The sequence below is a fragment of the Cyprinus carpio genome, chromosome A5, assembly GCF_018340385.1.
Source record: "Cyprinus carpio isolate SPL01 chromosome A5, ASM1834038v1, whole genome shotgun sequence".
Taxonomy (NCBI): Eukaryota; Metazoa; Chordata; class Actinopteri; order Cypriniformes; family Cyprinidae; genus Cyprinus; species Cyprinus carpio.
Genome location: NC_056576.1, coordinates 17,410,925 through 17,471,872, shown reverse-complemented (window position 1 = coordinate 17,471,872; position 60,948 = coordinate 17,410,925). Strand labels below are relative to the sequence as shown.

The window sequence follows — 60,948 nt, the reverse complement described above, 5'->3', positions numbered from 1 at the left end:
CATCTTCACCTCCACGATCGTCTGAGACCAGCCACCCAGACAGCTGCTGCAACAATCGGTTTGCATAACCAAAGAATTTCTGCACAAACTGTCAGAAACCGTCTCAAGGAAGCTCATCTGCATGCTCGTCATCCTCATTGGGGTCTCGACCTGACTGCAGTTCGTCATCGTAACCGACTTGAGTGGGCAAATGCTCACATTCGATGGCGTCTGGCACTTTGGAGAGGTGTTCTCTTCACGGATGAATCCCGGTTTTCACTGTACAGGGCAGATGGCAGATACCGTGTATGGCGTTGTGTGGGTGAGCGGTTTGTTGCTGATGTCAACGTTGTGAATCAAGTGGCCCATGGTGGCGGTGGGGTTATGGTATGGGCAGGTGTATGTTATGGACAACAAACACAGGTGCATTTTATTGATGGCATTATGAATGCACAGAGATAGTGTGACGAGATCCTGAGGCCCATTGTTGTGCTATTCATCCACAACCATCACCTCATGTTGCAGCATGATAATGCACGGCCTCATGTTGCAAGGATCTGTACACAATTCCTAGAAGCTGAAAACATCTCAGTTCTTGCATGGCCAGCATACTCACTGGACATGTCACCCATTGAGCATGTTTGGGATGCCCTGGATTGGCATATATACGACAGCGTGTTCCAGTTCCTGCCAATATCCAGCAACTTCGCACAGCCATTGAAGAGGAGTGGACCAACATTCCACAGGCCACAATCAGCAACCTGATCAACTCTATGTGAAGGAGATGTGTTGCACTGCTTGAGGCAAATGGTGGTCACACCAGATCCTGACTGGTTTTCGAACCCCCAATACAGTAAAACTGCACATTTTAGAGTGGTCTTTTATTGTGGCCAGCCTAAGGCAAAAATCAACAACAATAATTAATTCAAAACATCACATAAAAATTAAACACCTGTGAGGTGGATGGATTATCTCGGCAAAGGAGAAGTGCTCACTAACACAGATTTAGACAGATTTATGAACAATATTTGAGCGGAATAAGCCTTTTGTGTACATAGAAAAAGTCTTAGGATCTTTGAGTTCAGCTCATGAAAAATGGGGGCAAAAACAATTATAATTTTGTTTATAATTTTGTTCAGTGTGTGTATATATATATATATAATATATATATATATATATATATATATATATATATATATATATATATAATATATATAACACATATCTGTTTTAGATTCAATGTAAACACTATGCTTTGGCAATACATTGTAACAATTGTCATGCCAATATAGCACATATTGAATTGAATTGAGAGAGAGAGAGAGAGAGAGAGAGAGAGAGAGAGAGAGAGAGAGTACTGCTGACTTTCTCTCACGCTTTGCGCAAACAGGGCGCCCCCACGGACCAATTAAGACACGGCGAGTTGGGAGAGTCAGCGCTTTCCTGGGAGAGATCCCACATTTCAACAACCATTATTATCTCAGTCTCTTCAACGTTACGACTCCGGTCACGAAGATTGCATCAGGCCTCACTTCTACAACTGCGAGGCTGAGCCGACTCACAAGAGGAATTACAGTATCACAGTATCCTTCAGAAGCCCCTCTTTGATCCCGTCGCTCTCTGACTGCTCCTCGAGAAAGCAAGTGTCATCTTGGTTCACGCAGGGCTATTAAGTGTAAATAAAATCAGTTTCTCCTCGGTCGAGGAAGACGTTAGCTTCTGCCAAAAGCTGCGGAATATTCCACCTGACAGTCTTACACTTTTCTCTCTCTCTGTTGACTTTTTTGTGTTTTTGCAAGATGTTTAGCCCTTCTTTCATTACATATCCCCTCAAAAACCGAAAAGCTAAGTTTCATAATAAAAAACAAAAACTATCTGTGGCAACTCAACTCTATAGACTCTTATGAGGTCTATAGACTATGAAGGCACAGTACAGCAAAAAAAAAGCGATTTCAATGAAACCGATCAATCAAAGACACTTGTTGCAATTATGTTTAAGACGTAGCTAAGTAACTTTTCAGTGAAAGTCGTTTAAATTCAGCGGAGACAAAACTGAAAAACACGGGCCGAAAGAGGGAGCGAGAGCGCTCGTTGCAAATCCCATGGCAACAGCAACCAGACAACACGTCTAAAATAGGGGGCAGTGTTCGCTATTACTATAGCAACAGGAAGACATAGCTCCTTCAATCAGCTTTAGGATTTGCTGAGGGGGGAAACAAAGCCTGATTCTTTGAAAAACCGTTATCAACGGGAATTAAACGAGCTGTACTTGTGAGTTTGAGGGGAATTTGTCTCGCCTCACTGTGACCGCGCATGACTTGAATAACTCAGCATAATTCTTCCTAATTAAATAAAGAATAGACAAAAAAAATAAAACAAACAATAAAAAAAAAACCACCTCCTTTCTCCCTCTAGATAGTGTTTGTGTTTCGCAGAATTTAACAGCCGCTTCTCCCAAGGGCAGCTATAGAAATGCTGATGCTGAAATGGAAATAAAGACGCCACCTGTTACACGCACTCCATTAGAATATTCAGTAGAACTAAATAGAGTTCATTTCACACTGTTATATACTTTTTACATCTCTTCTGAGTACATGTAGTGTCGGTTAATGAAGGGAACATGTAAATAAGCTATCGGTTTTGTTAAATAAAATAATAAATCTGAGCAAATCTAAGCCAGTTGTCCGCTTTATCAAATGTAAGCATATATTATCAGTATGTAACGTTAGATTACACAATTTAATCACCCTTCGGTCTAAATGAAAATCAAAATAGAATATTTGACAGAGATTAGCACAAGCCAACTGAACCGCTAAGCACACCGTTTTAAGCGGAAAGCGTCCAAAACGCGTGTCAATAAATGCCTCAACTAACGCTACAATGTTTTGTCAGTAAAGTTCCGTTAACTGCCCTTCCGCGACATGAAAGTTTAACCACTTTCAGAATTTGCTCTCGGGATGTTTACGTGAAACATGTGCACGGAGAGTGGAAACCCGAAGACCACTGGGAAGCAACGTCTCTCTGGCGGCAGCCAATGAGAGAACACAACAGTTCCTCTTCAGCCAATCGCTGCACGGCAGATTCGGTCCGTCCAGCGAATCTGCTAGCAGCTCGAAGCGCTGATGCAACTAACCTGCAACAACAGCCACGTATCTCCTGGGTAGCAGAAAGTGTTCTTCCTCGCTAGAAGAAATCAAGTAGTCCCCGTGAAACAATACATATTTGAACGGCAGTGTGTGCTATGCGTGTTATGATGTGAATATTTTATGTACTACCAGATACTGCAGCTGTATGATAATCATCCAAACTCTCGTGACCAACCGCTTTCATTACATATTCTCCTCTCGTTTTTAAGTTAAGGAACGTGCTAGCGGGATTTTGTGTTTTCTCGGAAGTCGTTGAGAAAGTGATTCCTAATTCTTGTGGGCGGTTACACCGGGCCGAAGTGTGAAATTGTCTGGACCACTGCATCCATAGGGCGGAGGGATCTATAGCACTGGGGGCTGACCGCGTGACGCAGCTGGTTGCTAGGTGTGGGTGACCTGATGCGTTGACTCAATTAGCCGATTCTCAGTCATCAACTCCATCACAACAAAGCAAGACCAACAGCACTTCAGTCCTATACACTCCGAAGGAGACATGGCTTTTTAATTTACTAGAGACTTCGATCCTAAAGAAACGCCGTGCTTTGCTTTTGCAACGCACCCTAAGCCCAAAAAAATTAAGCAAGAATGGAGTAAGTACAACTTATTACTTTTTTTTGTTTTGCTTTTGTTCATGCTTTTGTTGTTTTGTCTCTTGGCTTTGTACTTTATAGGTGTATCGCTTTTGTTTAAGTGTTGTTGAGCGTGTTGTCACTTGTAACAGTGCTTCAGGCGAGGTTTTATGCACAGTGTCTTGCTTATTGGGAAAAGTTTCAGAAACTCCTTAAGCTCTTTCAGTCGTTGCTACACAGTTTTTGCAACATTAGGAATGATCTCAGAATAATCAGTCTTACCTAGTTAATGAATATTTTCACGTTCAATTTATTTTGACAGACATTCCATTCTTTACGCACTTTGGCGTGACACTTGTTTGTCTAACAGCTTTTTATATAGTGATTAGCTATATTAAACAGATGAGGCTACACAGGCTCTTCTGTCATTTCTTTCATTTTCCCCCCTTTTGACATCCATGTCTGCCAGTTTAATGAATAGTTGCATGTTGCATGCAGCGGACGGTGTTTGTTCTTTTAGAAATTGCCGTTTTGCTAAAAAGCATGTGTCGTTTTTTAAAGCTCTCACGAAGATTTGCTGTTTTGCTTTCGCATTACGTCATAGATTGTAACCCACGTGCTGGCCAAGTTCAGACATCCAGTTCAGAGACGTCTGCACCTGCCATACTGCTAGAAATGACTTAGAATGCTTGATTGCAGAAGAAAAAGAGAAGGGGAAAAAAAGCTTTGTTTCTGCTCTTTGCCATTTTCAAAGTAGCCTCAGTCAGTATAAAATGTTTGTCAGTGTCTGACCTTAGACTAAACAAACTGGACTTGAGTATAGGCGCAAAGGTTGTAAGAACATTTGGAGGCAGCTTAGGTTGCATCATACAGACAGACAGTAGACCAGGTAACTGTAGAAATCAGCACTAAATATATTAAAATGATAAAGTTTTTAAAAGTTCTTGATATTGTGATTTATTATTGGCAGGGTCCAAAATATGATCCGAAGAAGCTTTACATTTGAGTGTGTCTTGTATATTTAGGCTGCTAATAAAGTTCCCACCAGCAGAGCATTTGCCTGGTTTTCTTGGATCTCAGTGGAACTCCCCTAAGTGGGCACAGGGGACTTTGATGGATGGAATAGTGGTAGTTTTCTAAATTGGTCCCTCGCTAATCACAAGTGTGTCTTTGCTGATGCTGTAGCGAAATGGGAGGGTTGTAGTTATTTTACTTAGTTTGCACTGTATCGCTCATTGTTAACACTATAAAAATATGGATTTATGTTCAGTTGGAGATATTTTTAGATATTTTAGGAGAGCCAGGATAAGTTTATAATGGAAAGTCCCACCAACTACGACGTAATGATTTTTCCCCCCTCCTTTCCTCCATCCTACTTTAGTAACTGAATAATCACAGTTGGTGTGATAGTGTCATCTCCTTAACATATACACCTAAATCTCCATAAGCAATGTGTTATAACCCATCGTCCCTCATCATATTTTCCCTCTTTTTTTTTTTTTTTTTTTTGTAGGTTTCATAATGCACACCAAGCCCTGTTTTCTGTGGCTCAACTCTCAAACTTCACTATCGTGCACTGTAAGCTCGGACATTTGAATCGTAGGACCAACCGACAGGATGATGACAATGTCAGCACCCATTTGGAAGACTCTACTCGTCTCCCCGGCAGACCCCCTCACTCTCTCTCACCCACAGGCTAACCACAGCCAATCGGAGGGGCGCAGAGGGGAGGGGCCAGAGGAGAACCAGCACTTAATTGGTGAGTTGCAGTGAAAACAGTTTTTTATTTTTCCCAGTTTCAGGTGGGCACCGCACTGCAGCACATTTCGTTCTCCTTGAACAGTGAGTAAAACTACCAACGTGGATCTATTTTATATTATTTGTAGATAACATGCTAGTTTAATGCTACGTTTCGCATTTTGGAATTAGTAAGCACACTGAGATGCGATTTGTATTTTTTTTAAACGGTTTGTTAAAATACTGCTTGAATAGTTTATTTGGTTTAAATAATCGTGTTACATTGGATCTCTAGGCCAGTGATTAACATGCTGACCTCTGTTTTCCCCATAGGTGATGGTCTTAGTGACTGGATGACGGAAGAAGTAGATTTCTCCTCTTACCTCCCAACCCCTCACTCCTCTCCCTCCCCCAATGCATCCCTTCCCCCCTCGCCCCTCCAGCATGACATCCAGGTGCCCTCAGATTTGGAGGTCATGACCTCTCTGCTGCAAGAGGAGCTTGCTCAGCTGGAGGATTACTTCCTGTCTGAGCCACTCCCAGAAAAAGCCTCCAAACTGGGCAAATGCGACAAGGGTCCATCGGCAGTTGGTCCACCGTCGTATTACCAGTTGCCCTACGCATCATATTCTACTTCCAACCAATCCGAATCCAGCCCTCTACTTGTTACCCTGGCAACTGGGGAACTTGACTTGCTGAGCTTTTGTGGGGGTCCCATTGGCCGTTCCAAGATTCCTAGACATGCCCCTTACAGTTGCAGCCGCCCCAACAGCAACGTCTGCAGCCGCAAGAGAGTTTCCGATGGCGTGAGGGTGGGTGACAGCTACGAGAGTAGCATCTGGAGTTCCAAAGGAAATTCCTCAGGTAACTCAGCTGTTGCACCTGGTGGGAGCTACAGCTGTGCTGAAGATGAACGGGTGGTAGGCAAAGGCTACTGCCTAGGCAGTGCGGTGGAGATCAGGAGGTGTGCCATTTTACCCAAAGAGGAGAAGACCTGCCGCTACACGGAAGAGGCCGTTGGCGCAAGCAAGTCCAGCAGCAGCGGCGGGTACAACTTTAGTGGATCTGTTCAAATTCCCCACAAGAAAGATGAAATGATGATGTACGGCATCAGAGAAGTCAATTTAAGCGGCATAGGAGGAAGTGCGGAGATGGAGATGATGAGTGAAGCCAAGAATGGTGCTAGCGATGTGAAGGCCAGCATCCCCTGGAAGTCCGAGCCCAACGAAAGCTGTTTCCTCCAAAGTTCATCCCAAGAAGAGGCCTACCACAGCTTCCTTGGGGCCATCAATGACCCAGTGAAGGCGGAGAGCGCTGAGATCAACCGGCAACATAACTTCCACTGTAGCTTTCTCGAAGGCCAAAGCCCTGACTGCCCGAGCGGTGACTGCCACGGACCTGAAATGGGGTCCCCTTGTGCCAGAGGAGTCTGTGTGCTGAAAGAAGACCCCTGCATTGTGAAAGCAGACCTAGAGGTGCCACTAATTGAAGTGAACCATGGTGAACGCAAACAGAAGAAGAGAGACCAGAACAAGACTGCAGCTCACAGGTATTTTCAGAATCACAGTGGTGTCAATTGTATTTTAGATTTTAGAGTTGAAGTCACACTTAGTCATGAAAGTACAAAATACTTTACAGAGGCAAAATTGTACCCTGCAGGCATTACAAAGTAGCTGCTTGTGGGATTTAAAAGACCACATCTTCTGTAAGTAAAACTGACTTTCTTCTTTATTAATCTTTTTTAACAGGTATCGCCAAAGGAAGCGAGAGGAGTTGGACACATTGGAGGAACAGCTTCATGGTCTGGAGGGTAGAAACCGTGAGCTACGGGACAAGGCAGAATCGGTGGAGCGGGAGATCCAGTACGTGAAAGACCTCCTGATTGAGGTGTACAAGGCCCGCAGCCAACGCCTCAAACAGGAAACCAGCGCCTGACCAAAAGCTCGACCACCTGACAATGGTCCTGCAAGTAGAATTGTTAGCAGTCTGAAAGGCAATGAAGATTTGAGTTGTTTTCTGACTGAATGTGTCTTTTTTTAGGATGTGGTGGAGGTTGTACTATTGCACGTTACTCAGTCATTTAATTTTCGTTACAAACTGACAAAGTCCATCAACAGCTGCAGCACAGACATCCACTTTCTCAGAAATAACTCCAAATCAGTCAATATGCACTGTGATTATGTCTTTGACTGTAATGACAGATGTTTTTTATTGTTTTCTCTTATGTTTCTCAAGAGTGGCTTGACGGCTCATCTTCTGGTAAATGAGCTTTTATCGACAGAGCGTTTACTGTCCAGGATTGACAACTGAATAACGCAAGATCAAATCAAACACATCTTCATTTATTTAGAAAAGGCCGTAAGGTAATATCATAAGTTCCACATATGACCTGCACTGATTTTAATTTATACAGAGGCTGCTTTTTCTTTTATATTTATTTATTAGCAGTTTCAACATTTATGGTACTAATACTAATGATGTAAAATCAGTACAACATTGGTAGTTCCCTTTTTCCTTCCATATATTAATTAAGGAATGAGCACTGATAGTAAAAGCAATCTGTTTCTTATACATCGAGTTTCAGGGGAAGCGCTTCTCAAAATAAATTTCCCTCAGGAATAATGAACCTGATGATGTGTTTTTGAATCCCCAATTTTAGATTAGTCCTGCAGCTCAGGTATACGATTTATGTCCAAAGTCATGGAGGTATGTCAGTTTGTAACTCAATGCTGAAGATATGGCACTGCCTAATAATGTTATGTGTGTTGATTCCATGTATTTTTGTTCTTGCATGCTGAAGATTTCATGGCTCTTTATAAAGAATGTTTGTTTTTCTTTCGTCTGAATGACATGTTACAGCAAACGTCTTTCTTGCTTAAGAAGTCCTATTTTATATTCTCTTGGCTACCACGTTTCATTAGAGGTGAAGGAGTGGCATTTGATTCACAAACTACTGTTTGGCCCAATGTCTCTGCTGTTATTGCGACTACAATCAGGGTTTGTGATTTTATAAAGCTTGTTTGCTCTAATGTACAAGTGTGTGTTGGGGGACAGAAAGTAAAATCTTTGTAGTGATATGGCTTTTTTAATAATCACTGAAATGATTGTGGTGGCTTTAGAATTGCAGACTTCCCAGCTTCTTAGCAATATTTCGTCAATAATGTAAATGACTAAAGTTATGATTTTTATTTATTTATTTATTGCATTTGCAATCATGCACAATCCTTGACAAATATTATGATTTTCTGGTTTACAATTTAGTCACTTTCAGGAGTTAATTCTGGTTACCTGTTTAGTGACTCTGATTTTCTACTTGCTCGAATAGGAGACATGCATTAATCACAATTACAACAATATCAAAGACATCAACTGCAAATCAGGCTTTGATTAGTTCCTCTTTTTTTCTTTCTATTTGTTTCTTTTATGCCATTTTATTATATTTTGTGTGGTTGTGTACCTTACTATGTAGCAATATTACAAATATAATTTAATTCCTCTAAATAGACAACCTTGATACTGAGAGAGCTTAGCATATCAAATTAAAATATGCTTTCCTTGGCGGTATACAATCATGTTTATGATATAGCTAATTATGCGCTGTGTTGTACGGTCATTTTATGAAGTTGAGAATTTTCTTTTCCTTTTTTTTAACTACCCAAAATGAAGGCACACGATTTCCAAGAGTTTACACCAGCTATAATACTAAGACTAGTCATTTTGTACGAGGCTTTTCGATGTATCGTCTCCGATTAAATACTTTGTGTTTCCTGTTATTTCATTGAATTCAAATAAAGTGATTTGTGTCAGCAGCAGTGCATTTTGGCGATGATGGCTTCGTGTGAGATTTTTAGAGCTTAATCGGTAGACCTTGAGTTTAACGGATAAACGGAGTTTATCCCTTGTTTGGCCGGAAAATTGTTTACAGCTTTGAACGCCAAATATAATGAGCAATGCTATTCCCTATCCTCATTCCTCACTAATGCACGATGTGGAGGAAAAGGAAACTCAAATGATTTCCACAGAGTGTCAGTTATGCTATGTGTGTGTGAGGGAGAAAAAGAATAAAGAATAGTCTAACACGATTATTATAGGCAAAGTAGGATGTCTAAATATCGAGACGTTTGTAGATTTCACTTCTTTTTGTTACATGATAGTAGTTTTGGATTAGTAAACATTCACGTAAAAAAAAACAAAAAACGGAACCAAATGTACAAGGAGCAGAAAATAGGGATTATATATATATATTTATATTTATTCCTGTGAAAAGTCGTATTTCTGTGTAGCTGTTGATTCATTCATATTTATTTCGAGGCCATTTTAAGGGTTCCGGTTATTTATGGTTTCCGAACACCGGTCAACCCTAGTGTTTATTGTTCAATATGCTCCTCTTACTTTTACTAAACAGTAGCCTGTTTAAATGTATTCTTTATGTTCGTCTTTTTCATACACAGACTGAGGCGGAAACATGATCACAAATCATCAGACAGCTCGTATGGGTCACTAATTTAAAGTATAACCATTAAATATTTTTGTGTTTGAGTGTTAAGAACAACAAGCGAGTGTCATTTCACAGGACATGTGTAGCCTAAATAATCACATAGCCTATAAAAACTATTCTAATTAATTTGATTCACATGCTACAATTCACTTTTCCCTTTCCCCCAATTATTTTAAATGTACCAGTCTTTCTAAGTATCTTTAAAGTGAATGTGTTTTAAGGGTTCTTACAACTGGGTTAAAAAAAAGAAGAAAGAAATGAAAATCTGCGCAGACTGCGCTTAAACTTTAGGCCTGATTTAGCCGACACTACAGGCTAGTGTTCGTTTAGTAAGTTTCACGTCTGTTAAAAAATCAGATTTGTCACGGGTAAGTTTCTTTTATATGTAGGCCTATTTGAAATAATAATAATTCTGTTTTATAATTTATATCAAATCATTTTTCCTAAAACAAATGTTAGGAGGTTGCGTAGCTCGGATACACGTCTAAATGCTTTTCTTCTGACAAACACGTTTGAAAAGTTAAACGTCTGGATGTGGTATGTCGAGCCATCTCAGATAAAACACCGATCTTAGAAAAAACATTTTTTTTAAACTGACAGGGTAAGACGATTTGTCAAGTCAGGACAAAAAAGCGAAAGTAAAAATCACACATCAGACATATTTTATGCAATTCTATTTATTCATGTAGGCGTAATTAAGCATTTGTATAATGGAAACAACAAGATAAGAATGTGTCTAATGAAAACCGGATTTCACATTTATTTCCCCCGTAAAGACGTAGGCTACTTTTACGACATTACAGTATATCCTTTAGGAAACACTTCACCAAATTCTTCGATACATAGATACAATTTATTTATTGTTTTTGCGCAGGGCTTAATTTCTATAAAATAATTGCAAATAATAAATACAAACAATTAAGGTTGCAAAATATTCTTAAAATTACAAGTGCAGTTTAGTCATTATATACAGAAAAAAGCGCAGTCTTAAACTTCAGCAGTCTTAAATATAACGTATCAAAAATGCAAACATTTGTTGCTGAATAAAACAAAAAACGTACATTTGATATACTAAATGTACATTTAAATGTAAGATGCAATGTTTTTGAGTTACTGCCATTTTCTCAAAACACATAGATTCAATTTCTGTCAAACTCTTTTGATCACAGATCAAATAAATACAGACAAAAAGAAAGCTTTCCCAGCCACAGAAGCAGCCAGCAATCCATATTTAAATAATGTGAAATTACATCCTGTCTCTTACACACAAACTATAAGGCTGATGTTTATGTTTTTCCTTCATCGGACCCGTCCAACTTGCTGACAAGCCATTGATAATCCCTCTGAAATAAAGAGCTTTGGGATGTGCGACAGAGTTTTCTTCCTGCATCTAGAAACCTCAGAGCTCAGGAAAGGAAGGGGAAAATGTGAAAATGACAGTAAGGATTTTTTTTTTTAACCTGCTTTGTCTGTCTTTCAATTTTTTCTGCACAGTTGTCAAAATGATGCAATACAGCACAAAATCAGCTCTATATTATTATTTTTTTCAGTATTTAAATACAATTCACCAAGAACAGCACTCTTTGCACAACTATATATTTTATGGAAGTGTAATGTACACCACAAATATATACGCCAAACATCTAAATATATTACGCATAACTGATTCACACTGCTCTTACCTGCAGTAATGTGTTTTGTTGGCTAAACACACGCAGAGTGGCCACAGCCGCCCGTCGCACTGCATGATGGGAATCATTACATGCAGTTTGGAGAATCAAGCCTGGAGCATCTGCATTGAGAAGTGCTCCATCCCCTCCGCCAAAAGCAGCCAGGTTACCCAAGGCCCCACAGCATTGCTGTCGAATGACATTATCAGCATCTGACAGCAGAGACACGAGGGGACGAGCAGCTCCTACGGCCAGCTCCATCAATACGTATCTCTCACTATGACTGATGCCTTCCATTGCTGGTTTCCTCTTCAATTTTTCTTGTACCGACAAGGCATTCATGTCAGTCGTATATTTGAATCCTTTATTGGAAATAGTTAGATAATTTTTTCCCATTGCACTCAGCCAGTTTCCCACCGCCTTGCAAGCTGCCCTACGAACGGATGGAGCAGGATCGCACAAGCAACCTAACAGCTCCTGGAATAAGTCAAACTTTGATTCACTGATGACCTGCCTGACACCTGAGCCCAGGTGGCCCAGTAAGCCACAGCAGGCCGTTCGGATTCCATCATCTCGGTGGTGCAATGCAAACTGCAGTTGGGTGGTTTTGACAGGAAGAAAGAAGGAAGACTGATGGGTGAGATGATGTGTTAGTTGAGAGAGAAGGATAAGGAGTTCCACTGCGCACCCACTGAGAAGTTCACTTTGTAGCAATACAACCAACAGAGAACCTGCAGTTCTCACCTCTTCTGGTGAGGATCGAATTTTAGCCGTGGAGACCTTGGGGTCATCACAACCTCTTAACTCCTCAAGACTGTCTATAAGCCAGCTGATGCTGCACCCTTGCTGAGATGAGAGATATTGGAGACGCCCTACAGAACTGCCATGGATTTCTAAACTGTCCATGAGCTCCTCGATACAACTGCTCTGCTGCTCTATTTCAGCTCTTAGATGGTCCATGCTCTTCTGTGGATATATTTTGGTTTTTGGTTGGACGTCTCTGCTGTTCTCAGTCTTTATAGAATCATTTTTTTCCTTAGATGCATCTACATTGCCTTTGAGCCGCTCTAACCTCTTCTTTGATTTGTTGTCACCTTTGATATGATCTATCTTGGTTTTCTTTGCGATTCCATTGCTCTTAAATTGCTCCACACCATTCCCGAAGTGGTTAAGTTGATTCTGAGTGTGGTCTGCTCCATTGTCTGAGTAGTCAGTGCTGTAAGGGAGGAAAGAGCAGGCCTGGGCTGCAGTGATAAGGGATGGAGCGGTGTGCTGCGGGTCAGATAGCAGTAGACGATTCAGAAGACACAGTGGAAGCTCCACCAGGGCAACAGGAAGAGTTTGAATCATCTGAACAAGAAGACAAGTCAGCAAAAAAATACAAAAGACAATTACATTTTCGATATTCAATTGGACCGACACATCAGCCGTCTGAAATACTTAAATACTGAAAATTTTATAAAACCATACCTGAACTAAACCAGCCACAATATTTGAGCTTTGATACGATCTGAGAACAGAAAGAAGTTTTTCTAGGGGTAACTCTAGAGAGAAGGGGATGCAGAGAAGTTGACAGCTCATCACTGATAGGCTGCTTACTTCTGAGTAGTCACCCCAGAAAATACTGTGCTCAAGCAATGCAGCACTATAAAAAGAGAAAAACCTGCACTTGAGAGATGCACTTCAAATAAACACTTATATAAAAACGAACTGTGAAAAACTGTTTGACACCATTAGTAAGACTTAAAGGCAATGTTTGAAGCTAACCAACTGGTGGTGAGAAGGTGGCTGAGGGCAGAGGAGCAGTTTGTGGAGTTATCCGACAGGAGAGCCACACAGTTATACGAATCGCTGGAGAAAACCAATAAAGCGAGAGAGAGGAAGACATACAGACCTGTGAGAGAACAGAGAGATAAATTTATGTTATTACATTACTATTACATTAAAGCTGCAATATAGAAATAAGTGAATGTTCTCTTGATGTTGTACCATTCGGAGAAAAAAGGCAACTCTGGGGTGTTGTGTTTTCCAGTGTGGCGTTTACTTTAGCCCACAAGCAGGGCCAAAGCTCTGAGTCCTGAAAGTCGAGCAGTGAGCTGCTTTCACACTTTCATCAGTGAAGAAAAAAAGGCAATTAGGCAGCACTTTAAAGTCAGCACGAAATAAAAAAATCACCCTAACTATTTTGTAAATGCATATTATTGATCTTAGAGTGAAACGCTGATCCATGTATGTGTTTCATGTTTCTTTTGAAAATTTTGTCTTTGTTTTAAAACTTAATTTCAGGTCAAACTACAGACTTCTCTAAGCCCCTCCACAGTCAGGCTCACATTCAGTGAGCTCAATCCACAACCACTAAAAAAAAAAAGAAAAAGAAAAAAAAGAGTCCCTTCCCTACAGTTTTTTCTTTTTTGATAATCAGTTGAGATGTAATTCATAATACAGAAGAAAAGATACATCCCTGATTCATTTTATTGCGACTTTAACACAACAGATGACCAACAATACTTTTTTAGTGATCCAGATTGTGTTTAAGTGTTCCATAAGCAATATGCCAAACTGATCTTAAACTTAACTAAATAACTAATAACAATTAAATGATAATTATATAACAACAATAAAAATACGGATATGTAATAGTAATATTTTATCAATAATAATAACTTTTGTAATATATTTATGTATTATGTAATGTATATATATTAGACTCATTGTTAAATTGAACAAATTTTCAGTATGATTTTTTTAAAAAGTTAAGTAACACATTAGTTTCTTTTTCTGTAAATACCGTTGTTGGATGCTGTTCAGTTGAGACTTCAACTGGTGCCATTTATTGTGAATTCAATATTAAATAATCGAAAACCAATAAATCGGCCAAACCGATTATCTGTTTCTCTAATTATTTTAGGAGAATTAATCTGAGAGGAATTACCTCAGATAGTCTGTGGAGAATCAGTGATAGAAGGCCATCACATATGCCCCAACCTGCAGGTAAGGGGTTATGTGCCTATACGAAAGAGAGAGAGAGCAGACAGATGGTGAGAGGGGGAGAGGAAAAGAAAAAGAGAGAAAGAGAGTAGGGAAAGACTACACTGGATTTCATCACGTCAGTGACATTAATTACTCCAAACAGAGTTAACCCTTATTCACAGCATAAATAATGAAACCGTACCTCTGCTGTGTCTGTCAAAATATTCCCCAAAAAGGCTGTAAGCTTTTCCATACCGACATTCACAGATATACCACGGCGAGCGAACAAGGTTAAGACTGCTGTTGCCAAAAGCTGTAGGAGAGACCACAAATGTAATGCAAATGAAACCAGACATCCTACAATTTTAGTACTTCATTTTTCCAGTTTAAAAGTGCATTTGACGCAAACTAGAGAGAAAATCTTTCAGCTAGAGACACTTACCGCTGAATGCTTTGGGTCTCGACAGAGAAATACCGATATAAATAGCTGACAGAGATCCTCAGCTCTGATGAGAAAAAAATATTTTTCATAAAATAACACTAAGATTAAAATTTCACTAAAAGCCCAGCAGCAGTTGGGATAATAACAGCCTAACAAAGAGTCATCCAATTAACACTAAATATTCTTTCATTTAAAAAAAAAAAGAACAATAGATTTACTGAAGTAATGAAAGTAAAAAATATTTCATTTTTTTTTTTTTGGGGGGGGGGGGGTTCTTTAAGTGTACATTAAAAACAATTCATAAATCCATACCTCCTCCCTTTTATCTCCCAGCCCGGGCTCTTTTCCAGGTACATTATGAGAACATTCATCAGATCTCCCAATACCATCTCACCCTGTGACTCCTTTATCAAATAAAAACCAGTCAGAAATCAAGTATGAGCTCCCATAGATTAACTGAAAAAAATAATTTCTCTTAAATGTTACATTTAAATTCACAGTTAATAATTAACAATTGTAATACAATTACATAAGAAAATATGGTTTTAAAATAATAATCATATGAATAGAATGTATATATTCATTTTTGAAAAACATACTGTCTCTGCATTTTCTGACCTGCATTAGATCTGGAATATTCAGGATGTCTTCAGTCAGATTGAACAGTAGATGAGGCAGTTCCAACTCTTTGCCCAGTGTTTCAACATCACCAGACTGACAGCTCTGAACAATGTTTCTGAGGATCCTCAGCGGCTGTAGAACTGAAGGGGCCTCTTCACCCTTCCTGGCCAATAGCTAGACAGATCAGTGAGTGTTCAAACACCAAATCACACTCACTTACCAAGTTTAAAAGTTGTGACATTTAACAGAACGTTACCTGGTTTTTGGTTACAAGCAACCTGGTTTTTAACTTCTGAAGGATGGAAGTGTTTACATGGCCCTGATCACTTATTTCAATCAATCGTTGCCAGTCATTATCACTGTCGATATCTTGTTCCTTGATGTTACATTTAGTGGGAGAAACGTGACAGTTCTGATATTAGCAGTTTGCTGCAATTAAATTCACATTATAAATTTAAATTATTACAATAACAACCTCACTGTCCATCCTGACAGAAGCCAGACTGGTCCGTGCATGTCCAGGATGCTTCAGAACTTGCTGGGGTCCCACTTCAACCGAAGGGAACTCCCTCTCATAGTCTCTACTGATCTGGCCTTTATGTGGAGCAGAGCGCACACTAAAAATAAACGGGTACATGGGGATGTTGTTGCTGTATTACAGTATTTATTGCCATATCAGCATGTTTCACGGCAGACACAGATTCAACATTCAACAAGCAATATAATAAATACATACATTTTATAAAATTCAATTGAAGAAAAAACACAAAACAAATTCATATATACAAATCAATAAAAATGATTCAAATATACTTGTGATAAAAAGGTTTTCTGGTCCTCTTACGAAACAAAAACATGCGTAAGAGCCATTAAGAGTTATTTTATGTTGGCTAGTTCTACAGGATATATGTACAATGTGCTTTTAGTAATATGATTCTTCACAATATCTTTTATCCTTGTTTTAAACACCTTTTTGACTATTTTAGTTCTCTACATTTGGTTTCATAATATATTCACTCTTTCACGCTGGTCAAAACATAATTTTCACTCTCACAGCAGCATTGTTAATATAACCTTTTTTAAGTTGAGGCACGCAGGTTTTCATATTCAAATTCTAGGTGGAAATACTACCTGGTAACACTGTTGTCATTTGCTTGATGCTGATTGGTTGCTGGCTGAGATGAATTTTGATACACTGAAAAGGTGCTGCCCAATGAGTGGCCAGTGGTGGGGGCTCCTCCAGCAGAAGCTGTCTTACAGCGTGTCTGACTGGCACGCGCAACACTTCCACTCGCAATCTCCTAGTAAAACAAGACCCAACACAATTTTATTATTTCAAAAATGGATACTTTCAAAGCTCTTCTCAGATGCTTGCAAATTTTCTCCATATTCCATAATACTGTAACTAGTCAAATTTGCTCAAATCACACCAACAACAATAGCAATGATTTCATTTACATAAAGTTCAACATAAAAAACAAAATAAACCAAACAGACAAGAAATACAAAAAAAAAATTCATAAACCTAAAATTAAAAAAAAAAAAAAAAAAAAAAAAAAAAAAAAACGTCTTTGTTTATGCGTGCTGTTGTTCCCAGGTGTTTACCCGTCTGTAAATCTTCTCTTTCTCTCGTAGCTCTCTAGCTTTGCGCAGTAGTTTGCCCTCTCCACCGCGTGCCGTTGTCTTCTCTGCAGCCTGCTGGTGTTTCAGGGCCTGTAGGTCCGGGCTGGGGGGGACTGTCAGAGGGTTGCTTGAACCCTCATCTGACGCCGCTGTCAAAGCAAACAGCATGATCTAAACTACATCATTCTGCGATGAAGAACTGATATAGATTATGTAAAATCTATTTAAAAGTTGTTTGCAGATTTTCATATATTTCTCTTTTGAGAGGACTGAATCTCTCCCATAGATCAGCATTTATGCATGTTAACTAAAACAATTTTAAAACTGTTGTTAATTGAAATAAAGCTGAAATTAAATCAAATCTAAATATAAGATGAAAAACTTAATTTCAGTTAGTAGCCAAAGCAAACTACAATAACTAACTGAAAATAAATAAAAACTAAAACTAAAATTAAACTAAAACTAAAATAAAAATAAATTAAACCTAATGCTAAAATTAAACTAAAAAAATCAAAAAACCCGTAAATACCCAAAAATCAAAATTATGTCAAATCATGTCGTTCCAATTCCGTTCAAACCTTTCTGTCCCTCCAACGTCCAGAAAGGTAATAAAAACATCTTCAAAGTAGTCCATAGTAATATTAAAAAGGACATACTTGTAAAAGACATCCGGTTCGCGAACAAACTCGATGTAACCGGATCTTCTTGACAGCACCAAATCGAACTCGTTTGAAAAGATTTCCAAACTTTTTTAATATTTGAGTTCAACTAAGTAATTAAAATGAAAACTGATGAAGCCAGATAACGAATAAAAATAAAAGCCAATTTTTCGGACACCGGTATATAACTGTTCTTCTCCGCGAACCGTAATTCTAAAACGGTTGCCAAAAATGGTCGGCATAAACTTCATACAGATTGCCCTTGATTCACTAAAAATAGCATCTGTACTTCAGTTCAAATATAAAGATCCTAATATTTCTTGAAAATACGTGATTTTCAAATTTTGCAGGGATATGTGTACATAAAAAAAGGGATCATGATGATAAAAAACCGTACTAATTTGGTGAACAGTCCTCACTCAAATTCGTGTGCTCCATCTGCAACAAAAGGGTGATGAAGCAGGTCAGGCCATGACAACCTCTTCTCTGGGTCTTTCATCAGCAGTCCCTTCAGAAAACTCTACATTAAGAGAACCCACAGTCCGAACAATTAAAAAGTAAAGGATTTTAAATTGTGTATTATATACTCTACATCACTTTACGTTACCAAAACCAGCACATACTGACATCAAGTAACACTTCTGCTTTTTTGGATCTCTGTGCCAACACTAAATCAAAATCAGGCTAATTTGGTTTAAAACTGAGTCTGAGGCGTTCATATTAAACCTAAATAGTAATGCAAAAATCAAACTACCATGCACCATTCACTCATGAGCAAACTTCTCTGTACCAGGCAGTCTTGGCTCATGTTGTCTGGCCATTTCACTGGATCTCTCACTATAAGCTGCACCAGAAAAACTCTAAAGATGGAGGATTTTTAAATTGTGTATTATGTAGAACGGACGGCGCCCCCGTCTGTGGAGCTCATAGAGGATGCAGGAAAGCAACACCAAGGTGGACACACTCATGGCACTAGAGGTCATAAGGTTTCTCTTCCACTAATTCCGGAGACATGTAGAGAGGAGTCCCCTTAATAGAGGTCAACACCAAGGTGGACACACTCATGGCACGAGCAAATCTGTGAAGAGTCAAGAGAATATAACCCCACTATGCTTTTAGAGATCACATTAGGATTAAAATTATGTATCCACTCTTTAGCCGTCGGAAAATAAATATATACAGAGCTGCCAAATTAGTTTGAACTTGCACCAACTGGCAACACCAACCCAAAGTCACAGAGCTTTACTACTCCTCCTTTTCCCAGCAGGATGTTTTGTGGTTTCATGTCACGGTGTAAAATGCGATGGGAGTGCAGATAATACAGGGCAGAAACAAGCTGGCAGGCTATTTCACACACCTACACAAGATATAAAATGACAGGTTAGCACGTGAGTGTGTCCCTGTTAGGAAGTAAGAGCAGCAAAAAATCCTGCATATCGTCAAATACAAGAAATAAAAGTGATGAACTACATGCATTTTTCAGAAATGCATTTACTCTAGGCTAAATGTTATGATGTTTTATCAAATTTGTATGCCATATTTGAACTTTTATATGCATCAGTGTTTATATTGTTAGTTTATAAAATGTAGAAACATACTAAATGTGAACCAGGTCCTAGATAACTCTAGCATCACACACCAGCATGAACAAATTATGTTTTTAGGAACGATAGAAATCAATTTCGTTGAGCTGTCAGTTACTGTAAAACAGTGTGACCACTGATGCACCTGATTTTCAGGTAAACTCCCATCATCCTCCAGGATCTGAAACAGCTCACCCTCTGCATACTCAGTTACCACCACCACCTGCCAAAGAAATACATGCTCTAATTATTCCTCTGACACAAATTCAGTTTAAAAAAAAAAAAAAAAAATCTCTCACTATAAGCTGCACCAAAAAAAAAAAAAAACTGTTCTCACCAAAATTTTTTCAGTTACACATTTTACGGGAAGATCAACGTCACAAGCTTACTGCATTTGTACCAATGCCAATATCTTAACGTCTAAACATAAACTTAATTTTGCCAACGAGAATTATTCCATAGAGATTTGAATGTGAGAACTGTGAACCCTGGGAGCTATATTTCATTTCCACAAGCCGTTATACTGGAAGCACCAGGTTATGGAACAGAGATGCAACAGTGGAAAATGTAAAGTGACTTGGAAGTAGGTCGTGACAGTCATACCTCCCTCTCTGTCTCAAAGCTGTCTAATAGCAGCACTATGTTGGGATGCTTAAGCCCCCTCATGATGTCAATCTCTCTTTTCAAACTGCGCAGGTCCTTCTCAGAGCGGCCAAGTTTGGGAATGAACTTCAGGGCCACGACCTAGAAAATAAAAAGGGTTGCTGTTACTCAGACAGAGAGGGACTCTGTCTATAATAAAGTCAGTTACTATTATATGTATTTATGTTTTGTTTTGTATTCAGTGTCAAGTCACTTATTCAAATGCATAGGCTACCGCAATACTCTAGAATGTTGGATTCTGATTGGTTAACAGACGTTCTAAGGTGATGAACACTCCTTTTCCCCCCAAATGAGCTTTGACTTATATGGCTGAAACTAAGTTCAAACATACAAACAAAGCTAAATACTGAATGAAAATGCCCCTGAAATTCAGTTCAAAGTTGCAAACAAAGCTAATTTCTGACATCGTGGCCTCACCTGGCCGCTAAACTTCCTGCGGCCTTTGTACACTCGGCCGAAAGACCCTTCCCCGATAACCTCCAAAATATGGTACTGATCCATCATCAGCGATGAAGCCTTGACCCAGAGGAAGAGTCCGGTGACTTTTTTTAGGTTAAAAGCTAGCACATGTCAGTATAAAGTGGACACACGTAGAAATATCATTTAGGCAGTTTCTCCGCATGGCTTGTTTCGCAGCAGAACAGTATAACGTTACCTGAAGCATTACAGACTGAGGCGAAATGGACAAACTTGGCTAAGCTAGGTCATATTTTTTTCTGAGAACATTTGAGCCTTACGACTACTGCGAAACAACGTCTACCTAACGAGTCATACTACCGAAGCTAAAGTTGGCTTTAAGACTAGTACAAGTAACTTTCATCTGAAAACGCAATATGATAACATAAGAAATGTAAGACAAACTTCAGAAAGTTTGACGCGCGCTGCTGTCCAGACGAACAAAAACAAAAAGCGCCTAGCAACGCTGTGGCTCACAAATAGACGCCCTTATAAAAGTTAGGACAAAAGTAAATAACTTATTTTGACTTGTACATTTTTAAATATACATTCATATTTTGTTTATTAGTTGGGCATTTAATTGCATGATAAATGTATGACTTAAAAGAGATTACTTTACTGAAGTGAGTTATATTTGAACAGGCGATGTGTTTGTTTCCTCAATCACTCCTGTCACTAAGGGGGCCTTAACTTAACAATGCAGTGGCGTCCTGACAACAGCGGTCGTTGGCTTCTTTAGAACAGCTATTCTTTTCTGTTCTATAAAGATAACACACTTTATTCAAACCAAAACAAGTTTATTTTTTTATATTGCCATTCCTGACAGAAGTTTAACATGGTTGTTGTTTAAAGAGTGTTCTTTGGTATTATTTGCGTATTATATTCGAGACCAGTCATCGAGGGCTTATTGAAAATGTTAGAAAGAAAAAAGAAAAAAAGGCGAGCATTGCTTCTAATTAATTCTAGAACGCTTGTGCATGTAAAATGCATAATTAAACCCTGAATTAACTAACCTATTAACACATATTTTTGCTGTGTCATTAAGCAATGTAAACAGTTTAAATTTGTATATTGTGACCAGCATTTCTTGAGGAGGTCATCTTTATGATCTCCTTATCTATAAGAATAAAGAGACTGTGTCATTGCAAATGATCAGTCCACAGTCTTTGTATTGTCATTTGAGCCTCTTAAAAAGCCCTCCTAGTCTCATATGACAACCAGGAGCCAGTTCCATCATCTTTAGCCCAGGATGTAGTGTCACTGAGAGACACCACTCCACCACCAGCCTCCTCTGAGGTGACAGGCGTCATCTTCACCACAGCCAGATCTCCAGTTGTTGTCATGTACGGTGGGCAGGAGTAGCTGGAAGCAGAGGTGTAGGATGGTGCTGGGTATGGGACGTCTTCCAAGGGTTGTAGGGTATAATTCTGAGAGCTGGATGGGATGGAGCTTCCACTGCGTCCAGAGGATAGACGGTATGGAGAGGAACTCCCAGAGTCAGGCCCTCCTAGGGATGGTGAGTCTGCCACGGAGGCTGGACCCTCAGGACATATGACTTCTGACTGACTGACCGGGTCTTCCGATGGCTGATCCCAGGGGTCTCTCTGTAGCATAGAGAAACACCATTGCTTATTAATCTTTTTGGTTAGAAAAGTGGTCAGTGATGTTCTCCTATCTATTAATTTATTCAAAAATACATTTCTGTATTAAAATTCATTTTGATATGTATTACTGGAGCAAAAAGTAAAAAATGTCAGGGTGATACAACTAAAAAGAAATAAGACCAAAAACCTGTTTGGCATATAAGTAGTTTGGCATAATCTTTTATTATTATTTCTTGGGGGGGGGGGGGGGGGGGTGTAACAAATTTTGTATTTATACATAAAAAAAGTTTGTCCACAAAATCATGTGGTGCAAATTGTTTTGTCAGATTGTATACTACTGTTCAAAAGTTTGTTCAAAAGTAATTTATTATTTTAAAATTCTCTTATGAGAGAACAGCATTTATTTGAAACCTTGAAATCTTTTGTAACATTGTGAATATTTTTAATGTCCTTGCTGAATAAGAGTATTAAATTATTTAAAAATAATAATAATAATAAGTGGTGCATCTTACAAAAAACAAAAACAAACATAGGATATTTATAAATTATATTTACAAAATTCATTATATTTGTGAGAAAAAAAAACATTCCTTGAAAAATATATTTAAAAATGTGCTTGTTAATAATGTGTATTCTTGCACATTACGTATACTTTTTTCTTGACAGATATTTTTTTAGAGCCATTGAATTGAAACTTTCATTTTTTAATACCATATAAAAACCATCATGAACACATGAGAACTTAACAGATCAGTTTTAAAATAAATGAGAGAGATTCTTATACATCATTGACCCAAATAATATCAGCTGCAGGAAGTGTGAATACCAAATGCAAGTGTGACGATGTCTCTCCAGACAGACTTGGTAGTAGTGTTGGTGGAAACAGTGACCCTCCGCTGGTGGTATAAGATGTTGGCCCTCTGTAATCTCCATATGAATCAGGAGTGTAGTAGCTGTCAATGAAGGAAGGGTAAGAGGAGGGGTGGTCGTATGAGAAGCCCTTGCTTCCCAGCGCTGAAGAGTAAGTGTCTGGTGAGTACTGCTTCATGGGATGGCAGAGCTCTGAGTCTGGGAGGAAGGATCTTCGCATACTGTAGTAACCAGGAAGCATATGCGACCCTGCAAGAGGAAGCAGGAAATTCTGTTAACTCCCTGATTCAAGAGGAATTAGCCTCTCACTGAGCACACCTGTCTATCTGATTAGATCTAGGCATGTATAAGATTTACCAGACGGACTCACCAGGCATTGGCACAAAAGTTGGCTGAGAGGAACTGCTGCTCGTCTGAAAACCAAAAAAGTTAGAGAGTCAGTTGACACTAACACAGTCTGTCTATGTATGTGTGTTTCTCATAAACTGAAAAACTTAAGAAGACGGCATGTAATGAATCTCCCTACAATATAAAGGTGAAGAGAAACTTGGTGGGCTGCTTTGTACAGCCAGTGAGAATATGGAGAAAAAGACAGGAAGGCGAGTTTTAGTGCTTGTTCTGTTGAAAGCCAGGCAAATCATGTGGGAGGATATTTGAATATGATTTGCCAGTGTCACAACAGCACTCCCCACCTCGCTCTAAATGTACACTTCCCTCCGGTGGAGTGTGTGCTCTTCTCACGAGATTTTGCCACAAGGATCTAAAGAAATCATTAGATGACTGGGAACATATCCCAGTTGACTCTGCAATGTGCTGGGGAAGAACGCAGTGGAATTAAGTTCATTTGTTTAGTAGATATCGTTCTTTGTCAGAGAGTCGCAGTCACTACATGCCGCATATAGAGGCACTTTTTATGGATATTCTGTAAAGAGACTTTTTATAGTAATTAACTATTTATTTCTATGATATTCATCATGTAGAATATGTAATCTGTATCTCTTTGCTAGTCTGTTGTTCAGATATATATTGAGGACAACCACCTCGTCTGAGGCATTTGCATGAACAGACTGGTCCATTCGTTTCAATAAGGCCACCAAACAAAACAAAAGCAGACGACAACTTGCAGCCAGCATTCACTTGAATACAAGGACGGTCTGTTCTTTTGTATTTTGTAGCAAATCCCTCAGTGATAACCTCAGTTATGGCTAGGGTTTAACCGTCTACTGGTAACAATACCTGCCTGTCCCCTTTCAGGTAGATAGATCTGATTTTGGCAGGTGTACCTGATATCGATCTCTTAAAAGTAACAAGGACATGACAAGCATGCGCTAAACAGTGTCGCTGTGTGAGAGATATCTTACACTTATATTTGCTTGAATGTTGTGAATGTAAAGTTCTTGGATTAAGACACTGTCTAAGCAAAAGTCAAAAAGAGCAAAACACTTCTGGATATGGGATGATCATAGTATGTGAGAAAATCAGACCAGACGGTGAGAAGGGTGGCTAACTTACACTGAATCGGGGTGCATTTGTTTGTCGTAATCGCTTCTCTGCAAGTAGGTCTTTGACTGTGTGCTTGACTCTGACACCTTGGTATACTCTCTTGGAATACTCTGTGGAGAGAAAGAAATGTATTTACTTTGTTTAATGTCTCTTTCTGAAGCAATGTCTGGTGTTAGGAAACAAAGAAAATAAAGCATTAAAAAAGATCAAAAACAAGAATGACATGCTTTATAAACCTTCTGGTTAATATGAATTGTATAATATGAATAACCTGAAAGAATAAATGTTGGGGGAAAAATGACTACATGTATTTATATGAATATATAATAAAGACATGTCTGTTTCACATTGATAGAGACATTATACTTCAGAGCTGTGACTTTACAGTTCAACAAAGCAACATTAGCCTAACAGTGTGGATATTAACAAGTCTTTTTTCTGAATAAAAATATCACTTGGGCATATCCCTACTGATGAATTGAAAACACCAGTTCACAATAAGTTTGCTATAAGTATCTTGTGCTTAATTCCCCATCGTTCACAGGCTGGTTATTACTAGAAACTACTAGATTCATAGTTTTACAGAATATTTAAATCCCTAATTATTTTCACTATTTATTCACAATAGTAGTACATTGAATTAAACATACATGTTTGAAGAAGAAAGGCTTCTTTGAAGAAAGAAATTGTATTTTCTTGTAAAACTTACTCCAGTAATCTTTCTTTTATTTACAACTTTGAAAAGGCTCCTGCTTTCTTCTGACCCATTGTTCCAGTAATACAGTCCTGACCAAACTATTCAAACATTTTTTTTTCCAGTTTTGATTAAAAGTATTTTAATTTTTAATTATAAGATATTTTTTAAAAGTTGGACTGTGAACAAAAGCATACAGATTTTATTGCTTAAACCATTGTGTACAACAAATGTTTTTGAAATAAACTCACAGTGCAAATAAGATCAATATAATGTGTTAAATATAAAATTGAATGTATTTTAAACAGTATGCATTTCTTACAAATAAGTCTCTATTTGTCTTAATAGTCAAAAAATTGATTCATTGCTTGTTTTCTTTTGTTGATAAGATAGCATGGTTTAGGGTTGGAAACTGTGAGTAAAATAGATTTAATATAGTGTAAGTGCTCTTGATTAGCAGTTATTAATACAGTTCAATAATTTAAACAGGACATAAACATTATGCTGGAGTTCATGTTCTTCTGAATGGAGATTCCATTCCTGCAGAGCTTTATAACTCTATTCAAACATCATCCACTCATGGGCTTAAATTTCAATAGAAAACAAACTAAACCTTTTAGAAATGTAAATCTCTAAATTAATAACTCCTGCTATAAAATCTGTTAATGTACAGTAACTGAGAGCATGTACTTAACTATGTTTCACACCCCAACCTGAGGAAAAATCATTGCAAAACATTTAGTGTTAAACATACAAAATAATTTGCAATTGGCGTATCTTTAGATCTTTAGGTTTCAAATCCATAGGCAAACAGCGGTTTTGTTGTCAGGAAAGGAATTTCTCTCATGTTCTCTTATATTCTGATATGGCCCATTTCCGTTTTCAGTGATAGACTCATATCTTCTCTCTCTCTCTCTTTCTCTCTCTCTCTCTCTCTAAGACACACACCTGTGGTCTAGGGTGTGCACGCAGTTCTTTTGCCTGATATCATAATCCACCCATTAACAGCCATAAATGGCAGTACTTGACATATAGATTAAGACAAGAAAGGGCTTGAAATGCTTATGTTGTCCCGTGTTTGACTGCAGAAAACACTACCTTTAGTCATATTTGCTACACTCTAGTTGACCACTAAGACCACTGTTACAGTCACCTGAGACGAAACTAATTCTTAGGAAAAAATAATAAATAAAAATAAAATCAGAGTGTCAAAAACACATTCATGTACAGATGTAATTTTGTTATTTTTATTGTTTAATTCCCATTTCTGTTATAGCTTTTAACAAATAATAACGTTCATCACAACCCTATAAAGCACTTAATAATCATGCATCAAATCATTCTTCCTGATAAAAAAAAATATTCACTTTTAATTGTTTTATTTATTTATTTTTTACGTTTTACAACAGGGCCAAGGAAGGTTCTTTAAAAATAAACATTTACTTTGCAGCGAGGCATTCTTTCTGAGAAAAGGTAGATTTAGCCTAGTAGATGTTTTATATAGCCTATAGCCTACATTTATATGAAAAGAGCGAACAAATATATTATTAGTCTATAAACAAATATGCTGTCGTCGACATACATTTGTAACAAAACAACGGTGTTTAACTATAATTTACAAATACTTACGTAAGCACATTTAATGTAGGCTAAATGTAGCTACAACCCCAGTAATGCGTTACAAACTGAACATCATATAAAAATAGTACGAAAATAAATTTCTCATGTAAAGTCTCAGTAACTCTCACCTGTCTCCATCATAATTTTAGCTGAGCGCTGTCAGGTTTCCCAGTTCTTCAGTTTTGTTTTCTATTCCAGCAGAACTCATACACCACGTTCATTATACCAAAGGAAGAATGAAGATTTAAAAAGCTAAGTAGACATACGTATGGTCAAGCTCACGCACCTCTATTCATAGCCTTCACATGGTTTCGCTTGTGAAGCCTTCATCATTTGGTTAAATGCAAATAACTGGCTCGGAGACGTTTCTTAATAATTTGCATCTAGCCTACTGTATATCAGAGTAGCTACACTATTAAGGCTGCACTGTTGAAAAATGGAGAGTGTGACAGCCGTATTAAAACCCGAGTATGATTGCAAAAAAAATAAAGAAAAAAAAAAAAAAAGGTTTTATCAAAGTCATTTTTCCAAACAAATAATAATAAAAAAAAAATCCAATATATATAAATATCTGGTTTCGAGGTGGTTTTATGTATTTTATTTATTTATTTACAAAAAGGCCTTGTGTCAAAAACTTTCCTTTTGGAGGAAATTACAAAAAAGTTTTGTTTTTTGTTACAGTGCATCAGAAAGGCAAAGATATTCCAGAAGAACTGTATCTGTAAAAACTAATTTCTATAGCCTATATAGCCTAGAAAAGTCTATTTAAAATAGCAAGTTGTCATGTGGGTATTAATCAGTTTGCTTCCTTCAGAAAGGAAATAGGCTAATATAAACCAGAACCGCGTTTTTTTCAACACATCTATAAAACATCCCTTATGTGTTAGTGTGACGCTTAACACACCTTGTTTCGTGGGATCGACGATAACAAAAGCAAACCGCTTTGGAATCTCGCGATGTTTTTTTTTTTCTCTCGATGTTTTTTCTTATGTAACGAAATCGAAAGTAGAAAGTTACCGGCTGACATAGAAGATAGCCTACTGAAGGAGGTGAGCAAATGTGAATACATTTTAAACATAAAAGGTTGTTTTAGTTTGTGTAATTATTTAATTTTCGTATTAAATCGTAGAATGGAGGAAGTTGTGTATTTCTGTGGCTGGAAAGCTTTTAAAGACCGCACTAAGTCTCTGTCTGAGAACCAGGAACCGGAGTCAGGCCGTGAATATACAATGTTCCACGGCACACATTTGAAAAACGCCGAGACCATCATTAATAAAGGATTTGAACCCTCTAAAGATGGAATGCTGGGCCCCGGAGTTTATGTCAGTCGTAACATTGCGAAAGCCAAATGTTACCCGAAAAAAACTGACAATAACGACAAAGTCGTTTTCAAACTGAGGGTGCGAGTGGGAAAAGTAAAGAAAATAGACTATGACAATCATCCTCTCCAGAAATCGTGGCACACAAGCGGGTACGACTGCGCGTGGGTTCCGCCAAAAAGCAACATCTCCGCCATCAAGTCTGGTCGCGAGGAGGACTGCGTGTGGGACCCCAAGCGCATCAGTGTGGTGGACGTGGCGTGCTGTGTGGATGATTCTAAACGCAGGGAGCTTCGACAGATGATTCACAGTAAGCTGAAAACCGAAGGCTGCAGTCTTTGCCATCTCGATGCTTCTGATGGCCATGATGTTCAGCCGTGCTGGGAATGCCAGGAAGACATCTGTCCTTTTCAGGAAAAACACGTGTGTAAAAGAGAGTTAAGAGAAAGAGACACAATGTAGCCTAACTATCTCCATGTATCGTTCAGATTAGGCCTATAGGTTTTTCTGACTTCTGTGTTGGGTTGTGCATCCGTATGAGTTTTATTTCATGTAGACTAAATGATATTTGTGTAATTTAGCTGTGGTGTGTAATCGTATATTAATAGATGTACTATAAGTTTAATTATCATTAAAAAATTCACCATTTCACATTATGTAAGCCGAGACACATTGTTCTTATTTTTATGTTATTATGATGAACTGAGCTGTTAAATTATACCTATTTATCCTTTATTCTGAACATTTCTTGTTTCTGGTGTTTATTTATTTATTATTTATTTTTCTGTGTTGCCACCTAAATCACTAAAAATCACTATTTTTAGACTTGTTCGTTTTTGAAAACAAATCTGCTTTTGATGCAGAAAAGGAATGCATAATTAAAACTATTTCTTTCTTTTTTTTAGCTAAATCTTAAAACTAGCCTATATGTATTTTTATTGCATGTAGGATTTAAAAAAAGAATAATCCTACATTCTTGTTATAGGCTACTTGTTACAGTTGTAATGGTTTTATACACTTCCAACAACGAAATTCAATAATTCTAGCAATTCGTCTACAAATATTTAGGCTAATTCGAATGTACAATGATTTTTCATTACCTTAATATTTAAGTTTAAGTTTAAATAAACTAAGTGTTGTTCTTTGTAATGGAGATTAGAAAAAACTATATAGGCTATAAAAATCCTCACAAAGTGTTTTTTAATTGATTACTATTTATCGCCTACAGAATAGGAAGAATTCATGTTTTTGGGGCAGTCGTGGCCAAATGGTTAGAGAGTTGGATTTATAACCCAGAGGTTGCTGGTATCAGATCCGGCAGGGATAGTAGGGGGGAATGAATAACCAGCACTCTCTTCCACCCTCAATACCACGACTGAGGTGACTGAGGTGAGACCCTTGTGCAAGGCATACCCAACTGCTCCCCGGGCACAGCAGCATTGGCTTTGTTGTTCACAGTGTGTGTTTGTTCACTTTTCACTGCTGTGTGTGTACACTTGGATGGGTGAAATGCAGAGCACAGATTCCAATTGGGTCACCATACTTGGCCACCCATCATGTCCTTTCCCTTCCTTTTCCTTTAAATGTCTCCATGGAACTTGTGGATCAGCAATGGCTACTGTTGTTAAACTTCATTGCAGCTGCAGGGCGCCGTTTAGAGAAGTGTAGGGTTGTGGCCCAATTTTGAGCTACAAGCATGGAAGAGGATGGTTGTAGAGGTCATGCAGGGAACACTGGGTCCATAGCGCCAGATGGTAAAGTAAGGTAAGTCATGGCAAAACAAGGCACTTAAAAGTTTAGTTCACCCCAAATAAAAATTAGCCCATAGATTACTCACACTCAAGTCTTCCTAGGTGTATATGACTTTCTTCTTTCAGACGAATCCAGTCAGAGTTATATTAAAAATTGTCTTTGATCCTTCAAGCTGTTTAATGCAACTCAGTGGGTGTTGCAGTACTACAGTCCAAAAGAAGTGAAATAAAAAGCACCCATCCAAAGTGTCTCACACGGCTCTGGGGGGTAAACAAAGGCCTCCTGTAGCGAATCAATGCTTTTTTGTAAGAAAAATATTCATATTCAAAACGTAATAATCACGTTAACATAGCTTGCGCCAACAGTTGTACATGGAAGCAGCTCCGGGCTGATAATGTATGAGGTCAGCGTTGTGCATGCGCCGGTGAGTCTCGTGAAAACCAATGTTTGTTAACATGAGCATGACCTGTCCGATCGCTGCCACTATGTTTATCTAAATGGGGAGTCATCTCATTTATCACCAGTAAAATATGGAGTGCCACAAGGATCTGTCCTAGGTCCTCTGCTATTTTCAATATACATGTTGCCCCTTGGTAATATCATTAGAAAATACGGGATTAGTTTCCACTGTTATGCTGATGATACTCAACTATATATCTCAACAAGACCAGGTGAAACTTCAAAATTATCTAAGCTAACAGAGTGTGTTAAAATGTAAAAGATTGAATGACCAATAATTAAACACTACAAAAAACAAATAAAAAAGAGATATTACTTATTGGACCAGAAAACATTACACAGAATCTCGTAGATTACAATTTGCAATTAGACGGATGTACTGTTACTTCCTCTACTGTCAAAAATCTGGGTGTTATATTAGACAGTAACTTGTCTTTTGAAAATCATATTTCCCATGTTACAAAAACAACATTCTTCCATCTTAGAAACATTGCCAAGCTACGAAACATGTTACCTGTTCCTGATGCAGAAAAGCTAGTTCATGCATTCATGACCTCTAGACTGGACTATTGTAATGCACTGCTAGGTGATTGTCCTGCATTTTCAATAAACAAGCTACAGGTAGTCCAAAATGCAGCGGCTAGAGTCCTTACCAGGTCAAGAAAATATGATCATATTACCCCAATACTACAGTCTCTGCACTGGCTACCTATTAAGTTCCGTATCAGTTACAAAATATTATTACTTACTTATAAGGCCCTTAATGGCTTAGCTCCTGCGTACCTAACTAGTCTTCTACAACGCTACAACCCATCACGCTCCCTAAGGTCACAAAAACGCTGGACTTTTGATAGTACCTAGGATAGCAAAGTCCACTAAAGGAGGTAGAGCTTTTTCGCATTTGGCTCCCAAACTCTGGAATAGCCTTCCTGATAATGTTCGGGGTTCAGACACACTTCCTCTGTTTAAATCTAGATTAAAAACACACCTCTTTGGCCAAGCATTCAAATAATGCATCTCATAAATTTTGGACTGCAGTTATATCTGATCAAATGCACATTATTATTCTTTAGCTTGGGTTAAACTAATTAATTTTACTTGGCTGGAACAGCAGCTATGCCAATTATGTCTCTATTTGTTTCTCTGCTTTGCCACGGGATTTACATCCCGTGTTAACTAGGATTTACACAAGCTCCAGTCTGGATCCAGAACACCTGAGAAGAGATGATGCCAACCCCTCAGAGGACCTCAGATGATGCTAACCCAGAGACAACATACAGAACTACCACATTTTGCTATAAGTTTGATTGCATAATTGCTGTTAATAGTGTTAATCGTCTGTTTACGTCTTTTATTGATTTTTCTGAACATTTCTGCCATATGCACATGAACTGACAGTCACCACTGATAAGCTACTACTAAATATTGTAGAAACTTAATTTTCTGTAAAGTTGCTTTGTAATGATTTGTATCGTAAAAAGCGCTATACAAATAAACTTGAATTGAATTGAATTGAATGAGCAAAGGAGGCAAAGTTTCCTTACTTTAGCAAATTAAACCAGGCTTATATCGAAATCCTCTGACTTTCTTCTTTACAAATCCTCATTTTGTACTTTTTTTTGTTTACAACAGTGAGCACAAGCTAGATTAAATTGATTATTATGTCTTAAATGTGGTTATTTTCTTACAAAAATGCATTGATTCGCTACAGGAGGACTTTGTTCACCCCCGGAGCCGTGTGAAACACTTTTTTTTATGGATGGGTGCTTTTTATTTCACTTCTTTTGGACTGAAGCACTGCAACACCTGCTGAGTGCCATGAAACAGCTTGAAAGATCAAAGACAATTTTTAATATAACTCCAACTGGATTCGTCTGAAAGAAGAAAGTCACATACACCTATAGGATGACTTGAAGGTGAGTAATATATGGGTTAATTTTCATTTTTGGGTGAACTAACCCATTTTAAGTTATTTTTTAAACTGATTACGATCTGCCACGATACATTTGATTTACCTGAAAAATTGGTTTGCTTGTCCTTCCATGTTAACATGACCATTTTTTATTTTATTTTGAACAAAATTTATTTGCTCGTTAACTTTTATATAACTACAATAATTAATTATTCGACAGTCCATCTCTTTCCAATTTAAGGTCTCAGACAAAATGCCTGGTGTTGCCAATCCAAATCCCTGGAGTTTCTCTGAGTTACTGGGGCAGAGGAGCATTCTTGGAGTTGTAGTTCTGATTACATGATTAATTCTTTTGCAACTTCTGTTGAATGTGTGGTTGCTGTGCATCTTCACCGGTCTGTTGGTAGTGCTGGGCGGATGGCTGGGATCTCATTTAGCTTTGGATGCTAACAGCCTCCTTTATTTGGAGCACTTTTCTGTCCCCTGAAGTTCACATTGCCTCAGAGAGTGAAGACTGGACTGGGAGATTCAGAGTGCTGTTGATAAGGCTGTGTGGGACTTTGTGTCATTCTGGTACTGCAGTTCTGTTTCTAAAGGAAGGGAATGAGATTGAATGGGAGGTGAGGGATGCCATGCTGGAGGCGGCTGCTGAACTGAAGAGTAGGGCAAAGCAGGTGGACCAGAGAGTGCTGGCTCAGAGGGTTCTAGAGCTTTGCGGATGCCATCTGCAGAACTTTAGTCAAGCCAAGGAACTCCAATGCACAATGCAAGAAGAGTCTGACCACTTGCTTTCAAACTCACCAAAACTATGGGGATTGTACAGTAGGGCTAATTTGCCTCACCCTGCCCTGACTGGCCCAACTAACCAGCTCTGCTACTCCAGAGCACTGGTAGATCTCCTCATGCGCGTCCTTATTCCCAAATCTCACCTGGAAACACAAACAGGCTGCTACATGATGGGAGAGCTCATCACCTGGAATGTTCTTCTGCCCCTTAAGGCTAGAATAACCAATTCAGATTGGTTAAACCAGACCATTGTAGATGTGCTCACCCAATCCACTGACAAAGAAAAAACACAAAGACCACAGCAAACAGCGCTAAATGAATCCCATAGCAGCTTCTGGTATTGTGACTCTCCAATTACTTTCGACTGTCCTGAAACCTCCAGCATGCAGACAGCTTGGTTTGAACCCACAGCCCCCCTCCACGATTCCTCTGAAATAAGTTTCCAGAGTCAGTGGTCCTCTGATGAAAATGTACAAGGCAGGAGAAGTTCTAGCATACTTTTTCCAGAAAGAATGACCCAGAGTACAGCCGAACTTCTCAGATCTCCTTATCGTACCAGCCGCCTCTATAGACACACCGACTATGACCTGGATTCACCCTCTTCAGACGAGAGAAAAATATCTAGTGAGTCTTTGAAACGAACAGACTCAGATGATGAGAACTTCTGCGACTGCATCTCTCCTTCAGACTTTTGTTGCTTGGTTTGTTTGGAGGAAGATACGTTGGGTCTTTTGGGGAAGTGTTTCTGGCAAGTCTCAAACATTTTAAACATCAAATCTTGTTAATGTAAACTTTTATTTTTTTAATCTATACATGCTGTACAGCACTGAGATTGTAACTGTAACTATAAATAGTCATAACCATCTGTCATCTTGACTTTGATCCATATTAAAAATGTGTGCTCACATTTAAGATTTCAGAGAAGCCAACTGGAATCATTCCTCGGTGTAAGAGATTTCCCTTCACTAGAGGTGGAAAGTAACTAATTACAAATACTTTTGTTACAGTACTTGAGTACATTTTTACATTTTTTCTACTTTCTTGAGTATAATTAAATTGTGGTACTCTTACTTTTACTTGAGTAGAATAAAAGTATTCAACTTCGCTACTTTTATTTTTCACCAAAAGTACAAAAAAAAAAAAAAAAAATGGACAAAGAAAGCGCAGATGGAGAAACAGGCCCTGCGTCTCAATGTGCCTACTTATACTACTCCCTTAAAGTATGTACTCTTTTGGTGAAGAAAAAGTACACACTTTTAAGTGTGTAGTAGAAGAGTAGACTTTCACGGGTAGAAGGTTGGAAAAACACGGGTTACGGGTTGCCTGGAACGCGGCATTAAAACCTCTCTACCTAACTGTCGATCGCGTGTAATCGCCACATTTGCAGTTTTTGCAGTTTGTAGTTCTGGAATGAATCGTTCTCCAAAGCGCAATGGATTGTGGACAATTTTAGTCATTAGAGTGTGCATGGATCCCATAGACTGTAAAAAACATGGACGTAGTGTCCTTGACGTTACCCATAGGTTGAAGCCTAAAGTATGCTGAGCCGACCGTCGCCATCTTGGCAGCGCAGCACCGCGCAACACTCCCTGATCATCGAAAATGGGCAAAACGGAGCTGGTAGCTGAAACCACGCCCACCTATCGCCTGCAGCCTGGAGATCTCCAAATGGGGGCGACAAATCCGGCGAAACACGGAAGTAAAGCAGCGCCGCCATTACTGCGTGCCTTACTGCTAAGGAAGTAGCAGAAGTAGCGTTAGTCCCATAGGCGGCTGTAGCAGATTATAGCTGTACGAAAAGTTATTTTTATTTAGTTTTTTTTTAGTACGTATGCTGTCCAGTGATGCCGAGAAGAGTGTGTTGTGTGGTTGGCTGTTTTAACAACAGCACAAAACTACAGGCATGGAATAAACCCGTTTGTGAAATCCACGAACCTTTGTTGCACATTGACTGCCCATCTTCACGGCCATACGGATTACACAGAGTTCTTTACTATTAGCTAGAGGTGATCAGTTCAGGTGCCGCTAGGGTCTGTCGCGTCACGTTTACAAGCACCAAAACGGTATTCATTGTTTGAATTTCATAATAAAATTGACAGAATCTGAGAGCTGAGATTGTCGGTCTCCATGGCCTCTTTGCTTCGCGATGTTTCTGTGCGTGAGAAAATGGATGTGTGGCGTGAGAGCGTGTGAAAAGCGTCAATTGCGTGTGTCTCACATTTTATTGCATTTGTATTAGTTTGAAGAGTAAAAAAAATCTGGTGGGTCTTAACGCAATTACAATCGGCAAGTCGGTCGGACAAAAAGGGGAAAAAAATAATTAATGGGTCAGTCCTAAATTGACAGGGTCGGTCAGTTATGGCAAACAAGAATATTTTTAAGGATGGCCTCATAGTTATTTGAAACTTGTGAAGCTTGTGAACATATTAACAACACAGCTAGTAATGACAGCGTTCGTTTTTATTGTTGTCATCAATTAATACACTTCTTAATTACAATACATATTTATACATTATTACATTATGTTGTCAATACCTGATTACCTTTATCAGTAAGTTTTGGCCACTGCCTGACATCATCTACCCAATTTTCCCTTTCACCAGACATTTTCTTTAATGAGCAGGATCCGCTTTCATTGAAATGTCATTAGAGGGCACCGGCATGTGTCACACCGTCACACTTCGCAGGCACGCAGTAATGGCGGCAGGCAAGATGGCGGCGCCCTTAGAGTTTGCGGCGGATTTGTGTATAGCTGCAGCCTGGAGATCTCCAAATGGGGGGGGCGGGAACTCCAAAACGGGGTGGGAGCTCCAAATAGAGCGTGTCTTCCTCCCATTGACAGACAGGCACATGACACGCAAGCGCGCATTTTCCCCCCCAATCAACTTAAGTGCAAACGCCGCCTCATAACTGATTCTAAAGATTTTATTGGTTGTGTCAATTAAAGTGTTGTTTCCTACACTATGCGATATGAGATCATTCCATAACTCCCCAACTGGACCTCGCCGGACAATGGCACCTTTTTAGTTACACCCAGCGTCACTACCCCTTTCTACCCTGCAAATTTCGAGCCCCAGGGTGCCCCCGTTGCTGAGAAAAAAGCGTTACAGCTGCGCTGGGACGGCTCACGGGAGACCTCGTGGGTGATTCACGTTTATATCACTAAGCGAGGTTCAAACTCGAGTCCGAACATCACTGGCCACAAGCTTTGGGGTTGCTCTCACAGAGAATATTTATTTATATAGCATATTTTATTTTATGAAACTAAAATGAACTAGAAACAATGTTTAATTTATAAAATTTTATTTTGAAATGTAAGTCAATAACAATTGGCTGGAGCCAGAGCCAATGTTGAAAGTCTTTGCGCGAGGAGACCCCACCCCATTTTGGAGGTTCTGCCCAATTTTGGAGTTCACGCCCCATTTTGGAGATCTCCGGCCTGCAGTTATATCTACTTGGAGAGCAGCGGCAATCCACCTGTCACTCAAGTGGTCATGCTCTTAATTATGCAGAACTTTAAGGCTTAATATAATTTAAACGGATGAGTTATAAAAAAATTCACATTAAACACAAAATTAAAAATAAACAACACAAAAAAAAATAAAACCATGCTGTAAAAAAAAAACGTTTTTTTTTTCTGCTGTAAAATTGGGCATTTTAACATGGGGAGTCTATGGGACTGACTCCCTTTTGCAGCCAGCCTCAAGCGGCCAGTCGATGAATTACAGTTTTAGTCACTTCCTTGTTGGCTTCAGAAGAGAGAGCGGGAGGTTGCCGCTTGAGGCGAAACTCAATAGAACGCACCATAGCAACAGTTGCCCCCATGACGTGACGGCGCGGCCGCCATTATGGACTGAAAACTGAAGCAAAACGCCGAGAAATAATGGGAGTCAAGGCACTGAAAAACTTAACATAACAAAAACTTTACATAACTTAATATTTTTCTGGCCGTCATATCTAAATATGAAAACAATTTAAAATACATTAATGAGGATGACCGACGTTAAATGACAGAAAATATACGTCTATGTTTCGGTTATGCATGGCCTAAATACCCTTAGGAAAATAGTATTTTGGGACAAAATATTACTTTGGAAGTACTATAAGACTACTATAGAAATACTATAGCGGCTCTAGGATATTATACAGGTATTACAGAACATAGCATACTTCTGTGATGTTCTGTAATACCTCTATAATATTTTTAAGCTGCTATAGTATTTCTATAGTAGTCTTATCGTACTTCTGTAGTATGTCCCAAATTACTATAGGCCTAGTATTCCTATAAGATTACTATAATATTTCGTCCCAAAATACTATAAGATTCCTATAGTACTTTTTCGTAAGGATATGTCCCCCACCGAATCGGCTTCATTAGCCTACCACTTACGGTTTGCAAAGATACAATTATAAAATTACTGCAAACCTTTAATCTATCAATATTTATGTTCTATTATGCAATTTCCTTGTTATATGAATAACAGAAATTCATGAAATAATATATATAGGCAGACACACAGTAATAAGATTTATTCAAATGTTGATTTTGACATTAGTGAACATCACCATATATATGATTTGGATAAAAATATAATAAATAAATAAATAAATAAATATAAATAAATAAATAAATAAAATTATAAATGAGCATTTCTAAAGACAGTACATCTTTTACATAGAATTTCACAAAAATATTAACAACTTGTTTTTCAACATCTTCAGTGAAAGTGCACACAGTGAACTTTTCAATGGCAAGAACAAAAACAATCTGTAAATGTCCTATTACAGACGGAAAGGTACAAAAAAAAGATGTGCAATCTAGCAAGTGCACACATGAACTATAAACAGTACTAAAATGGAAGTGGTGCCATAAGATCTCAGTAATTAATCAGACACCACCATCTATTGTGAGTGCATTTGTGTATGAGAAGTTTGTTTGTATTTTTTTTTTCTTTTTGTGAGAGAAGAGGCATTGACATAGAATGGAAGCATTAGTCAAAAAGGTGTATAATCTAGCAAATGCACACATGAACAAAAAAGAACTCTGACCATCTTTCGGAAACTAGTGTACTACTAGCCAGCTACTAGCCAGTTCAACTGATCATTTGAACTGATTAAAAGAACTGATCATATGATGATTTCAGCAGCTTTCAGTCCATAATGGCGGCCGCGCCTCCGCAGCGCCATCTACAGACTGTTACCCATAACTCAACAGAGTTTCGCCTCTTGGGCTTCTTTGTCCACACTTCAAAAATCGACCTGAAATAGTAGACCATCCGGGGACTTTTGGAATACTCTTTTTCAACATACTATGCTTTGGGACACACTTATTCTAATCTCACATACTATTTAGGATGGATAATATGAACATTGAGACGCAGGGTGGGTGAGCTGACGTTTGACGGCTACTTTACCTGCGCTTCAGTCAATAACAGACAGGTCTGACTCGGGTGCAAAACCAATCAAAACTCCCTGCGGGGGGCGGGCCATTCAAACCGCGCTAGCTTTGAGTGTCAATTACCCGCGTTGTAGTTTTGAATCAGTGTTTCAGTATTTTAGTGAATGTGAGCTATGCTCTGATTTTAAATCTTAATTTTGTCATCTCCTGAAATGGGTTATACCGTCGACATTACACAGCAGTATAAGTAAATAGAAACTGGGTTAGTCGAAGGACGCAGTTATTGCGTGGATGGAGCAAGAACAATGTAAGTGTCTGAAACACATGCACACAGTTCAGTTGAGTGGTAAAAATCGCCCCCTTTAACAGTGCAGTTAAACTGTTAAACAGAAAAATGTACGAAGCTAAAATCACCTCAACATTAACAACAACACTGAAATAAGAGCGCATGCATTTTACGTTTTTCTGGATGATAGCTCACCCATATATCTGTCACTCAGATGCATTTAAAATCACGTTTTCTGCGTTCGTGCGTTGGATGTGTGTGCACATGGGCGAAGAAGACCGGACTATTTATTAATATCCAAAACGAGACGATGTGAACATCACGGAGCGCAAAACACTCTCATGCAGTGCATGTTTCATTCATATTTGAACCCGGAGGGTGCTCTAGAGCAGAAAGTCCAAACAGTAATAACTTATGACTGCAGGAAATCCTTAATATGGACAAAGGCATCCCACTATTGCTGTAGCTTAAAAAAATAAATAAAAAATAAATATTATAGAATACAAATTATTGGTTATCATCCAGCAGTGTATTTGATTTCTTATCCAATTAAAATACATAAGAAAAAATAAAGCCTGTCAATTAGACAAGTCAATTTTTTTTTTTCACGTTTCTGTCCCCCTCATTTATGAAATGATGGCTATGCCCCTATTTTTGCAGGACAGAAAACAGATCACGAGTCTTCTTGTGCTAGAATGACTTAAAGTCATGTTAAAATGCACAAAAAGGAATCGATAAGAGGAATCTAAATTTTAATTTCATAACAACTAAATGATTCCTGACCTTAAGCATCATATTTCAGAATTTGAATAGATTTTGGATTCCCAAGCCTAGGTATGGGTTAAAATGTTAAATAAAATGCACTTTTTTTGTCCAACCGAAAATGTGCCTGCAGTCCACCTTTGTTATTATTACAAACTACACTTTCAATGTGATTTCAAACCATTTAAGTCAAGAAGACTTGTGTGCTGTTTTCTCTGCTGCACACACATCCTTGTGTAAGTGTTCTTTAGCCTGTTGATTTTCATTCATAGTATTCAGCTAACTATGAAATATTTTGCAATAAGAGTTAGAATATATGTGAATGATATCTAAGTTTTTTTATGATTTATTATTATTTACCTTAATGGAATCAAAATTAGGAATTGACAAGAAGTGGAATCATTAAAACGATGCCCAACCTTACCCATACCCCACATTATTTTTGACTGGCACATTTCAATTCACACTGTTTTAAACATTTTCTTTTCTTTAAACCCTCACTAACCCTTCTTTGCTTTTGCCCTTCTTAAAAGCATCCACATAATCATATCACCCTGCAGCCAAAGACTGGTTGCCCACTGAAGCTAAGCAGGCTTGAGCCTGGTCAGTACCTGGATGGGAGACCTCCTGGGAAAACTAGGTTGCTGTTGGAAGAGGATTTAGTGAGGCCAGCAGGGGGTGCTCACCCCATTGTCTGTGTGGGTCCTAATGCCCCAGTATTGGCGGGGACACTATACTGTCAAAAAGCACCGTCTTTTGGACGTTAAACCGAGGTCCTGAATCTCTGTGGTCATTAAAAATCCCATGGCACTTCTTGTAAAGAGTAGGGGTGTAACCCCGGTGTCGTAGCCAAATTGACCCCCAGGCCTTTGTTAATCATGGCCTCCTAATAATCCCCAACCACTTGATTGGCTCTATCTCTCTCTCCTCTCCACCTGTAGCTGGTGTGTGGTGAGCACACTGGTGCCGTTGTCCTGTGGCTGCCATCGCATCATCCAAGTGGGTACTGCACACTGGTGGTGGTTTGAGGAGAGACCCCCACATGATTATAAAGTGCTTTGGGTGTACAACAATACACTATAAAGCGCTATATAAATGCAGCATTCATTCATTCATTCATTCATTCATTCATAATCTTATACGTGAATGTACTTTTCAAAATTAGTTATAAAACAGTTGCTCCTGGCAAAAGGGATAGGTAGTATGTTTTCTTAACATAGTGTCAAACATGACAATTCATGAGACCAATATCATGTTTTGCTCTACAATCACTATATAACATCAGTCGTGTTTGAAACAGTTAGGTTCTATGGTTCCATGTTGCTTCTTATCACAGTGAGACAGAAAATATTCTTTATAAAAGTCTTTACTGTTATACAAGCTGTCAATTAGCGTTGCATTGCAATTGTGTGTTTATTATCTTCCACGTTTCATCAGTCAAAGTGTCTCTATCTGCATGTTATTCAGCTGTATTGATATCTGATGCATTTGTTGATATAAAGGATTTTCTGGGTCTTACTTGTGAAACAGACATTACAGTACACGAGTGTTAGGGTTAATCCTGCTCCATAATGCTCACATTGTCTCATTTTGGGTAAAAATAGAAAAATAATACTAAAGTACTTTGTAACGCAGTAACTTGATTAGTTTTTCAGCAAACTACTTTTTTACTCTTACTTGAGTAATATTATTTTTCAGAACTTTTACTTGAACTCAAGTAAATTATTCCTTAAGTAGCAATACTTTTACTTAAGTACAATTTCTTAGTACTCTTTCCACCACTACCCTTCACTGATATAACTTTGGGCAGATGAAACGTGACTTTTATGAAAAACCCTTGACTTATTCTCTCTTACACCTCCTTTTCCACTCCTGCAAAAAAATGTGCACCATCCCAGAGGCTGCTAACAGTGAGGAGGTGCATGATTTTCTTGCCCTGAACACATGCTACAGCAGCTTTCCAGAAGAAGCCGTCAAGTTCACGCATAGACAAGGTCACTCTATCCTGGGATGTGACACACTGTACTTAAATTCCTTTTAGTGTTTAGAAAGACATTTTCTTTTTTAACTTTTAGTGTGACACTTCTGTCTATTATTGCCTGTCAATCTGTACCATATGTTTCCCGTATAAACAGATGGTGGAGAACATAGTGGACACTCTGAAGACTGCATCTCCATGCTCAGAACCCCAGAGCCCCACAGATGAAGGAGACCCACAAAGAAAGGGACAATATATGAGACCTGAATGACACAAGTCAAACGTACAAATGTAATAGTCCTATTGTTTTGAGTTTCCCAAACTGTCCTTTAATATTTCAGGCCCCGTCTGAGACTCTCCAGTAAAATAGCTCCTACTCTTAATGTTCCAAGCCTGCAACCTAAAGTGACATAATCGTTCAGTGAATGCTGCTCAGTGAGGCCTTCATATCATACAAAATCCACATAAATAGTGCAACCTTCACATAAACAGATATGTTTAATATAATATAATAATGATGCAATGTTTGGAATATGGCATGGTTTTTACTTATTGCAGTGTTTCTCAGTCGTCTTTGTCTTATGTACCATCACAACAGATTTTAAAACACCAGGCATCATACACCTGCCGACTTTGTAAATGGTTACAGAGGAAAACTGGGCATCATCAAACGACTGATGGTCACACATTATCAGACATTAAAGTCATTCCGAACACAACAAATTCAGAAACATGCATCTTGTTGTAACGAGAAGCATGACAAATTAAAATAATATGAGCTGGTTTCATAGATAGGGCTTAGACTAAGCCAGGATTAGGCCATAGTTAAATTAGGACATTTAAGTAATTTTTATAAACATGCCTTAGCAAAAAAAAAAAAAAAAAAAAAAAAAAAAAAAAACATTACTGCTGTGTATCTTGAGACAAAACAAGAGCACTGACATATTTTAAGATCAATCAATGCAAGATTCTTTCAGTTGAAACACCTCAGACTTACATTTTAGTCTGGGGCTTGACTTAGGCCTTGTCTGTGAAACCAGGGGTACATGTTCTAAAATAAGCTTAAAATATTAAACATTTCTGATATCCTCCCATTGAAGCTTAAAAAATCAGAGCCTGTGCCCATCATTACATGTTTTTCTGTGAAACCTGTCAACTCTGCATGGCCAAAATCTGCAGACTGGCTCTGACTTTCTGCTGTAAAGCAGCTGTGGCAAGACAATAGTGTTATTATTCAGCTCCAGTCAGTCAAAGTCTTTGAAAAGTACTCCTGAAACCTGATTAAGTACTCCCAATAACTGGCTCTTATTGAATTTTCTGTGTTTCAGTGCCAAACACATCTTTTTTCCTCACTTTCTGTAGGTTCTTTGAGGTTTCTCCCTGTCAGATCTGGACGGGTTTGTGGAGGAACAGGAGAAGCAGGTGAACAGGGGTGTCAAGAGTCATTATTGGGAGGAGGACACAGGAGAGAGCAGAGACCTGTAGAAAAGAGAGGAAGAGGAGCAGGTTAGCAACTAAGAACTTTAAAAGCCAGAGCATGAAACCCTTTTTTATTTATTTTTCACTCAAATGCAGATTCAGATTGTGTAAGGTGACTGGGAACTTTAATTTCACTTGCAAAGATATGTGTGATGTTGTACATACAATGTTGAACATCAAACAGGAGAGGGCAGTATAACGTTTATGAACTACATAGAACTTCTTGTAGCTTTAATTATTTTATGTGAAATCAAAGCATTTATCTGATACAATTTAACCCTAATTTACACTGCCAAATTTTGATGTTTCAAACTGCTGTGTGTTTGTAATGTTGCAGACTGCCCTGGCAGATATCGCTCTGAATATCTTTTTTTTTTTGCTGATAAAGGACCAGTGGAGAACCATCAGACCTTCTCTTTGGCACTTTTATTGAAAGGTGAGGTACAGTCATTAGACGACTCTTACTTTAATTCTTAGTAATTCTGGGGATTTTAATGGTCATTTTTGTTGTGTATCCTTTGTAATCTACCCTGTGTGTATGTAACAATGATCAAATGACTAATTACAGTGGGGAAAATATTTATTTGATCCCCTGCTGATTTTGTAAGTTTGCCCAGGGTCTGTAATTTTTATGGTAGGTTTATTTTAATGTATAGAGACAGAATACCAACCTAAAAATCCAGAAAAAAACCCACATTATATAAAGGTTAGAAATTGATTTGTATTTCAGTGAGTGAAATAAGTATTTAATCCACAAGCAAAACATGACTTAGTACTTGATGCAGAAATCCTTGTTGGCAAGCACAGAGGTAATACTTTTCTTGTAGTTGGTCACCAGGTTTGCACACATCTCAGCAGGGATTTTGATCCACTCCTCTTTACAGATTCTCTCAAAATTCTTAAGGTTTCTTGGCTGTCGTTTGGCAACTGAAAATTTTAGCTCCCTCCACAGATTTTCTGTAGGATTGAGTTCTGGAGACTGGCTAGGCCACTCCATGACCTTAATGTGCTTCTTCTTGAGCCTCTCCTTTGTTGCCTTGGTGGTATGTTTTGGGTCATTGTCATGCAGGAAGACCCCTCTTCAGTGTTCTGGCTGAGGGAAGGAGGTTCTCGTCCAAGATTATATAGTACATGCCCCAGTCCTTTGCCCCTCAATGCAGTGAAGTCGTTCTGTACCCTTAGCAGAAAAACAGTCACAACGCATTATGTTTCCACCTCCGTGTTTGACTGTAAGGATGGTGTTCTTGGGATCATAGTCAAGATTTCTCTCCCGCCAAACACGGCGGGACCTTGCGAGCACTGCAGGATTTCAGTCCATTGCGGTGTAATGTGTTACCAATGGTTTGCTTGGTGACTGTGGTCCCAACTGCCTTAAGATCATTAACAAACTCCTCCTGTGTAGTTTGGGTCTGATCTCTCACCTTTCTCATGATCATCCTTACTACATGAGGCAAGATGTTGCACTGAGCTCCAGACCGAGGCCGATGATGGTTGTTTTGTATTTCTTCCATTTCCGAATAATCACACTAACAGTTGTCTCATTCTCACCAAGCTTCTTGCTGATGGTCTTGTAGCCCATTCCAGCTTTGTGCCGATCTACAATCTTGTCTCTGACATCCTTTGACTGCTGTTTGGTCTTGCAGATGGTGGTGGGAGAGGTTGGAATGGAAGATACAGATTGTGTGGACAGGTGTATTTAACACTTAACGAGCTGACATTAGGAGTAACTTCTTAAAGTGACAGGACTAATCTGTGTTCCACATGGGCACATAACCAGTCTGTGGGTGCAAGAATTCTTGCTGGTTGGTAGGGGATCAAATACTTATTTCACTCACTGAAATGCAAATAAATTTCTAACCTTTATATAATGTGTATTTTCTGGATTTTTTTGGTTGATATTCTGTCTCTATCCGTTAAAATAAACCTACCATAAAAATGACAGACCCTTTATTTCTTTGTGAGCAAACTTAATACAAAATCAGCAGGGGATCAAATAAATATTTTCCCCACTGTAACCAGGGACAGTCTAGTCAAGAAAGAAAATTCTGTCATAATTTCCTCATGTTGTTTCAACATTTTTGCTTCCCGCTGACTTTTTATTGTATGGGAACCAAAACTTGTTTGATACTCATTGTTTTAGCATGTTAGTTAAGTATAAATTATCTTTCATAATTAAACTAGGCTCGCTGCTTGCACCAGATGACTCTCAGCTGATCCACACCTACACACACACACACACACACACACACACACACACACACACGCACATACATACATATATTAATAGTTGTACATTCATTCATCTGAATAAGTCTTCAAAGTCAGACTTCAAAGTAAACTAAAAAAATTGTAGGAGCATGGAAAGCAGAGCTTGTCATGCATGTGCTGCACTCCACCCAGTTAGAAGTAATTGAGGGGCAAAGTGCAGGAAGGTGATTGGATAGCAGCAGGGCTGGCTTATAACTGGCCAGTGAGCTATTCAACAGGATTGCATCTGGTTGAAGAGGCTTGCGTCATTTGTGTGGGCCAGACATATGTAAGCTGTCATAAGCAGTTAGAGAAGTGATGGCGAAAAAACAAAAAACAGCATGTTGTGAAAAGACCTCACAGACAGCTGTGCCTGGTTTGCCGTATGGTCCCAAGATTAATGAGTCCTTTAGTTTATTGATTGTTATTTATTGTAGATAAGGCAACAATCTCAGCACCCTACAAGCTGTCTCATGTAGGGTAACAGATTGTTATCTGGTCTACACATGCTTAAAAAAAATACACAAGTGGCTCTGTAATATGTTTGATAAAACTTGAAGGTGCTTCTTACGGCAAAGGAAGAATCATAACAATGCATGTGGGTGTATTCACACTTCCTGTAAGCTCATGTCTTTCTGGGTGCCAGAGTACCTCACTCCTTGTGCCAGTGTTAACATTTTTACAGCATGTGCTGTCCCTTCCCCAGAGTACCTCACTCCTTGTGCCAGTGTTAATATTTGTTGCACGAACAGTGAAATATCCCCCAACAGTGCTTTCAGCAGGCCTATGCTTTCCAGCACAACTTTAGCATCAATGGATCAAAAGTGATGCTTTATATGTTTCTCTCTGAGTATTCAGAGAAAGGTTGTTTATTGGTTTAACAAGTACAGAATCAAAATATAGACATTACTGCTGATTTTTTAGCTTGTCTTTAAAATCCATATATATATATATATATATATATATATGGTGTTATATAGGTGTTTAATGATACTATGAATGTTAATGTAAGAGTCAGTCAGTGCATCATACTTGTACAACAAAACATTGATAACTATCAAAAATTAGTTTACAGTTATTCAAATCTGACTATTCAAGAAAGCCACATTTACACAGGATTGTGAAATTGTTTAGGCAACACTTTACTTTGCCTGTATGTATAATACATTATAAAGGTTTTCGTTATATATACTGTAATGCATTATATATCTTTTCATAAAAGGTTGTAACCAAAGTTGAAAGGAATTATAATATTTGCCGATTCCTTGTTAAAACTAAAATTGGTTTTAAAGCATCATAATTCCTTAAGGTGTAACAATGAATAGATAAGTATTATAATGAATTACAAATATTCATGAGATTGTATGGTGCATTAAAGTTGCATTACAGGCATAATTAATGCATTAATAGTCAATTTATAATGCATTATATTTCAAGGCATCAGTTTTTACTTTTTTTACTCTGTCATCTAAAATAAAAGACACGTCAGTGCTAGTGAATTCCAGTGAAGATGTTTGCATAAACAGAAAATCATGGCAATGAACAAAAGTCTTTATTATGCCATTAGCATGATTTTTTCTCATGTAAACACCTTCTGCTGTTTTTGCTACAGTTCAATATCTTTATTTGATAAAAGAACACAATATAAGGCATTTGTTATGAAGTTTTCATGTTATTACATATAAACGGTGTAAGACTTTGCATGTGAACACACTCTGTTACTTTGCCTTATTTTTATGAGTAAATACTGCAGAGAATCCAGTTTCTATAGAATGCATGAGTTGAGAAAAAAAATATATCCCCTTGAATGCAATCTAGGTCACCTTGGACAAAAGTGTCTGCCAAATGTGTAAATGTAATTTCAAACAGAAGCAGAAAACACTAAGAACTTTCATGCAGATTAGCTAGCCATTTCTTGGTTTGCATTTGTATGCTCAGATTTTAGTGCTTTTTTAAATAAGTAGGCCGTGTGTCTGCAATTCTCCTTGAGGCCTTGTCTGGTCACTTTGAGCATGTGTTTCTCACATTGCCCTATTTAGGTTTGGGATAAAGTTAGAATTTTGGCCTTGCCCTTATTAAAACGCGATACACCTAAGCCAAAGTTGTTTTTCTGGAAGGTTATATTAGGATGGGCCTTATGTCTGTTAAATGATGTGACAGTTGATGCTGCCCTTGTCTGTATGACATCACCAGAACAGGACAGGTGTTAATTAGTGTGGCTAAAATCAGCATCTTATGTCAGCTGAATCTAAAGCTATTTTCTACGCTTGACATCGTCTTAACTAATCCATGCGCAATTACTCTGGCATGTTTTTTTCCATGCAGTTTGGGGTCAGTACAACAAATGATACTAAGCATAATTAGGATTGTTGCACTTTAGAGGAATACTTCCTGTAAAAGAGGTGCATAGCATGTTCAGTGCTGGAAATGGGGGGAGAGGTAGATTAGTTTAGATGCTGGATTTTAAATGTAGTGTTGATGCAGAGGTTAGTTGCTCAGTTTGATTGACTGGTTATTGAGTACTGATTTTGGTGTGTGTATAGGAGTACCTGCACACAATAATGTATTGACGGGATTTATATTTAATATATATATATATATATCCCGTCAATACATTATATATATATATATATATATATATATATATATATATATACATATATACATATATATATATATATATATATATATATATATATATATATATATATATATATATATATAATATACCCTATTATATAATATATAATATATATATATATATACCCTATAAAAAAAACAGATCATAAGAATATTTGTTTTTAGAATTGGACTACACTGGTCATGCTGTATATTCTCAATTGAAAGATGCTTCTTGCCATTATTTTGTGGTTCATTGTCTTTTTATTGTGTCACATTGAGTAAATCCATCAAATTACATTCACTCAGGTAAAATATGATTTATTTTGCTGTGGTCCTGAAGATAGATGGTGGTGCGCCACTGCTGAAAAGCACTCTTTTAATGAGGTTACATTTGTTCCTGAAAAAATTTTATTCCTTAGAGCTGCAGGGTATTCTTTCAGTATTTTTTTTGCCAACCCATAAAAAAAAATATTGTCAGTAAGTCGAAATCAGTTGAATTTTTTATTAAGTTCTTTCCATAAGGTATAAAATGCTTACACTTATTAGTTATAAAATGTACTAGGTGTCCCATAGTTTTTTTTACAGGATGTGTGAGGCCCTCATGTCTTCAATCACTTCTGACTCCATCTGGTAAACATTTGACTGTTAAGTACAAACTTCAGCACAGCATGTCATTGGGACCCGGAGTTCTGGAGATTTCTAATAATATGGAAACAGGCAACAAATATTCAAGCCTCACTAAACTTCTCTCTCCATCCTGTCTCCTTGGAAGCCAAGACAGATTTGGCCAGACATATGGTAAGGCTTGTCCTTTTATCTAACACTCATTTTTTAGGAGCTTTGCCGTGATGGATTTTGACTTAAAAAGTGCGATTGGGCTTAGATAAAGGGTTGGAGACTGAGCGAGTTTCGTCTTCATGTTAGCATCTTGGCCTTGTAAAATAGCCATAACTTTTATATATGATATATCCATACTTAAGGCCAGCTCACTGGTGCTTTAGGACTGTCTATTCATATGACTGCTTCACATATATCATGTGAGAAGACCGATTTCACCATTTGCCAGTAATGTGTTTGGTTAGTTTTAGTTTGGCCAACCGTTTTCAAACTGTTAGCGAGTGTGTCTTATCTGTCTGGTTTCAAACTGAATTATTGGTCCCTCAGCAGTTATTTTTTTCAAGTAGATCAACTTGCCACAGGATAATCATGAAAGCTTTCTGTTGGCTGTTCCAGAACTAAGGAGTTTCTCTGGTGCTTAGCTGGAGAGGATGGCTCTGGGAATCTGGGAACTTATGGCTCTCTGTGGTTCAAAGCATGTTTTGGCATCTCTGGGCATGGAACATCTTCAAACCGTGTTATTATGTAACGGTTTTGGTCCATTTGCTTGCTTCTCTGTGTGCTCAATGTGTGTGGTGTGCCTTGACTTTAGCACACACTCTTAATGCTTTGAACATGTACTGTAGAAGAGTGCTGATACAAAAAAAGCCACTGATCTTGCTGGAATGTTAGAATATTACAGGCACACACATTATTATTTGAAAAGTAAACATAATTGTAAGTGACGTCGCATTAGATGCCTTGCAGCATGAAATATTTACCATATCTATTTTCTTAATGCATGCTATTGATTTTATTCTTAATGATTCAACTGTGCATATTTCATTTTTTGACCTCATAATTTCTAATCAAAATGTAATAACTTTAACTCCACTCCTTTCTTACAATTGACAACAAGCTCACATTCAGCCAGCTTGCTGCCATCTAATCAACAAACAGTTTCTACCCTACATTCTTTTCCTTTTTCAATAGTCTGTTTCATTCAGATCTATGTCTCAATACGGAAGAAAAGATCTGGTGTTACTTCAGTTACATGCCAGCTTTAAGGGCTGATAAAGATAAATTTGTTGATAAAATTATTTCTGGTCTCAAACCTATGTAAGACAGTATATGTTTCAGATATCAGAATATTTAACAATTTGAATAGAATTTTTTAGTTATGACATTATATCTTCCAGTGAGGCTTTATATGTCACTGGGACTTCATACCTTGCAGTTGTGGATTTAGTGCTTTTAGCTAATGCACAACATTAAAAGGTGAATGCTTGTATAGTTGAAATTCCATGTTTTGTAGAACATAATGTGCAGTTTACTGGCCTACAAACAAATGCCCAAATAAGCCACATTTTGCACTTGCAAACCAGATTTAATACAGCATGTAATGCACACCAGACAAACAAACTGCTCCAGTCTTTTGTCAGCAGGGTGCTGCTGTCTAAGTATAAAATGTCCCACTGGAAATGTTAGAATAAAATGTCCCACTGGAAATGTAAACCAAACGTGGCCTGGGAATGTTCTTGCTGTGTACACTGACATTACTATGAAGTCACTGGGTTAGGGTGCATTGGCCTTTTTGATTTCAGTGCTGACGAGATCCTGTTTCGTCCAGTCGCTGGATTTGGAGATGCCCATTAAATGTGGTGGCATAAACACCACAGTGGGTTGTATATTTCTGCAGCAGACCTTGTGTCACCACAAGAGCATCTTGGCTGAATACAGTTTATGTGCTTATGGTCTGTGTGTGTGGAACAAATCTGAAGTTCTGTTTTCATGTTGCATTATGCCAATTAATTCAACCTAATTCTGAGAACGACATCACATGCATGTCTAGCTGTATAAATCATCTATATAGTTGTAAAGACCTTATTTGACCATATTTGGTGGTTCCAGAGAGTTTGTGTTAAATTGAAATGGATGCCTTTTGAAATTGAAAGCTTTTATTATATATATATATAGACACACATATATATCTTGCTCTTTTCATTATGACAGGATTTCTTCTCTAGTATTAGAGTATCAATAGGATTAGACCACTGTTGGCTGATCTTTCTTAGCTGACACTTCCCAGATTTGCTGGAAATAATTTTGAACAGATGTAGATGACTTACTGCATGAACTCGCTTACACAGTAAGCTGTAAAATCCCAGGTCAAAAGAGCCGGTCCCATTGGATCCACAGATACTCAAGTAAATGAAGATCATTCTGTGGTCTGATGCTGATCATTCTTCAAATGGTATAAACATCAAAAATTCACTCATTTAAACCCTACTCAATAAATAAATAAATAAATACAAAAACAAATAAAAGGTGCTCCTTAGCGTTTTTCTAAGACATCAGGAGACATAAAAACAGCAGAAATGAGGACATTCTTATGCATTTATGAGGTTGATTGTTGCTTTAGTTTATACCACAAGGGGGCAGCACACACCATTAAGGTCTGCGTCTTAACATAAATGTTTATATGGTTGTTTAGTTTTTTTGTGGTCACCATGATGCGTTTTGACTTGAACTGAATGAGGTAAACGTCAGTAAGGATGTTAAAGTGTGTGCAGTGCTTTTGAAGTGATCGATTGGGATTGAGCTTCTCTTTTGAACCTGTGTGTTTCTGTTTTGTCTTTTCTCTATTCCCTTTCTCTTTTTCTCGTTTTATTTTACGCACACATACATACACATGCACACAGAGATTGTTAGATAAAAACCTGTCTGTCAAGGGGTCAGATTTGATTATTTTTTTCTATTTACACTTGTACTAGAACAGATTGTTGTATAACCCAACACTTTTATGGTTTTTCTGTTATCTGATCTTATGTGTCACCATATTTTCTTTTTACATCTTGGCAGAAGACTGTGTGATGAGAATCAAAATCAGTATAGTATTCCTTTTTAAGTGAGAGGAGGTTAGGTTAAAGAACGCAATGTGGAAGTATAGTACTTTTTTTATTGTGAAAGAATACTTTGACAGTGATCATTTGGAGCTGTTAGATGTCTCACAGAGGTTATATGTCACATTTCACATTTGTTTTTCAATATGATTCAGAGCAGAAACACTGTCAGTCAGGTATTAGCAGAAATGTCCACAAACATTCAAATTGATTGTGATATGAAAGTTTTTCTGTGAAATTCTTCTGAATGAATTCACAGAGTATCCTAATTTTCATAGCTTACCCTAATGCAATGAAACTATAATATAATAATAATATTACTGGAAGGTTTTTGTGGTCTCGACATTGATTACCTATTTCCACCGTGCAGCATGCCTATTTGTTTAGTCTGTGTCTGCATGCACAAGTGATGCATTGAGGGTATGTGTTTGTGTGGTAGTTTCCACAAAAAAGTATTTTGAGTAATGTATATCACTCATATTCAGTTCAGAATTACAGTTTCCTTCTGTATGTGTATGTGTGTATGTCTGTCTCAGTGTTTCTGTGTGTATGTTAGTGTGTAGTGTAGAGTAAACACATCATTCTGGCCGCTATTTCTGGAGAGGAGGCACGTGACCCTGGAGACCGGTTTAGCTCCCCACTGTCAGTCACACAGATGACATGTGAAGAGCTCAGGGGACATGTGCACCACACGGCAGAGAAATGGAAAAATAAACAGATATGTTCAGCCAGCTGTTTGCAGAACACTGGCCCCTCCTGACCCAGCGCTTTTTAACTCTCATGCACTTGTGGAATTTATTTATTTATTTATTTATTTCCTTTGCCTGATTTTAAAGTGTGCAGATCTGTTTTAGTGTTGAGGCTTGGTGTGCATTATATTAGCCTTGAGATTTTCAAAGAAAGTAACAGAGGGATAAAGATAGAGGAGATGACAGGGCCCAGCTGGAGTGACAAGTAATAGGTTATAGTCCAGTGCAGTTGACATTCGATACACATGTATTTTCAGACAGGAGGAGTGTAGGTACTAAAGTCTTTGTAAAGGCATTGACTTGAACTGCATATGCCATTACATAGCAGATTTTTAAATGAAGATTTTTTTTTTTTTTTTTTTTAAAGTCATTGCCTCACTAGGACTGGCTATCAATACAGATTTCCTCATTAGATGCGATTTACAAGCTCACATTTTGATTCAATGTTTTGATTTAAATCCTATACATTTGGTATTGGGCTATTATTTTGAGAATTTCACTCTCTGCTAATGCTTATTCATTAAAAGAACCAGCTCAAAAGAATCATTTCTTTCAGGGTTGTACTGTAATGCTGATTTTGACGCACTAAAAAGAATCAGGAGTCACTTGGTTTGGGAATCGGGCTACAACGTTCATGCAATATGTTTGAACACTGTCATTGTTGGGAAACACTGCTCAGCTAGAGTTTCTCATGGTTAAGTGTAGGCCTTTTTATCTGCCGCGGGAGATAATACCACCGAATAATTCCACCGAATGCTAATGCCAAGCTTGCTATGAACGAACTGCATGCGGCCATTAGTAAACAACAGACTGCTCACCCGGAGGATTTTAATCACTCCAAATTAAAGACAGTGCTCCCCAAATTTCATCAACATGTTTCCTGCCACACTAGAGGAGACAAAACTTTGGATCATGTTTACACAAACATTTATGGAGCTTACATCACGACCCCACCTCGGACAGTCTGATCACCTTTCTTTGTTTATCACCCCTAAGTATTCACCCCTCATCAACCTTGTATAGCCATCAGTGAGGACCATCAAAGTGTGGCAAACTGGAGCAGACTCTTTACTTCAGGACAGGTTTCATCACACGGACTGGAGTATGTTTGCTTCTCAGGCTGCCTGTGGCTCTCACACGGACATTGATATCTATACCTCCTCTTTACTGGATTACATCAACACCACCATTGACAGTGTTACAACAGAAAAACAGATCACAACATACCCTAATCAGAAGCCATGGATGAACAAGGAGGTGCGACTCCTGCTGAAAGTCCGCAACACTGCCTTCAGATCAGATGACGCTCAGGCCTACAGCAAATCCAGGGCTAACCTGAGGAGGGGCATCAAAAAGGCCAAGTACTGCTACAAGCTAAAGGTAGAAGAGCACTTTTCCAACTCTGTTCCCCGACACATGTGGCAGGGCTTTCAGGCCATCAGTGACTACAAGCCAAGCAACTCTACTCCGACGGTCACAGACGTCTCCTTCCTTAACAAGCTAAATGACTTTAATGCTCGCTTCAACAGCGACAGCAAGGAGACGGCCACCAAGATCACCCTCTCAGCAAACCACCAACCCCTCAAACTCACCTCCACAGATGTCAACACTGCATTGAGCCGGATCAACGCACGCAAGGCTGCTGGCCCGGACGGCATTCCTGGACATGTGCTTAGGACATGTGTTGAGCAGCTTGCAGGGGTCTTCACAGACATTTTCGACATTTTCAACCTGTCCCTCACCCAAGCAACTGTGCCAACATCAACTGTGCCAAACATGCCTTTACTAGTCCACATCCATTGTGCGAGCGGCTGGTCCTAACACACCTGCCAAAACCACTCCTTTGCCCCAATGCCACACAAGGTGCTGTAACACCAATACCATCACACTCAAATCACCATTTAACAGTCTGGCGTACCACACAGGACTTTCTGACCAACAGACCTCAGCTGTTAGGTCGTACCACAACAATAAAAAACCACCAACAAAAACAAAACTACCATACAACATCACTGTGTGCTGAGCCCATTCCTCAACTCCCTCTACACCCATGATTGCAAGCCTGTGCATGGATCCAACTCCATCAAGTTTACAGATGACACCATGGTGATTGGCCTCATCAGAGACAACGATGAGACTGCCTACAGGCAGAAGGTACAGCGCCTCGCCTCATGGTGTGCTGACAACAACCTGCCCTTAACACCAGCAAGACAAAAGAGGTCATTGTGGACTTCAGGAAGAAGAAAGGAAGCACGCACGACCCCATCCACATTAACAGGATGGTTGTTGAACGTGTCTCCAGCTTCAAGTTCCTGGGAACCACCAGAGGACCTGTCCTGGACCACAAAAACCTCTGGCCTCTGGCCTGGTCAAGAAGGCTCACCAGCGCCTCTTCTTCCTCAGGACACTGAAGAAGAACCAGCTGTCTTCAGCCATCCTGGTGAACTTTTACCGGTGTGAGATCGAGAGCATCCTGACCAGTTGTATCACAGTCTGGTATGGGAACTGCTCAGTTGCTGACCGCCAGGCATTGCAGAGGGTAGTGAAAACTGCCCAACGCATCACAGGGAAACCACTCCCTGCTATTGAGGACATCCAGAGAAAATGCTGTCTACGTTGAGCGTGCAGCATTCTTAAGGACTCCTCTCACCCTGACCATAGACTGTTTAACCTCCTGCCCTCTGCGAGGCACTTCAGGAGCCTCCGGACAAGGACCAGCAGACTTAGGAACAGCTTTTTCCCTACAGCTGTCTCCTTACTGAATTCTGCCCTCTGACACCCCCTCCCCACCACCACCCCTGACACACCAAACACACACACTCCTCACCCCTCATCAACTCTACATCTGGCTTACAATCAAACAACCAAAAAAACAGTTCACTTGTTATTACTTGCACTACTGTCTGTTCATAGTATTCTGTTCATCCAGAATACTGAATGATCCATTTGCATGCTGGAATATTTTTCTATGCACTTTTTCCTTTTTAATACCTCCCTGTGACTCTTTCAAATGAACAAACAGCAGTTGTTCTATGTTGGTATGTCTAAAAGTATTAGTAGTAAAAGTATTAATTTACATAAAAATTTATAATAATTTTGCTGTTTGTATACGCTGACATTAAAAAGTTGGAGAATGGTAATTGTTTTTATTTATTTCTTTTAAAGAAATGAATACCTTTATTGATTCAAACTGATCAAAATGACAGTGATACATTTACCATGTTACAAAAGATTTCTATTTCAGATAAATGCTGTACTTATTAACTAAAAAAAAAAAAAAATCAGTTTCCACAAAAGCATAACTGTTTTTAATGTTGATTACATTAAGAAATATTTCTTGAGTTAGAATGATTTCTGAAGGATCGTGATTTCACAATAATGACTGTTTTACTGTTTTTGATCAAATAGACTTATTTTAAAAACATTAAAAAAAATTCTTAAACTCAAACCCCAAACTTTTGAACAGTAATTTATGTCTTACATTTTGTTTTATATATTATTCAGTTAAATTGAATGAAAATATTTCTGGAATGTTCCACACATTAATCTTCTCATGTCACTTACTATAGCAAATGTAATATATACAATATTGATCTTAGTGAGATCATATATTTATCACTGGTGATGGAGGTTAATGGTAAAAAACTTAGTCTGCGAGTGAACAGAGCCCAGTAAGATTGTCAGTGGAGGATCAGAATGAGCCCGAAGGTTAAGACTTAATCTGGCTGCTGTAACAGTGAAGTCCATACCTAAAATGGCAAGACTGCTATTTACAAGTCACCTGGCCTTGCAAGTCTAGTTTCAGAGTTGGACCTTGTTTTAAACATCTGTAACCAAGGCCAGGTTTATTAAGGAAGCCAGTGAAGCAGAATTAGATTAAATTTCTTGTTATTTTCATTCTTGCATGCATAGCCATCAAATGTCTGGGGCTATAATAAAATCCATGTGTTATTATTTGTTGTTTTGCTAAACACTCACGCACACATTCTAGAAGAACTTTGTGTACTTGTCTCAGATGTTGGTTTCGAAACCTAGCTGGATTTGCGTGCTAGATTTTCAAGTGTGATGACTACATGTTAGCAACAGGTGTACAGAGACTTCAGATTCAAACACCAGATGTAATGCTTTCAACAGTCTTTTAAGACCAATAGCCAGAACTAAACAGTGGACAACACAAGAATTTAAACTATGAGCTATGGACACTGGGCAAATACATGAAATATATATATATATATATAATAATCAATGACATTGCATACTGCATGTCAATATTCGTGGTTTATTCTTGTGTATCAGCAATGAAGGAAGTTTTCCACATTTATCAATTACACTGATTATATTAATGGTTACACTGCGGATCTGCATTCACCATGTTGTCAGATTATTGCCTAAAAAATTTTTTTATTGTGTGAGTGGCATTTACTAGAGCAGGTTGTTAATATTAACATCAGTTCTAATAGGTGACTTTGTTTCTTCATCTGGACAGATTTGGAGAAATTTATCATCACATCATTTGTTCAGCAATGGATCCTTTGCAGTGAATGGGTGCCGACAGAATGAGAGTTTAAAGAGCAAATAAAAACATAAAAACAGCTGTAAGAAACATCCCTTATTAAGGCATTTTAACTTTAAATCATCGCTTCTGGACAAAATACCAATCCATAATAATGCTATAAATTCAATCCCCTGTTGACCTCTCACATTAAAATCCACCAACATATTTGTTTATAGCTGTTTTGGACTCTTTTTCGCTTGTAAACAGTGCTTGATCTGTGTGTGTTTCTCTCTTGAATCAGACAAGACAACTTTATTCACTGAAGAAAGTGTTATGGGCAAAGGATTTATAGCTGGAAGCAATTTGAAGTAAAAAACGCCTTAATAATGAATTTGTTTAATACAAACACACAGCTTTTTGCTTCATTGATGGACTAAAGTAGTGTGAATTTCTTGTGGATTAATGTGATGTTTTTCTTGTGGATTATTGTATCATTTCTCTCAGCTGTTTGGACATGACAGCACCCATTCACTGTAGAGGATCCATCAGTTCCGATGAATAAACAAACCATGATCCCTTAATTTATAACAATTAAAGTTTTTCTTCTGTATAGCTTTCTTCATTAATAATGATTTGATTAAATGGATAAGTTTTGCAATTTCATGCCTGAATATTACAAATACATTTAAATGAATAATATTTTGCAGTGGCATTGACCAAAGACTCATAAGCATATTATCACCGTGTCCTTGAGCCAGACACGTAATTGTTCCATGGGGATCATCCTTGTAGTAAGTGTGCTGTTATTTGCTTTAATTAATAAAACATCTGCAAAAAATTTACTCTGGCCTGAAATGAAAACATGCAATCTTTTATGGACTCGTCTTAACCACATCTAAACAGCAGTCATTATGTCTAGTGATTTCACAGTCCTGCATGTCAGAAAGTATTTAGAGGATCAGACCACTTGTAATCAAAAGGATGACGCAAGGAGCTTTGTGCCAAAAGGGAGAAGGTGGCCTTACACACATCGAAATTTCCCAGATTCTGTAGATGGATGAAGCCGAAGCTGAAGTGTTTGTCATTTATGATGACAAGTATAATTGAAAGCAGTGTCAGTTTTACTGCCCATCAGTGCAAGGTCAGTGATTTCAGCTGCTCAGGTATGGTAGTAATAATAATGTGAATGTTTCATTGTGTTTTTATGGCAGATTGAATGGTGAACATAGCATGCTAACTGTACAAAAGCACAAGTGAAGATGAGAGCAGGATATACCATGAAGGTCTGAGAGGTGTGTAGAAAGATTCACAATGGGGTGTAAATCTATAATATGTTCTTTGTTTGAATATGGGGGCTCCAAAGTCTTTGTTAAAGATAATAAATGAATCTGTCTTTATCTTTTTCCATCCTGGCTTCAGTACGGTTTCTCTCGTAACATAGACTGACATGTTTACTCGCTCAAACGGCATCTGTTTATGAAATAGACCTCATTTGCGTCTGCAAATTGTGTGTGTTGTTCTTTTGTTGTCTTACGCTGACTTGTCTGTTTACTATGAGAAAACGTTTGTCTTGTTGGCTTTGAAAACCCGAACTGACAAATGATGTTCATGGTTTTGACTGTGAACCTTTGACCAGGACAAGCCAATTCAGTTGTGAAAAGCTGAAATCTTTAACAGACATTTTACATGCAGTGATTTTGTTTGATATGAAATAGGAGAGATAGGAAAGTTACTCAGTGTACTAAGAGTGTTTCCAATGTCAACTTTTCCCAAAAGCTCAGATTTGTGATAATCAAAACCAGATCAGGACAAATGTACAACCCTTAATCTCATTAAATGACGGAAGACTGTGGGTTTACAAGGTGATGGCTGTCAATACAAAAAGAATTAGGCACTGATTCGGAAGAGGTGAAAATCTATCCAATGTGTGGTTACCCATTGTCGTCATGATTTGAGAGAGACGGAGTGGAGGATTATGTAAAATGCAGGTGGTGGCAGCCTCGAGGCTTGACTGTTGTCTGGGCCTTACATAAGGGCATGGTATGTTTTTAATCACTGTCAGATGAAAGAAGAACCTGAGGCATTTCACTCACGTGCCAGTTTTATTCACACACAGACAAAAAACACTTGAACTTTATTTGTGAAAAAACCCACTCGAGACCAAATTGAAATGATTAAAAAGTTATTACAAACTTGTTCATACATTCGGTAAAAGAAACCATTCACTTTCTACATTTACATTTACATTTAGTCATTTAGCAGATGCTTTTATCCAAAGCGACTTACAATTGGGGGATACATAAAGCGATTCTTCTTAAAGAGGCAAACAGACACAGGAAGTGCTTGTAATACCAAGTTTTAGACATTGTTCAAATAAGTACAAGCTAGAAAGAGAAGGGAATAAATAAAGAGAAAGACAATTTTTTTACGACTTTTATGATAATAAAATCAAGTAGCTTCGGAAGAGATGAGTTTTCAACTGTCGTTTGAAAATTGTCAGGGATTCCGCATTCCGGATAGGGGTGGGAAAATCATTTCACCAGCCATAAATGGTGAATGAGAATGTTCTGGAAAGTGATTTTGAGCCTCTCTGTGATGGTACAATGAAGCAACGCTTACTTGCGGATCTCAGACTTCTGGAGGGCATGTAGATTCGTAGTAGTGAGTGGAAGTAGGCGGGTGCTGAGCCTGTGTCTGTTCTATATGCAAGCATCAATGTCTTGAACTTGATGCGAGCCTCAAACGGTAGCCAGTGCAAAGAGATAAAGAGAGGTGTAACATGGGCTCTTTTGGGCTTGTTGAAGACCAGTCGTACCGCTGCATTCTGAATCATTTGTAGATGTTTGATTGTGTTTGATGGAAGTCCAGCCAGAAGAGCATTGCAGTGGTCCAGGCTAGAAATGACAAGGGCCTGGACAAGAAGTTGTGCCATTAGAAAGGGCCTGATCTTTTCTGATGTTGTCCAAGAACTGATCCCTGAGGAACCCCAGTGACAAGTTGATGTGCTTTTTTTTGCGCATTTACAAAGTGGCAGAAAATCCATATGGGAAGTCGAATGCTAAAAACGCGCTAGATGAACTTCATGAACTTTTATGGTTTTCAAGAGTTTGGAGGGTGTTTATCCAACGATTCAAACGATGTCGGCAGGTAAGCGTAAGGGTGTGCTCACACTTGTAGTTCGGTTCATTTAATTCATTTGGTCCAGACCAAAAAGGAAAATAATACATGTGGTCCTGGTCTGCTTAGCGTTCACATTGGCATTTTTGACAGTGAAACTAAAGACACTGAACCTGAAGGCATAGTGATACGTTTAACCGCCAGATTGGTCGGCTTGAATGACGTATATATCATGACGAAACTCACCGAACACCCCAAACAAAAGGTGCATTAGATTTAAAGCGGCACTTTAAGATGAACACACCTAATGGTATCTGCTAGACTAAATGCGATCATTCTTGCCTCTACATTTAATTTTATTTTCACCACCTGGAAACTTTGAACCGCACCAGGGTTTGGATGGCAGCTTTCACACATACTCAAACGAACCACACTAACAGAGCAATCGCACCAGGGTTCGTTTTAAATGAACCAAACATGACAAGTGTGAACGCACCCTTAAAGGAATAAAGGGTGTGTCACACTTGTCATGTTTGGTTCGATTAAAACGAACCCTGGTGCGTTATGCATATGAGGACACCGGGACTAAAAGCATGTTTATTAAGCATTTTGGGAGACACAGCAAATAAATAGGGAAAGAAATTATATTTAAATACTCTTATGAAGTATGATATATTATTATGAAAATCTTGTCAATTATTACTCCCATTATTACACTTCTTTTTTTTTCATTACATGTTGCCCTAAAAACACATTAATAAGCAAATTAGATTTAGTTTATGGATACATTATATATGAGAAAACCTGTTTATGGCCATTTTATACACATTTTGCATAAAGAAAAATGGTATATCAAATCATGAGAATTATCTTTATACAACAACAAAAAAAAAAATCCTGAAAACTAAAATTGACTTGGTGAGTTAAAGAAAATAAATTGTTTTTGCCTATGCACATTCAT

General features: G+C 38.3%; 5 protein-coding genes across 5 annotated transcripts; 3 read left to right on the top strand and 2 right to left on the bottom strand.

Annotated features, from left to right (window-relative positions):
- Positions 1-3,115: 3,115 nt before the first annotated feature.
- Positions 3,116-9,257, top strand: LOC109090513. The gene is made up of 4 exons (XM_042755861.1): positions 3,116-3,715; positions 5,208-5,453; positions 5,765-6,980; positions 7,180-9,257. Exons 2-4 carry the CDS (start codon positions 5,312-5,314, stop codon positions 7,364-7,366), a joined length of 1,545 nt encoding a protein of 514 aa, XP_042611795.1. The 5' UTR covers positions 3,116-3,715; positions 5,208-5,311; the 3' UTR covers positions 7,367-9,257.
- Positions 9,258-10,588: 1,331 nt separating this feature from the next.
- Positions 10,589-21,077, bottom strand: LOC109090507 (serine/threonine-protein kinase 36-like). The gene is given in 22 exon segments (XM_042755879.1): positions 10,589-11,335; positions 11,612-12,949; positions 13,070-13,244; positions 13,367-13,493; positions 13,589-13,706; positions 14,532-14,606; positions 14,772-14,882; positions 15,012-15,075; positions 15,324-15,415; positions 15,630-15,806; positions 15,889-16,008; positions 16,108-16,249; positions 16,764-16,933; positions 17,238-17,426; positions 18,348-18,434; positions 18,705-18,806; positions 18,808-18,876; positions 18,878-18,992; positions 19,141-19,271; positions 19,643-19,720; positions 20,101-20,241; positions 20,578-21,077. Coding segments are annotated over 22 exon segments (3,828 nt in total). The 5' UTR covers positions 20,665-21,077; the 3' UTR covers positions 10,589-11,215.
- LOC109090518 (uncharacterized protein C11orf53 homolog) lies at positions 20,878-27,245 on the bottom strand. The gene is made up of 5 exons (XM_019104346.2): positions 27,036-27,245; positions 24,603-24,703; positions 23,461-23,503; positions 23,047-23,339; positions 20,878-22,220 (listed from the first exon to the last, which is right to left on the bottom strand). The coding sequence occupies exons 1-5, from the start codon at positions 27,046-27,048 to the stop codon at positions 21,804-21,806; spliced, it is 867 nt and encodes a 288-aa protein (XP_018959891.1). The 5' UTR covers positions 27,049-27,245; the 3' UTR covers positions 20,878-21,803.
- Positions 27,246-27,871: 626 nt separating this feature from the next.
- LOC109090523 lies at positions 27,872-28,968 on the top strand. Its single transcript, XM_019104352.2, has 2 exons — positions 27,872-27,956; positions 28,037-28,968. Exon 2 carries the CDS (start codon positions 28,038-28,040, stop codon positions 28,686-28,688), a length of 651 nt encoding a protein of 216 aa, XP_018959897.1. The 5' UTR covers positions 27,872-27,956; position 28,037; the 3' UTR covers positions 28,689-28,968.
- A 3,685-nt stretch (positions 28,969-32,653) lies between these two features.
- On the top strand, positions 32,654-33,965 carry LOC109082774 (sorting nexin-19-like). Its single transcript, XM_042757390.1, has 2 exons — positions 32,654-33,836; positions 33,960-33,965. Exons 1-2 carry the CDS (start codon positions 32,793-32,795, stop codon positions 33,963-33,965), a joined length of 1,050 nt encoding a protein of 349 aa, XP_042613324.1. The 5' UTR covers positions 32,654-32,792.
- Positions 33,966-60,948: the final 26,983 nt, after the last annotated feature.

Excerpts from the sequence above, each read along its gene's own strand:
- LOC109090513 (XM_042755861.1), top strand. The coding sequence starts at position 5,312 with ATGATGACAATGTCAGCACCCATTTGGAAGACTCTACTCGTCTCCCCG. Across the intron at positions 5,454-5,764 it reads GGAGAACCAGCACTTAATTG|GTGATGGTCTTAGTGACTGG; the intron begins GTGAGTTGCAGT and ends TTTTCCCCATAG. Across the intron at positions 6,981-7,179 it reads AACAAGACTGCAGCTCACAG|GTATCGCCAAAGGAAGCGAG; the intron begins GTATTTTCAGAA and ends CTTTTTTAACAG.
- LOC109090518 (XM_019104346.2), bottom strand. Across the intron at positions 23,340-23,460 it reads AACTTTTGTGCCAATGCCTG|GGTCGCATATGCTTCCTGGT; the intron begins GTGAGTCCGTCT and ends TTCCTCTTGCAG. Across the intron at positions 22,221-23,046 it reads CATCGTCACACTTGCATTTG|AGAGACCCCTGGGATCAGCC; the intron begins GTATTCACACTT and ends TCTATGCTACAG.
- LOC109090523 (XM_019104352.2), top strand. The coding sequence starts at position 28,038 with ATGGAGGAAGTTGTGTATTTCTGTGGCTGGAAAGCTTTTAAAGACCGC.
- LOC109082774 (XM_042757390.1), top strand. The coding sequence starts at position 32,793 with ATGCTAACAGCCTCCTTTATTTGGAGCACTTTTCTGTCCCCTGAAGTT.